Source organism: Ischnura elegans, assembly GCF_921293095.1.
Source record: "Ischnura elegans chromosome 13 unlocalized genomic scaffold, ioIscEleg1.1 SUPER_13_unloc_3, whole genome shotgun sequence".
Taxonomy (NCBI): Eukaryota; Metazoa; Arthropoda; class Insecta; order Odonata; family Coenagrionidae; genus Ischnura; species Ischnura elegans.
The window spans coordinates 2,083,668-2,155,756 of record NW_025791659.1 but is presented as its reverse complement, the minus strand read 5'-3'; the positions used below and the strand labels follow the sequence as shown (position 1 = coordinate 2,155,756).

Below are 72,089 nucleotides of genomic sequence, written 5' to 3'. Positions count from 1 at the left end.
CACATGTAAGGCCTTGGGAGTTTGCAAGGTGCTTAGCAAGAAAGGTGAAGATATAGAGATAAACTACTGTAAGAACGTGTGCTATGCTGTCGCCGGTGATAAGATAATGGAAATGAGCATAACTGGCAACACAGCTTCAAAATTCAAGGGCACCAATGAGCCGAAGAAGCAGTTGACTCCTGAAAACACAAAAAACAATATATGGTAAGTCATGATTTAAAATTTTTTAAACTTCAAACAAATTGGTCTTCTCTTACTGTAAAAATGTCATTTCTTGGCCACCCATAATCGGAAAAAATAATCGACAACCGAGTAGGCTCCAAACTCTCACCCCCCTCCCCCCACCACCTGACACGTATACCTAAATATACCAATTTTAAATCCCACCTCCTCAGATTCCCTTGAGAAAGCGACCAGCATCGGTCGGGAAACGTTGGGGCCACCCAAAATCTGACGCGGCGACATAGCCCAAAAGTTTTATTTCAACATAATTGTTAAGAAGTTGAGCCTAGCATTTTGTTTTCCACGTTGACGCATGCACATAACTATGAATGCGTTAGGGTGGGAGTGATTAAATATGAAAGCATGATGCCATGCATAAATGGAGTAAATAGGTGGATTTTCTGCATGATGGGTGCATAGGAAATGGTATAAAATGGTTGTTTTTATTAATATTCCACATTTATTTGCAGGGATAATGGAGAGAGCCTGGAGTCAGGATGACAACCTGAAAACGGAGAAACCTACATGACTTAAGCATGTTATCACCAAGGCATTTGCCACCAAAAGTTGTGACATGGCTAAATACCGAAGGAAGAAGCTACTGAAAAGTAGCGTATAATGTAAAGCGTGGCAAGCCTGTCGACTAATTTATATTATATAATGTAAAAATGTTTAATTTAGTATTAAATTCATATCAATAGAACAATTGTTTTTATTCATTCTGTTTTATTAGGGAATTACAGTCCCTATAGGGAATTACAGTCCCTATAAGGAATAGCTGTCCCTATAGGGAATTACAGTCCCTATAAGGAATAGCTGTCCCTATAGGGAATAGCTGTTCCTATAGGGAATACCTGTCCCTATAGGGAATTGGTGTCCCGATAGGAAATGGCAGTCCCCATTGCTAATTCCCTGTAAGAAATTTTAATGGGTGTTTTCAATGGGGAATTTTTAACATGGATAGGCATTAAATAAACTTGTTTCAAGGTAACCCATGAATACATTGGCATATAGTGGGCCATTCTTGTGCCCCTCGGCATTGCATATAAGTACTGTTTTCGCACTGAAAGGCATTCTTGGTTAAGTCGAGCTCGGTCAGTGGGATTATCAATCTGGTGGATGGGGAATGTGGGGTAGGTTTGCGCGAAAGGAACTTTTCAAGAGAGTCGTGGCCTTCCTCGTGTGGGATAGCAAGGCCGATAACGAGTGAATCACATGCTATCTTTGGTCGCCGTTTTTGCAGTACTTATAGATAAAAAGCAGATAAAACGGAGTTATCGAATTGGGTGGGAGATAAAGCTGCGCGTTCGTGTCACTGACGACTGTTTTCAGACGCTGTACGAAGATAACTTCTTCATAACACTGCCATTGAGTTTTTGAGGTCCAATTTATGTGTGAGTGTATTTTCTTGGCCTAAATGTAAAGCTAAGTGAATGCATTAATATGTTCATTTTCCCGTATTTGAGTTACTTTCCATGTCTCTGAGTAAGAGACCAGAATGGTGATTTCTAAATAATGTATTAAATCGAAAAAAGATGAATCTCCACTCTTCACAAAGGTTTTGGCATGCACACAGATTCGACAAGTTTTCCAGGGAGGAATCAGGCTGTACGGACACATGGCCTGGCTATTATTTGACCAAATATCTTTCGCTATAGACAAGCTGTTGTAAAAAATCCCTTAATATCGCATCTGGAATCTATTCTTGTTCGATTGCATTGGCCTTCTTGGCAGAGAAAGTCATGTCCTCGAATATAGTGTCTCAATGGCCCCCTTCTTAGCCCCTTGGATTCGCTTCGAGCTGCAAATTGATCTTTTTCAAGATTTACCACCAAGACTTTTCTTCTGAACTATCCCTTCTCACTCACAGCAGTTCATTTTTAGAGTTCAAATCGTAAGAAGCCTCACAGTCATCTCAAACTTACATTTCATCAAATATTTTTTCATAACTACACTCATTATTTTTTAATCTTATAAAACCTCGAGAAATAAGACGCCAGTTATCCTTGTTCGCTGAGAGCCAAGACATCTTCCTTCTGTTCGGCAATCTTAGACCCACCGCCACAAAAGAGCCAATAACGAATTTCTCGTCTGGTGCCATACTGATATCGTGTAATTGTCATGCCATCTATCTGCGATCGCCCTTACTTGTAGTACATATACACGGAGAAAAAAACTTTGTATGTGTTACCTTCCCTATGCTGTTGCAGCAAAATTCGTTTGTCAGCATAGTGACAGCAAAACTCACGGCAGCCTGAGCAAATGGCGTTTGTTGCCTCTGCTCCGCCAAGCAAGCAAAAGTCATTTGCTGACCGCTCGACTGCATTTTCTCCGTGCACAAATGCGATTTGCTCCGCCAGACGTCAGACTAGCTGAGGTAGCCGAGGCATCTGCTATTTCGGCGTTCAGTTGTTAGTCCAACCTAGCGGTTTGCTGGGCCGGCGGAAGTAATTGTAGCGTTGGCATGCCTTATTTTAGCAAATTATCGGTGCTGATGACAAAATGTAGACTGAACACGTAATGGGGTTTAAGATCAAAATAACAACAAGGTCGTTTGGTCTGAGAATCAAACATTTAATGGCATCAAACATAAGGAAATACATATCAAGATGTGCGAAATAGTAACTAGTTACATCCGTAACTGAGAAAAGCATAATTGACAAGCAAAACAAGTACATTACAATAGTAGATACAATCCTTAAGAGTGGTATCTCCATGCTAGTCACAAATGCATCATATTTACAGTTAACACGTTCCGTGCTGATGACGTAGCGTCTACGTCATGGCAGCCACTACCCAGTGACTGATGACGTAGACGCTACGTCATGATTCCCTTTTGCGTTATATTCCGCCCTGAGCGCCAGCCACCGCTGTTAGGGCATGGGAGAGGGTCAGTCACCACTCTTTGCCTGTTTGCCGTGCGGAAAGCTCCGAATTTTTTTTTTTCGATTTTTTCTGTGTTTTTCTATTTTACCTGGTTTTTCTCTGCAAGGACGTCTTTGGGAGTGGCTTTTTACAATGTATTTTTTATTACTTTCATTTTATAATGCAGAAAACAGTTATATATTCTCACAATTTTTATTAAACCTTAAAAAAAAACTTTTACAAATATTCAAAGCGAAATAATAAAAAGATACTTTTGCATTTGACGAGGATAGGTAATTACTTTATTACAAGGTATTTTATCATTATTTATGACTTTTAACGCAATGATTAGATTGTGCTTATTTAATTGGTTTTTACAAGAAGGAATACAAATATTTTTCCCTTGTTGTTATTTTTATTTTTAACTTCAATTAACGCTATCGTGGTAAATTGCTTAGCTGGAGGCCTAATTTCGGACATACTCCAGGTATGTGTATTTTTATCCTTACGATATTAATAAATGCTTCCGTTTTTATACTTTTAAAGTTTCCGAGTGAATTTTATTTGCTATGATTTCATCATGGCAAAATTTGTTGTTATCCCTATGTTTATTTGCTGCTATGCATGAAATAATAAGTGTATTTGCATAAATTTTACAATAACTTCAATAAAGTCCTGGTTCCACATTGCAATTTATTTTTACTATTTACATTTCATGCACAATAGCCAGACTTCCCCATCCTTATGTTCACTAGCATTTGAATTAGAGACTCATTACTTGATTTTTTCCATAATATCTGAAATACTTACAAGCATTCTATTTGGCATCCTCCCCAGCAAAAAAAAAGCCTAAGAGAACAATTTCCACTAACCCAGTCACATGTCGCCGAACTCGGAGAAACTGATCCGGCCCGAGGATATAAAATGGGCTATACGTGTCCTGAAGGAAATTTACTAGATGGAAATATTTAACCATAGAAGAATTTCCCCACTTTTTGGCCTTATTTTTCATACAAGAATTATCAAAATTTCCCGTATCTTCAATAATTAAAAAGCTCAATCTTTATATGACTTGCATTGCTTCAGGAGAGAGAAGTCGCTTGATCAATTCATGTCGATTCTCCAAGCCCTTCAAATCAACAAGAACCTATCTACGTTCTCTGACTCTAACACTCCTCTGGCCCACTGATTATTCAAAATTAGCCCCATATAGACGCTTTCAAGGAATCAATGGAAAAAGTAGTGACCCGCTCACGTGACCTAAGTTTGGAAGAGTCTATGGTTCCATGGAGAGCTAGGCTGGGATATAGTGAATATGTGAGGGGAAAGCGCTACAGGTACGCAATAAAGTTGTATATGTTGACGGAAGCAAAGGGTTTGGCGCTGCAGGTCCTCCAACTCAGAAGTGTCTGGAAAAGGGCATTCGGAGAAGATGGTAAAGAAATGATGGAGGATCATTTAGACTGAGGCTAATCCTTTTATATTGATAACTTTTATAACTGTGTAGCCAGTTCTAGACTCCATCCAAATGGGAAACCTAACTTGACGGGGACACTGAGGAGAGGCAAGAAAGTTATTCCTCTTTTGGTGCTCTGCTATGAATTAAAGAAAGGTGAGGTGGTGGAGGCCTTTCATGAGTATAAAATCGGTATCCTAAGGTGGACGGATAAGAGGGAAGTGCGGATGATCATCGCTGAATTCAGTGCAAAAAATGAACGAATCTACGAAAAAACGAGGGTGCACGCCGAGAAAGCCACATGCGGTGGTTGAATACAGCAATTACAATTGTGGCCTCGATCATTGGGATCAAATGATGTCTGACTTTCCCATTGAAAGGAAATCCATCAAATGGTACTAAAAATTGGGAATCCACCAACTGAAATCACTGTTGCTGAAGCGTTATTTTTATTCAAAGAAAATTTTTGAAAAATTCCTCTCATCGACTTTCTAATTCCAGTTAAAGAATCTCTTATGACAATATCTGTACCTTCGATCCCTTTGAGGAGATAGTCATCCTAGCCTGCCTCAACCAAAACCAAGGGCTTATTAGGACATTTACCCGATTATATGAAAAACGCGATAGACAGAAAAGACGAAAACAGAAGAGATGTAGGCAGTGCTTCAAGAAGAATGTCCACCAGGACACATCATATTATAGCCCCACCTGCCTACCTGATCCTCGATTGTGTCTTGACTGTTTCCAGAAGTATCACAAGAATTTGTGATGCAGAAAATTATTTACCCAGCAGAAAAAAATTATTTTTTAATGTTTACCTTTTATATTTTCTATTTCAATATTTATTTTAAAAGATATTATTTTATGCGAAGTATTTAGTAACTGAAAAATTATTCTAAAAATGCTGGTCAATTTTTGATTTGTAAAACAATATGTTTCGTTGCAACAATTCTTCGTTTATACAAATTTTCCCTTTCATTTATAAACCAATGTTTATCATTATAAAATCTTATCCAAAGGATATCCTATTGTTCATAATAATTTTTTCATAATAGGGAGCAACACATTTGCTGGAAATATTGGTAATACTCACAATATTTTCTTTTGAGCAATAAAACATTTAAAATCGTATTTGAATGTATCATTTCCAGATTATAAAAATAACGTTTGCTGCATTACTATTTCCATTAGTTTTTTCGAGAAAGTGATAAAGTCTGAACGGGTTTTCGCTACAGTACTGACAAAGAGCAAAGAAATGTGGGAATCATGTAGGTGTGTTGCGGGAAGGTATCAAAGGTTTGACAGGATACTTTGAAAATTTAAATTTCAAATTTTCAAGAAATGAAGGGTTATTTTTTTAAAAAAAGTGCGAAAACATGTAGCGGGCATCACAAATCATAAGATCACGTCGTTAAAATAATAATAAAAAAATACAAATTTTTTCCAAAAAGTCTGCCACAGGGCAATTTCTTCAAAAAACGGTCAGCACGGAATGTGTTAAATTGCATTGAAAAGGATACATATACATATATTTACATTTATATGGCATATCTCAGCACTACATATTTTTCCCCATTTGCCATAGTGAATGCATAGAGTGTTAGAGGGTCCAATAGCTGATTCATGCCAATGCAAACCCACTCACTAGAGTGAATCACCTCATACCCTAGAACATGCTCATTCAAGCCTAAGTTCTTTAGCTCTACACAAATGAAAATTGGCATGTCATCTATTAAGATGAACCTAATCTCTGCAAATGTTGGACACAAATCTTTAGCACCAGTGACAAGAACCATACCTGGTTTAAATTTAGTACCCTTATACTCAATCCAACTTGGACTTAGCACCTTTCTGTCTCTTAGACTTGCTGGGAGTGTATGATACCATTCAACAAGACCGTTTACTTCTAGCATATCGCCGGGACCATGAAGCGGTTTTGGTAATATGCCTTCATTGGCTGCAAGTCTATAGCACATACTCAACTGGTGCTTGACAGCCAAGGTATGGCTAATATTCCTCCGGGACATATTAACAGAAGCAGCTCTAGTTGAGTCCCGGTGCTTAGCTTCAAAACGAATGCATGATAAATTGCCAACAGGTCCACTTTCTTCGAAAATGAGAGGGTAAAGCGTAAGAAGGTGGTGCTTCGGTTTGAGTGTGTCTCCTATCAACCTTAAATACAGAGCATGATGTTCCTCAATTAAAACCCTTAGCAAACCAACAATATCTTTTGGAACTCTCTTAGCAACCAAAATTTCAATGATTTGCCTGAGGACTACATATAACTCCCAATAAGGGTTATTTTCCGACACTAAATCCCCAATAATAACCCCAAGCAATCTCACAAAACAAAGCATTTCTGAGAATGTCAATGCTAACTTGTTTCCCTTTTTCAAAGAGTGACGAGAAATGAGGGGTGGTTTATTTGAGCTGTCTATCGGTCCATAATCAAATAGTTTCAGCCGTATATTGAGAGTTTCTAAATCAAGATCTTTACTTGGTCCATCAACTATTCCACGCAATATATGAATCATATCATAAGAGCAAATTCCCTCACGCATATCATGCATTTCATCAACAAAGAAATTTGATGTGATGTGAAATGATTGCACATAATGCCAAACACAATCCTCTTTCACTCCAGTCTTACTACAATCATTCAGCTTAACATCATCATCATACTCTTTTTGGCTTCTGAGCATATGCGGAAGGTCAGTAGTCTGCTTTTCACTTTGAGACTTACTCAACTTACAAAAACGACAAAAATAATTAGCATTGAACGATTCAACCATCCCAAGAACTGAATTTAGCCCTAAATTATCACCCAATACTAATCCCAGAACAAAGTACACATGCTTAAACTCATCAACATTACATATTTCAATTCCATTAGTCTCTAAATAAAGTAACTCATCAAGTAGAGGTTGAAATGCCTGCTTGTTACCATAATGAGACCTACTCCAACTGTCAAAGAGTAGAACCAAAAAGTGATTTCTTAATAGGGACTGGCATTCTTGTGGCAAACATGGAATAGTAGCATATACAGCACCCAACTTGCCTGAATGAGGTCCTAATGGGTTGTTAACCTCAAAATCATCAAAGTATATAAACAAGGGAATAACAATATCATTTTCAGCATACTGCACTATATTTTTAGCCCAAAGTTTGCCCTGAATAAAATTCTGCAGTGATGAGGAATCTGATTTTAAGGATTTCATATACTTTAGGGTATCATTGAGTGCATTTGGCAATTCAAAAAACATTTTTAGAGTCTTTCTCAGGGGAACAAACTGACCAGTAACCTCCACATTTTCACCTCTACCTCCAGTCTTTGAGGCTTTACTGCAGAAAGTGTGGCCTATTAAATATGATTCTGGTGGAATATAATTACCAGTGTTTTTAAAGTGCTTCAGGCGGTGATGTTCTGTACTCAAATGTTTAAATGGAGATTCCAAAGCTTGAAACATTTTCAGCACTTCTTCTGTTTCTCCCTCATCGCAGTTAGATAGCCTTAATGAATTAGTCACTTTAGTTCTTAAAAGCTCCAAGAAACCCCCACCAAGAAAGGTTTCCACATCCTCGATTATAGTTTGGATGTGATTCCTTGGTAAGCAAGGATTACTGTACAGTTTGGATACAAATGAATCAGCACAAAAAAAGAGAGAATTTATGAAATCCTGAGAAAAGGTTTTAGTTTGAGGAGCAGTATCATGAGAGGCATTATTGCTGAGATTTGGCATGTCTTCATAATCACCATCATCCTGGTCTACAACAAGTCCATTATGAATTTGGTCACCTATTTCTGTTGGCTCAAGAAGAAATTTATGTACCTTTTGTAGATGTTTCCGAAAGGAGTTTTGGGAGTGGAATACTCTAAAACAGCCATTCTCTGCACATCTATAATGGTCAGCAATGGGATGAGCAAACGTATAGTGAGCAAACAGACCACGAATAGTGGATATTTCTGCCCCACACTTATCACATACAGGCATTATGACTTAGAGAAAAAGACCTAGTCACTAGCAGAAAATAAAATCTTAATGAAAAATATGTACACAAATAAATATAATTAGGGAATTTAATCCCTTGCTGCACTAAAATCTTGCAGCAGAGTCTCTACAAAGCTGAAGTGAGGCTCAAATTTCCGATCACGAGGTATATCGTACACTGCCCTTTGAATGAACTGCCAAATTTGGCTGGCTTCAGGAGGGTACTGAGCATTCAAGGCATGAAATGCCTTGAATGTGATATCCACTGCCTTCAGTGGAGTTTCCACCTCGAAGTATTTGGGGCCAATGATGGAGAATGCCTGGTGTATCTCTCTCCACGATGGTCCCACCACAGCTGCTAGAGGTTGAAGCTGGCAGCCAAAATTCAGTAGGCGATCCTTTCTCAGCTCAAGCTGTGTTTCCAAGTCCCCAATAACCTGAGGGTTGAGAAAATTTGTAAGATTTCTGTTAAAAGTTACTATCTGAACTGTATTATCATAATAAATGTCATCAACCAATTAGATAAAAAATTGAAATATAAGATTTATTCGGTGAATATAGTGTGAATATTGATTCCTTACTTTTACGTGTAAAACAAAAGCTTCCTGAGCCTCGAGCTTTGATGGCCTCCACTCTCGCACTGATTTAGTTTGCTTCCGGGCATTTAAAGTGGGAAAAATCTTGCTCATATGCAAGAGAGCTAGAGCTGTTCTTTCATCTGAAAATGAAGAAGATTCTTCTACATGAAAATAGAATAAAACATAATCTGTCCTAGTGTTATGCAAGTCAGGTGCTAATTTACAATTAATACTTTTCTGCTACTCACCAGGTGAAATTGCTTCATCAAGTGCCTTCCTCAACTCTCCTTTAAGGCAGACCCTTTCCAGGACAAACTTACTAAGCCTTGGCCATAGAGCATATAAGCTCATGGAGCTATTTGGGAATTTGGAGGTGAAGTCAATCTCCAACTGCAATAGTTTTGATAGCAAATCAATAACTCACCAACTACACTATTCATAAAATAAAAGTTTAGCTCAAAAATTTGATGAAATATATGGATTACTTACCAGCATATAGCCTCTATCTAAGCGTAACGCAGGATACCCTTTCATATACTCATGGACTGATTTCCCATCTCTTTGGAGGCAGCGACGTCCAATTTGATGGGTTTTTTCCCAATATTCCTGAACTTTAACCCAGGGCTCAGCATTATTTTTCAGCCATTGGAGGGAGTCATCATCTTGGCTATCATCCACCTCAGATTCTGTAAAGGAATGAAACTATTAGTACATGGAAAATATATTTCTGTACACTGTACGATGACTGCCTCAAAATATTATTTAAAAATTAAAGTAACGATAATGGAGCCTTGGTGGTTGACAATTGTTAAAAATTGGAGTACTTGAATTAAAAGCAATCAATCACTGCATAACTCTCCAACTGGCACAATTTATTAATATACCTCTCCACACCCTCATTCATCCGTCAGTTTAAATGATGTGCTCCTTGCCCTGAACTGAGATTTGTAAATGCTAATAATATATATATATATATATATATATATATATATATATATATTATTAGCAGCTCCATATATATATATATATGTATGTATAATGGCTATTTTATCTAAGTTACTAAGTAAAGGAAATTTAAAATAACTCTAACAGCTATTACTAACATTTAGATTTTTTAAATTACCCTTCAAAATGACAAGTTATTCCTAACACTAAGATATAAAACATTACCTTCATTACCTTGACTGAAAATTTCATGTGCTCTTTTTTCACCCCTTTTCCGCCCTGGTATAAAGGCCTGTTTACACGGTACATTAACTCGTACGGGTTAATGTACCGTGTAAACAGGCCTTAAGGCCAAGCTTAGAATGGCAGCGGCGGGTATTATACCATTTAGAGTATAATTTCCCTTTACCAGTCTCGCACACTCCTCTTGAGTCGATCGATATCCAGCAACCCTGAAAATGTTTTTCATTCCTTAAGTAATTTTACAGTAGCATTAAAAAATTCTTCGAATTACTATCTCACTGAAATGACAACACCATGCTGAGAGGAATAGCTTCAAGGAAATTACCCCTTACAAAGAGAATGGAGATGTTAAAGAGCACTAATAGAAGGAAAATGGGAAATATTAAAGAAAATCTTTGCATAAGCAAGGGCTGAAGATGGCAAAGTTATAATAATAATTATATTAATATAAAATAATTACATTCTTGAGAGTGAAAATATTTGGTAGGAAATGGAGGAGAGTCATGAGACAAATATTGAATACCAAGAGGGGAGATAAACAATCTGAAGAATTCAATGGGGTAACAACATAGACTTATATATTTTCACTTTATAATGGCTTATCAGTTATAGGGGTTGACAGAAATTGATTGTATAACCACCATAATTTTCTATATATGTCCATATATGTTTACAAAAAACTAATGAATATGTACATATATATTGTTTAGTTTCATAAAGCTACAAGGAAATGAAACATTTAAAATAATTAATCTGTGGAATGGTTTGAGTGCAAAATCACAAGATAGACATTAACTCTCTTTTGAAAGCAAAGCACAACATTTAAGGAATGTAACCAAGTAGACTTGTAACTCTGAAATCCTTGCCATCCATATTGAAAAGAGGCTTGACTGCAATAACTTCAAATTAATTAATTAGGTTACATGTCTTGTCCAGGTAGCTCTGCAGATCACCAGGTTGTACTCACCTTGCTTTCAGTGGGGAACAGTTCCACTATCCTATTTGCCAAATAGGTCAGTCTATCAGCCGAGAGTCTGTAAAGTAACCAAAGGTACACTAATAACACACAAGCGCAAATCCCCAACTTACTAACAGTCAAGAATTGGCATGATTTTAAGGCAATGCTATTCATAGAAGTTAATCAGCTTCAAACCGTACACACCATTAACATTGAAGACTTTAAAAACCTGTGAAGGGTTTAGGGTGCATAAAAATAAAACCTAAATTGGGGAGTACCTTCTATCAAGATCATCTCTGAGCTCATGAGCAATGATACGCCCAGCCAACAGATCTCTTGCCCTTTTGTCTAGGTGTCCCAGACTCTTGTATGTCCCTAGGACAATTTTGCCCTCACTGGTAGAAAGCAGAACTTTTTCAAGGTCCTATGGAAAGTGATACAAACTTGTATAACCAAATAAAACTATTACCTTGCCAATTATAGTAAATACGATTTGCATTAAATAATGTAATAACTATCAAAAATCTAGCCACTGCACAATGGTTTGTGAAACTCACCAATTCTTCCTCAAAATATAATTTGTTGTGCACAGACACCTCAACAGGTTTAGAAAAATCTCTGCCAATCACAATAATCTCTGCCCTAGGTTCTGTAGAGAAAAATTCGAAGTCATTTCTAGCAATTCATGACAAAACGGTTTTGAAACATACCATGAACTTCAAAATGTAATTGTAAACATTCAAATGGGTGACACAAATGGATTAAATCATATATACGGGACATCTGAAATACAATGGGATCTATTTTGCAAATGTTTATAAGATGGAATTTGATATCTATACTTAGCAGATGAGCATTCATGTACAGAAGTTGCCATTTACTGAATAATAATATTACAATGATGTTTATGGATATATAATTTTAGCGTATTGGTTGCAATCACTGGCAAAATGAGTTAAAATAATTTAACTGAAAGTCATAGTCATTAAAGGAATATTGAAATTCACTACAAGCTAAAAAAAATTATTCATTTGATAACTTTACCACTACATGAAATTTGGCCGTTGTCAGGAATTTGGTTTGACACATCGTTTGAGGTGCCTTCTACAATGTTTGTACTTATAGGGTCTGATATCTGTGGGGTACTCTCAGGAAAAGGGTCGATTATCTCTGATATTAGCGCAGTACTCTCCTGAAAGCAAGCATATAAGCGTTGAAATTGGCAATTTTAGGCTGATTTACTATAAAACAGAATCAAATTCCAAGTTTGAAGAGTACCAAAATACAAACCGTTTCTTTCTTTCCCTCGCTCCTCATTTTCATTCGGAACCTGAGCCTATCCCCAACTAAAGGCATCAAGAGCTCCAAAGTCCGTTCGTCTATGAACTCGAGTAAGTCCTCGGTAATGCACTGCTCTAAATAAACCCATGACAAAGTTCCATTAGCTATTACACGATATAAATGGCGGCCCGCACTCATCTTCACACACTGGTATTTTTTCATGAGTTTTTAAGTGAACTAAAACAAGGCTGAAGATAACTTCTGATTAAGAGAATGACGTTTACTGCCAATATTACAATTCCAAACAAGCCTCGAAAAGTACAATTGAATACTAATATTAAAGCACGCACTGAGGAAACCTAATAATACAACAAATTTAATTACTTTGTTACCTTGAAAAGTCTTTACGGCTTCCTCGCTAAGCCCCCATCTCCTTAGCTTCTCCTCAAGACTCATAATTAAAACTCCGGATGCTTGAAATAAACACAATTTCAATGATGCTATTAATTGTATATCGTCACACTAAACACTTTTGTACGAACACGTTGGCTTTAGCGATCCAAAAATTGTTATTAAATAAAGTATTCTTATTGTTCTATCCTACGGTGTACTGCAGATGAAAATAAAATGCAAAAAAATGTTCTAATCTTAAATACACCACGATATTTCGAAGTAATGAAAAGTATAGCCAAAAGCATTTATGGTGGAAGTTGAAATCTATGGTGAATCTACGAAAACTGATTTAGGTGCTTCCTTCTTTTTTTACTGGATCACCAAACGGAAGATAATATTTAAGGAAATATAAAAATATAGAACAAATACTTACCGTAGGCAATGATTTTTGAAGATTCTTGCAGCTCTACTCGGCGAACACGTGAGGCGAAGGCTTCTGCAATGGGAAAGACCAGTTCCTCTCCAGAGCACTTCCGTTAATCACCGGAATCGCGGGCGCAAGGCATCATGGTTTGCTAATAGATGACTACGATGATTTTGCAGACGGACCACTTACACATAAAAATACGCATCTCACTGAGAGATAAATTCGCAGTTATAAAAAAAGGCTACATTTATGGAAAAGGGTAGAAATGCACTTCCCCTTGTCGATTACCGCAAATCTATTTGCTTGCCTTACAAACGCATTTCTAAGAGTTACAAATTCAAGGTTACAAATAGCATTTGCAACCGTTGCAGACGAGTTTTTTCTGTGGAACTAAAGTTTCTTCTATATTTAATGATGGATTTGTATCCACAACAATTATTGAGGCAGCAATCACGCATTTGTACGAAGAACAAATAAATTTCTTTCCGTGTAGATTAATAGCAGATGATACAAAGTATCTGAGCAGAGTGTGATATAGTCCTGCGCTTACTTTCAGAGTGTAGAAGACGCCGTTAAGACACTCCTTGAATAGATGAAGCTGAGAGACAACTTTTGAACAAGCCTGCCTTTCCATTTGCGAGGTCCCATGTCACTATGAGTATAATTCCGATACTAAGCCAATTGAGTGACATTTTAATGTTCCTGCATTTGTGCTTCTCTATGTGCCATTAATTAAGAGAATAGCAAAGTTCCCTCGGTAACAATGAAAGATGGCAATCCTCTGCGTTTTACAAAGTTGTTGGCATGTACGAAGACTGAAATGTTTTTACGAGGAGAATTTGGGCATTAGTAAATCGTGATCTGTCTTGGTCTGAGTGCAATATTATAGCTATATCGATTAAAATTGAATATAAAAATGAGGAAAAACGATGACTTCTCCCGCAAAAACGTTTACGTGAATGTCAGCATGATCCTTAAGTATTTACTAACCAGCGCTAGCTATACATTCAATCCATTCGCAGATGTATAATTTTCTTTTGGCGTTTATGCTGGCGATATACACATCCCGATTTTCGCGCCCAACCTGTTAGACGTAGATGTACTGTGGGGAAAAAGTATCCCGACAAAGTTTGTGCCGCCACTATCGCTACGCGGGTTAGTGGTTTTCCTTTCCAGTGAGTTGCTATTCTTTGGTCAGTGAGGGAAATTCAAACAAGGCTAACCATTTCCTGTCTTCGTCGTCCAATTACGCGACCGACTACTGAGTCTCTCGCAACCCAAAGCATGACTGGCGATGAACTCCGTAGAAAAGAGACGCATTCGACGGCATCATGTGCGCACATTGGGAAGGCTCCTCTGAATTTTCCTTTGCCTATCTAAACGAAACGACATAAATCCCCACGGGTCATAGCAAGCTTTCTCTTAACGTAAACAAGACAGTCAACGAGAATATTTGATGGGCCACGTATTTGAATGCAGTTGGTTTTGAAGAAGTTTTAGCTTTTCCGGAAGAATTGCCGTGCACATTGCCAGAATGCGTTTTCCTTTCGATCGAGAAGGAAATTTTCCTATCTTGATTGAAGATACCTTTGTCGACAGGCGAAAGAGGGAAAAGTAGTCAGCTTGTTGGAGGCAGGCTTAACAGTAGCGGAAACATAGCGAAGGATGAATAAAAATGAAGTACCGTACATTACTCGGAGAAACGCAGCAGGAAGGGTAATGAGGCATTGAAAAATCGGATAAGACCTCCACCTGAGAAGTGACCGATTAGGACCTAGATGTACAACCGGAGATGTTGATGCTGACATATTATAATACATTGAAGTGCAGCTGAGATTTCGAATTTAATAAAGGGAGAGATATTGTCCCAAGTGAAGTGTGAATTCATTGGACTATATTTTTTGTCCTTCATTTTTTGCTATATTAATTAAGATATTTTATTTTACCTTTAAATATTTTCAAAAATAATTTGGCAGCAGAGTGTCACGCATTGTTTTAATTAAAAAAAATTGTTTTAAAATAAATTGAAAAAAGTGAGGTATCAAACTGCAGAAAATAATTTTTTTGCCACTGGATACGAAAAGATAAAATGTTAGTTTTGTTTTACGATTTATGTAATTTACCTTAAAAATTGTGTTGTCAATTAAATTTGTAGCAATCATGTGCAATGTACAGGTCACAAAGGTGCCTTCACAGCATTGCGTTGCGTCGACGCAACGAAAGATCTAACCTCATCGGCAAATATTGGCTTTGCCAGCTCTGCATTGCGAAAACAAATGAAATGTGAGAGTCGTCGGCTCCTGAAAATTGGCCCGGGAACAGGTCGATTTATGATTTCAATAATCGGGCAATACGCATGTTGTTTTTAAACTTTCGCGCTTTATCATTCCTCAAAATTATCTTCTCAGCTGTTAATTGCGTTGAAATTTAAATGTGGCGATAAAAGTCGTTGATGTGTCATCAGTGATTGCACTTGCCTATGCAGTATAACAGCCATAATTATTTATTTCCTAAATCCACTGCATGAAAAATAGGTTACCAATTCGATCGACGGATTTTTCTTCCTCATAGGAAAATCCACTAGGATCGGTTGAACACTAATGCTTACGCTAGGTTTCGCTGCTAGTAGGGCCCCCTTCGCTTCTGTAGCGTTGGGGTGTTTTTCCCTCGTCCCCTCCCTTCCGCTCCTATCCTTTCCCAGAGGTGTCGGCGGGCTCCGATCGCGGCGGCGCCTCTTTCCTTTTTCCTTCCTCTCCAGCCCCTCCCCGGGTGATCGGGCGTATAAGCCACGGGCTTGGTTCCCGGTCCCGGTGCGTTGTATCCTTTGAATGGTTCACCTAGAACCCTCATAGTCTCTGCATGAAAAATAGCGAATCGCATACAGACGGTGAAAATGAGTAACGTGAAACGATATCAGAAAAATTTATTTGGGATCGTCATTGCTAAAACAGCTATATGCAGCCAAGTTACCCAAATAGCTACAACTTAAGCAATCATGAGGGTACATTTATATTATATAAATTGGTAATTAGGAGACCGTAGTCACTGGCAAGGAGCTCTTACACTGTATTCATCTGGTAATACCGATGACGGATGTGTGCTATGGTAATCCATGGCCCTTTTGTGATCGTAATCTAATTAAGAGTTTGACATTTTTCTTGTTTTGAGAAAATACTCGAGTTAATTATGATTAAAACTTCAAAATAATATTGAATAATGAAACTAATGGCAATCATCGCTCCTAATTCAGCTACTCTTGCATGCTTGCTTCCATCATACCTAAGCTTCCCATAAACGACAACCAATGCGCTATCGCCTGCGCACTGCTGCTTAAACACGGAGAAAATCCAACGCGAATACATTTTTCTGCGACGGCGCAGCCTGCTGGCGAAATTACGTCTTCAATTTTCAACGACATATCAATTTTTCAGTTGCCAAATAGCAAATTACATACAGACGGTGAAAATGAGTAACGTTAAATGGCACCAGAAATTTTTTTTGTGATCATCTTCGCAAAAACAGCTTGGTGCAGTCAAGTTACCCAAATAGCGTCAACTTGAGCAATCATAAGGGTACAGTTATATAGTATAAATTGGTATTTAAGAGCCCGTAGTCACTAACATGGAGCTCTCACACTGTGTTCAGCTGGTAATACCGATGACGGCACCTTCTATGGAGTAATTGGGAAGCTTCGATTGCCCTTGTGTGGTCCGCTCAAAATCCATTGCCTTATTCTTCATCTCGTTATCTCATATATCAAAAATCTCGCAAAAGATCACAACCAATCCGAAGAAAAAACGTTAAAAGTGATATTTATCCTTCTTATCCACTGAGATCAGTCAACAGAATCGCAATTATTTTGCCCGAGCGTGGATTGCCAGTATTTTCAAATTGGTAATCCCATCACCTCTATTTTTTATAAGGCACAAAAGATAAGATAAGGCTGCTTGCTCTCTGTGGGTGTTAAGGCCTTTTCCTAAGCCACAGGACGAGCAGATCTCTTTTGAGTTGCATCTGGGGAACTGATCTGCCATCTTGTGGTCAAATCCTGTTATCTTATAAGTATTTGTCCATCGTTTTGGATTAAGTTTTCTGTAAGTTTAAAAAACGCATTGAAAGAAGAGGTTTGATTCGTGAGAGTGAAATAATTTTCCCATGTCATTAAGAGAAGTAATGTATTATACGTTTCAGGATTGCCTTCTCTGCATTGGGAATAGGAGAGCAGTGGAAGGAGCGAATACAAATTTCAACCAGATTGCCTTAACTATTGGGTAAGTATATGCAAACGCATTTCATCTAAGTTTTCTTTGAATTATGCATAACAGCGTGATTGCTATACTTAAAATAAGCATGCCTTTCAAGTGCAATATTAAATCTAAAACATTCGACCAACAGGGTTAGAACGTAATGTATGGTAAGTATGCAGGGAAAATATTTCTTGTGTTATATCCATAGAAAGTTTTTCGACACCGTGTATTACATAATTGTTCGAAAGTTTACAGACTTCATACGATATTCCGAAACTCTATTCAAACAAAATTTTCAGTTTTCTATTCATGGGAAATAGTCTTATCGTAAAGAATGCGCGTAAAAATAGCTTTTGAGATATCTAGACCATATTAATCAGTGGCCATCATTAGTCAGTTTTTATGAGCTGATTATTTTTGGTTTTTAAATTCGGATACATTTTTGACCCATAAAGGCGTTTGAAATTTTGGCATGCGATCTGAGAGACAGATGCGTTTTTTATATTCTGAATACTTTTACAATGACTGCTTAAAGTGTCAATAATCATCGCCATCTTCATATTTTTGAGTAATAAGGACACGAAAGTCTTAAAAATTAACTATTATTATTATTCACTAGAGGACCCAGTTAGATTCGCATCACCTACTTTTATGAAGCTATGCATACAAATATCAATTGTACTTCGTTCGTATCGCTAAAATCCGAAAACAGCTAAACCGGCTTCCTTCTCTCAACCACGTTACGGATTATCTTATCATTATGTTAGAAATAAATATATCAACAAACAGGTACCTGCAAACAATGTTTTATGTCAGTACAATTTATGTGTAATCATTATTAAATGCGGTTATTTAATAAAACTTGCTTACGTTTGGATTCAAATCGTTGTTCTAATGAAAAAGGTTTTGCAGTTCTCTGGCAATAGTTCGCTTCAGTGATGAATTGTGAGCACAACGCCTATCAGCTTTCGTATCTGCATTTTCCGTGGGATAGAGGCCAACCAGTGCGTTCAGCTAAAAATCCATTACCTTCATCTTCATCTCGTGATCCAATATCTCAATAATTTCGCAAAACTCTCAAGCAATCCGAAGAAAAACCGTTATGAGTGATATCAATCCTTCTTATCCATCATTTTCAGTTAAGAGAATCGCAACTATTTTTGCCCGAGCGTTGACTGGTATTATCGTGAATTGGCAATCCCTACACTTCAATTCTTTATGCGTCGCAAAAGATTAGATAAGACCGTTCTCTGTGGGTATACAGGCCTCACCCTATGAAACAGTACGAGCAGATCTCTTTCAAGTTTTGTCTGACGAATTGCTCCGCCATTTTTTTCTTCAACTACTGTTATCTGAGAAGTACTTTCCATCAATTTGTATTGAGGGTTTGCTTCATACGAGTATAATAATTTTCCCAACTCGGTAACAGAAGTAATTTTATTCGTTTCAGGATTGCCTTCTCTGCATTGGAAATAGAACAGCTAAGAGAGGAGCGAAAAGCGATTACAACCAGACTGACTAACCTATTGGGTAAGTAATTGCAAACTCATTTATTCTACGCCTTTCTTGAAATTGTCCAATACTATCGGCGATATCCAATATAAGTTATTGAGGAATTGGTCGTGCCTGCCAAACCTTCTTCATAGGATGTCGCCGCAAATTATTCCCAATGAATTTCGCCTCTGTCCTGAAGCTTATAGTCGTGTAAAAACCCTTTCTTCCTGGCCACGTCTTCATTTTTACTTGAAGGTGGAAGTCACGCTGCACTAGATCGGAATAAAACAGCGGTTGATCGAGAATGTCCCGTTGAAGTAGCTCGAAGAGCAGTTGCGCTGCATCAGCTATATGGTGATAATCACTGTCATGGATCAGAACACTTCCTCAAGTTTTACAGTACTTTATTTTGTTTTGGATGGGAATGGAATAGATGTACTGGTTCACACTGTTTCATACTCAAGCTCTAAGGCATTAAAAATACTTTGTTTGATTTATCTCCTCAGCACGCACTTGGCAAGAGAATTAATTGAGGCTATGCAACTTTTGAGATGGCTACTACCTTTAAACTAAGAACTTATGGTCAGTAATGAATAGCACATGAGGTGCTGAGGACACGCTCTTTCCATGTCTGTGCTGTACCTGCCTGTCACTTGTAAGGGGTTTTTGCTGAGCGATGAGAGGTTGAAAATAAACTGCCCTCGAACAATGGTTCTTTTATAAATATAGTGAAGCAGCCCAGTGAAATTCGCATTGAAATCTAAATTTACATTTTCACATGACCCTTTCGAAAAAATTTTAGGTTCTCTTCTATCATCTGACACCTTCATTTGATTTAATTTTTATATGGTCATTTGACACTATGTGTTAAATGAAATAGGTAATGAAAAGTAGAATTTTTATACCAAAAAGGACTCAGGTTCACGTAATCGGAGTTTTATTTTAATAGACCTTTCACATACGCTTTACAATTGACGCAAGTGTTGTGGGGGCCCTTAGCGATTGCCGACCTGGCCGAACTCCCTTTGGAGATAAGAGAAAAATGTAAGGGGTATAAGCAGAGCAGCTTGTATGCATTACACATTTTATATTCGCTTCATGATAAACGCGAGTTTTGTAGGGGCCCTCGGAAATTGTCCACCTGGCCACAATACCCCCGAAGATAAGAGAAAAATATGTGGGAGATAAGCAGAGCAGCGTGTATACATGGCCGAGGGAATATTTTAAACGGAGCTATTCTCCATTGTCAACATATTTCAAGGTTTCGCAGTCGAGTCTGTAGTCTGATGGTTAAGTGCAGTAATGTTATATAGTTGATGGTACAGATGGGAGGACGACCAACAGCAAAGGTAACTTGAATTTCTAAGAGGAGAGAAGGAAGTGAGGAAGATCAGTGGAGCAGCGAGGGGGGTTTTGGGGGATAAAACCCCCCCAGAGCTCACAGAAATTTTAAGTTAAATCTATTTTACTTAAATGCATTAATATTGCTTCCAGAATAGTTTGAGGATTAATAAAATATCCCTTAGAAGGCCGTAAAAATCACCATTTTGAACCAATAATATCTTTTTTTTTCCGACGGAAGGCCTCCGCACCTCCCGCTTACCCTGGCTGGTATGCAGTATCTCAAGCACCCCAGTATTAGTTGCGCCGGAAACCCCCCCTAGCCTTAATTCCTAGCTGCGACCCTGAGGTAGATAACCTGGCGTAAGCATACTTTCAATGAATTGTACCAACATGGACGCAGCTATGAATTAAGGCTGGGGGAGGGGGGGTTTCAAATTAAGTTGATACTCAGGAACATGAATTATTGTTTTAATATCTGTTTTTTCCTTTTCCACATTATTTTCCCATCTTATAATATCAGATCATAGATTTTCATGAATATCTTCCCTATTTTCATATAAATCTGATTACCCATGTAATTCTAGGTTCCGTAGTATACGATCGGTACACCCGCTTGGTTTCACGTAGAAAATTGTCTCAAATACCTTTAAGCGTCGCTATATCTATTTTTGTCTCCAGCGGAATTGTTTATTCCATGAAGAAACGATGGTTTTGGTGATTGCATTTAAAGAATGCCATTCTGGAGCATTTTCCTTTTTACTCTTGGTTGTATAGTAAGCGAGATATTTTTTCTCAAGTCACGCTTATGCTTTAGTTGTTATGTTCCCACTCTGCTATTGACAACTTTTGAGGCAATAATTTCACATTCATTCCGTTTCTTTGCAGTCAATAGGTACTTCATCTTTTCGTACCAACGCTGATATCGTGTGTTACTCCTTGCTGACCATTGCCATCACGCCTGGTTCCCATTGGCAACTCCCTGTGTTCTGAATCCAACATTTTGTTAATTAATTATTTCAGTCTTTCGAAATAATGGCAAGCAACATTTCTACTAGCGGCGCAGAGCAATTTGTTGTGGAGAGGCTCATTTCTGGATTGTTGACTGGCTCATTCCTCCAGCATAAAGAGCTATTGGACATGTTGGAAGATGTGGATGTACGGCACGCGCGGCAAAGAACACTCTTGCACATTGGGGTGGGACTTGGTAAGGCCGATTGGGTGGAGGAATTACTGGCAAGGGGGGCTGATGCAGACATTACAGATGACAGTCAACAGAATGCACTTTCTTCAGCTGAGAAGATGGTTCAACAGTTCCCTGAAGACATCGATCGCAAAAAAGTTCTGAATTTGGTGACGTTGGTTCACAGGAGAGACCAAGTTATTTTGCGACGTCTGGAAGCATCTTCGAGTAGGAGCACTGATCATGTGACACCCGCGGCTAGCCGAGAATGTGATATTGCATCTCTCAAGTCCTCTGTGGACTCATTGAGGCGAGAGATGAAATCTCTTGTGCGACAGCTGAGCTCATCATTGGAGGAACTCAAATCACAGGTGTGTGGACGCGATGCACTGTTGCGTTGCCTGGAAGAGGCCGTGACGTCAACAGTGGAGGATGTGACGTCTATCAAGTGTGGTCTTATTGGGGAGGCATCTTTAAGTCAACCTACATCCGATCCAGCCAGAGCAAGGCAGGAGTGCGTGTACGCCATGATGCGAAAGACACGGATAGTGTATGGAACTGGAGTTGATGAAATGCGTAAGATATATGACAGACTGTATGATGAAGATGAATGTACTGCTTGTATTATTAAGTTTTTAAGTGGGGATGATCGGGTGAAGGTGATGGTGGACTTTGAGTCTATAAACATTGGAAGGATGAAGGAGAAGTTTGTGGACTTAGATGGGACTCAGTGGAATGGGAGTAGTAGGTCATCATTTTGTGAATTTGAGAGTGAGACTGTATATTTGGGTGCAAATGATAGTTGTGGTAAGAGGGAGAAATTAGTACGTTCTAGTTTAGCTTGGGCCCTCTCACAATTATCTCTGAGATTAGTTTTTGATAATAAGGGGAGGCCTTATAGCAAGGGAGATGTGGAACGAGAGCGTGAGTGGATGGGGGCTCTAGAGGAGTTGGAGGAGAGGAGGAAGAGGGGAGAGGAATTAGATTGGCGTATCCATTACGCATTGAATAGAAAGACACTGGAGGCAAAGGTATGTTGGCTTGTGGCAGCTGTCCCTAGTATTATCGCATATCATGGATCCACAGAAGGAAGAACTATACTGCAGAATAATTACCATCTCCTCCTCTCTCTCTATTCTAACAATGTGATTGGAACACTTCTAGCCAGTGCAAAGGTGGGTCTTATATCTATTTCTCATGCTTTTTCATTACATCATGGTGTTAATTAAAACATTCAAATCATTTGTTGAAGCTTTAAAAGCAAATTAATCGTTAATTAATGAATGTAAATGTAAACAATGTTTTGAATAATTGAAAGATTAGTTCGTAATTTAATTTTCCAAGATTTCCCAAAAGTGGGCCACTCATTGGAGATAAGTTTGGCATTAAGAGGTGAAATGAAACTTCAGGTGCATTACCTTTGTCCCTCTCAAGTGTTCTATGAGTATCTTGATGTAATTGTGGAGAGGTTTTGTAATTTTAAATAATGTATTTAATAGCAATTAATTTTAGTTGAAAATTCTACCTGTCCATATTTGGAGTTGCTGATTTTATTAGAAAAGATACCGTATATTTTGGCTGTAATATGCTTATAGATGTCATAAGTTTTAGATAGTGACTATTCAAAACCATCAATCTCTAATCTGTTGAAGTTTAAGGTAAAAATAATGCAAGGAAGTTGAAGATTGTCTATATTCATATCCATGATATATCATGGATATATGAATATAGACAACCGGTCTGGACCCCCTGGACATACGCCCTTTGCTTTGCCACTGTTGTTTATTTTATATGAATTTCTGTGTTGAATATATTTATTTTTCAATGCTCATTCTATGAAAAAGAAAAGTTAACAAGCATCAAATCACATGTGTCAGTCAGTGAAAAATTCCCGTCAGTCGGTGACACTCCATGTTTATGATCAAAGAGAGGAAACCATTACTTACGCAAAGTCACGATTTCGCATACCTTTTGGCAACACCTAGAACTATTTTATGTATTTCGTGGATTTTCTTTACCTTGCATAATTTCAGAGCAATGCGAAGAAATGTGAAAATGTCACAAAGCAGTTTCATTTTTGTCAGTCAGTAACAACGACTTTGAAGTTTAAAATCTTCGGTTCTACATGGGTCACAGGGTGGTGCCAAAGCCAGTTTATGCCTTCACTAACTTACTTTGGGAGGAATCCTCCAGAAAGTTCCTACATTGATTTATATTAGGTCAAAGGGGAAATATACGAACAAAAACTTGGTGTAACGGTCAAGCAGTGACGCATAGAAACGCTCATCTTCCGATAATTTTCACTTATAAAATAAAATATGGTTATAATTATTGCCATTGAATTTTTTTTAATGGAGTATAACTTTATCTCACTATGAACACTTACCTAATGATGACATTGAATTTTGGTTGTGATTGCATAATTTTTTCATGGAGGCCCCCATTAATTTATATTCTCTTGTTTCAGAGATAAACTTGCAAGGCCATGGCCTCACATACTTCGGAGATTGTGATGGAGCCGGTCGTAGAGAGGAAAATTCTGTTTTAATTCATCTATTTTCATTAAGCTTCATATGTTATTGTTTGGTTGACTAAAACATTATTGTTTCGTGCAATCATTACAGTGTTTACACTAAGTCAATTTCGTTGATTTCATTTTAGCTACTTTACACTTTTGAATTAGGTTGGCAATCGCATTTTGAGGTGCATGTTGTTGTAATTTTAACCCTCATATGGATTTACAAAATTAGTTACGTCGTTGGATTCTCGGCGCCGCAGCGGCGCCGCGTCATTTTTTGCTATTATCTTTCAAAGTTAGCCAGAATTTACAAGTTTTCCGATTGATAATGGTAAATACATCTTTTATCTTTATTTCTTACCGTGTTTTGCTAGATTTAAACCCTTATCGTAGAAGATATAACAAAAAATCTTCAACGCTGCATTCTTTTCCATTTCTTGTCGTAATGCTCTTTATTTCAGTTCCCTTTGTTTGTTATTTTTGAATGAAAGTTTTAATTTCATGTGTTATTGTTGTTTGAAATATTTTTCTGATATGCAGAGCTCCACAAACTCCGCTTTTTAATGTTTATATTGTTTATAATTTTATGTATCTAAATACTAAAAATGATGACCGAATAAAATTCGTTTATGCCCATATTACATAATTTTGCTTCACTACGTCCACCCATTTGTTATATCTTTGCAGTGTATATAGAAAGATAAGTTATTATACGTTAATAATGGAACAGATGTAGGTTAAGTGAGAAGAGGCTAGTGTTACTTTCGTGATTTTTACTAGATTCTGGCGATCAAGACAAATCTTACGAATATTCTGGGAGCTTATGTCCTGCATTAAAAAAATCAAGTCTTATGGGTTTTGAAATATAAATAATATGGGATGACAAGCGACGTGTCAAAGAACCCTACGCTTCTTTGGAGTTGAAGCTAGAAGAGTCGGTACTCTTTTCCTACCACGGAGCCCTATTCCCCCACTGGGGACGTGTAGCCCAAGGAAAAGGTTTCCTTAGATATGGACGGGTAAATGTTTTGCGTGGGAGTGCATCAGATTAGGTTTTACTCCTGGATTGGTGGGAAATCCAAAAAAAATAAATTCTTAGAAGTATGTGTTATTGGTGGTAGGGGAGAAGGAGCAGCTGCCTTTTTTTCGTCCAGCTCTGCGTGAGAAACCGATGAAAGAATGCTTTGGGGTGACAAAAATACCCTCACTTTGGAAGGACTTACCTTACATTTTCTTTCCGTTTTCTTTCTTAGCGTTTCACTGACCCAAACATTGAGACTGTCCATACCTTCCCACTAAGCTCCCTTATTCCTCATTCACCACCTTCTTCCCCCCACCCACAGAACTTGATTGAACTTCTCTCCACCCTAATGACCCACCGAGCTAGACCTTCTCGGAATGAAGGGAGGGCCACCGCGGGGCGTTTCGACAAGGCTTTTGTTCCCTGTCCCTCATGCAGCGATGGAAGGAAGAAGAAAAAGCATGCTTTTGTATCTAATTGCCTCCTTGCACTCCCAACCTTTTCCGCAATAAGTATTTTCTACTCCTACCTGTCCTTACGATCTGGGTATTCCCCGATCCTTGGCAGTCGACACACTACCACCACTTCACCTCAAAACAACCTCTTGGCATTCCTTCTCCTTTCTCCTCCTCACTCACCCCTTTACGTTAGTAACACCCCCAATGCATAAAACATCTGTGCATTTCAGTACACAAAGAAACGAGAAATATGTTCACAAATTTTCACCTCACGGTAAATTGTCTTTTCACCTATTCATAATGAAACGATTTTTACCATGTGAAGTCTAAACTCATCGTCAGGAAAGAGAAATTATTTTCTATCACACAATTAGTTGGGTAGTTATCTGGATTTCACCCCAATGGTAAACTGTCACGTCATCAGTAACTGTATTAACGCTTGCAATTTTGTATAGACTATCTTAGACGCAAAGGGATTTTTTTTCGAATGAAAGGTACAAGACATATAACAATAACTGTGCGAAGTGTTCTTCACGGTAGTCGGTGAAATTTCTGAATCTCCTGGCAAGTTACAGTTACTCATTCAGCGAGAAATATTCACACAACGGTGAGGAAGCATTATTCTACGAATTCGGATAATGCATTGTGTTAAATTTTTCTTAGAATTGCGGCTTGGAGTAATTCTAAACAGAGTCACCCTAGGATGTACCCAAAGGCGACTATCACCACGGCAGGTACGTGGGCGCGGAGCGGAGAAGGTGCCCAAGCAAAACTAAGTCGGAAGCCACGGAAAAAACAAGGAAAACTTGGCTAGCCATGAGTTTCTATGAATAATTCTTGCGAAAAGATGAAGTTTTGTCAATGAACATTACAACGAAGCAAACATAATGATTCTTAGCTAAAAGAGGAAGCACAATTGGTATTGTAATATTTTCCTTTTGTTAAACAATTTCACTTGGTTTATAAGTTAAAAAAATAAATAATAGGATTATAAATGTATTATTGCATTTCATATGAAACATAATTGCTTTGACATTAGCGTTGAGAGTGCAGACCCTGACGTAGCGACGAGGAAATTCTCGGCCCAAGCAAAACTAAGTCGGAGGCCCATGAAAAAACAACTTTGACTAGCCATGAGTTTTTATGAATAATTCTCGTAAAAAGATGAAGTTTTGTCAATGAACATCATAACGAGGCAAATAGATTGATTCTTAGCTAAAATAGAAAGCAAAATTGGTATGGTAATATTTTCCTTTTGTTTAACAAATTTATTTTGTTTATAATGTTTAGAAATATAAATAATATGATTATAAATATATTATAGCATTTCATACGAAACATAATTGCTTTGACATTAACATTGAGAGTGCAGTCAACGACGTAGCGACGAGGAAATACTGAGCGCCGCAGCGGCGCCGAAAATTCAACGACGTAACTTTTTCCATTAGAGGCCAATAAAATGTAAACTATAGACACTAAGCTAAAAAGATTTTATATTTAGACGCACAAAGCAGAAAAAATAGACTACTGAAAATTTCAAAATGATTCATTGGAATGGAAAATTTTTACACCACTTTTAAAACCACGAGCGCCGCTAAGGCGCAGCGAATACATATGAGGGTTAAGGACACATAATTTATTGGTCTTTTCTTAGTTTTGCTCTAGGAATATTTGAATTTTTAATAATATTTTACTTTACATCTCAGGTACACTAGAAATCTTTGGAAGGAACGTACCATTTTGACTTAGCAATGTAATCTCACATTTTATTTAGCTGAAAGCCATTGTGCATATAAATGTATTTACTACATGTGCTGCTCTCTTATTGTTGTAAGAATTATATTTTGCCAAATGCATTCATGTTTTTAACCCTTCAGTGAACATTGGTTTGTTTTGGTTCATTGCTCTTGCCTTGTTTGACCCATGCACTTGAGAGACATTTCCCTGTAGTTTGCAATTATAATGATGTGGGCGTAAAATGGTGTAGTGCACTATATTTGTCAGCTATTATTATCTCAAAGATATGGTATATCATTTAAATCTTTGGAAATTTAAATATAATTTTACATTCTTTAGACATCCTTCAACAAAGGTTAAGATGAGATTTTTTTGTTTTAATTTTTTACTTGTCAGAAGATATTTCTTCTGGCAAGTAAAAAATGAAGAAGAAATGTCTTCTGACAAGGAAAAAGTACTGTTTAGTCCATTTTAATTCTATTTGGTCGTTATCAAATTTTCAATGGTGATAGAGAAGATCATTGCCATCATTCATGCTCACATACATTTTGAACATTCACATATCCTTTGTATAGTATTCAGTTGACTGTAAATATTAGGAATTTGCTTATTTATTACCAACAGTAAATATCCCCTATTCCTCCCAATTGCTGACTTGGTTTTCAAGGAGTAAGGCGAATAAAATTTTTAAACATTTTACCTGTTCTCTGCATATGAAATGTTGCTATTTATATTCCATGCCTTTGTGATGCTATCATTCTTTGTGATTCATTGTAATTGTAGGGCCTATTGTTTAAAATGACTGTTAATTCATCAAATCTCTCAATCAAATAAATGTATTTATTATTTTTTTAAATTCGCTATTTTTCTAATTGTTTCTTCAACTTGGCAATACTATTTCTTACTCATTCGTTTCTGTAGTTTTGTATGTTAAACAACATCAGTTTTCACTCAGCAGCCTGGGGGTAACAGACATGTGGTTCCAATGATGTATACTTTTTTCCTAAAGAAAATATATTTTTGTTGGTAGTATGGTGCTTAAAAATATTTACTTCATGCTCTTAATAATTGATTTTTGTAAGATATTTCTGGATTTATAATAATTATACCTTTGGTACACCATGTCAGTTCGTGCAGCCAGATAAACCATTCAGATTTTGTAACTTTTTTCCATTATTTATAAGTAGAATATATTTTTTCATTATCTCATCTGAAATAGTGTTATTATACCTCGATTGTTTTTGTAATAATGTCAGGAGGTACATATTTTTACATGTTAATTACTTTATGATTATTGTTTGTGATTGATAATCTACGATAAAGAATGCATATCTATGAGAAAAACTATTCATCTCTATATTATTCCCTTTCGTATTTGATTGCTTTTATCTGTAGATGAATGGCATGATATCCTCACTCAAGGTATTTCATGTTTTCCATTCTTTTGCATTATTTTTCTTAGCATTCCTCTCTCTTAATGTCGGCGAATGATACTATAAGGAAGCAATATGTTTTTTTTGAATAATCAATTCAATTATCTTGCTTTTGTAAACGAATGCCTAATTTTTGTATAATTTATTTCTTTTCTTTGGTGGTATCATGCTATATTCTTTTACAAAGCAATTCAAGGCACATGTGATGGAATAGCATTTCCTTGAATGTGATTTGATTAAACTAGGATTTTTTCATTTGTGCAGCAAACTGTTGTAAAGCTTTATCCAATATTGCATGTCATGCTCCATTTGGACCAAATAAAATTCGTCTGGCTTAAAGTGACAGTTTTTTCTTTCCGTTTGGAATCAGTATCCCGTATAGTACATAAGATTCAGTTATGATATTTTTTCTAACAAATTGCAGGTCTTCCTGATGTTCCCTTCCAATTTGCCATTATGCTTTTTAGTGTTGTGCTCCATAGCCCACTCCATCCTTAAAATTTGTAATCTAATCACTTATCAAAGCCAGTAACCACTCTATTTTTCAATATTGTATTCATAAGATATAAAGCCATTTTAAGAGGAAAATGAAATTTATTAAGCTCAACACTTATTTATTGTAATTTAATGGTATTTTATTTTAATGCTAGGATGATTAAACTCGAACTCAATGGCTGCTTGTAAATCACATGATACTCGGTCTTGATGGTATACATTACCTTGTTGTGAAAGTGCATGTAAGTCTGATATGCTGAGACGACTGGCCTTATGTATTTATTTTAAAATGTTGTTATATACTCAGGAAAAATAGTTAACAAAAGTGAAGGTCCATCATTTTCTCAGTTTTTGCAGATGATTAAGTGGATATACAACTCCCACTCACAACCTACCCCTTTCATCATGGGCGTTCCCAGCGAGGGGAAGAAGGGGGGGGGGCAGCTGACCCCTTTGAAGCAAAAATCATTTAAGCACATCAGTACAGAGTTAAAAACGATAGCATTCAATAAATTTTCTTTAAACCCATGAAAAATGATATGAATTAGTGTAAAATATGTAACTAGAGTAAAACTATTTTTTCACGGAATCAATCTCATAAGCGAGTAAAGCACTTATAATTTTCTTAAATGCCACAACTTGGCTTGCTCCCACTAGACCTTGGCTTCCACCCCCTTAGTTTTATCCTGGGTACCCCCTTGTCAACTATCCCTTTCGAGACGGCGGAGTTTTCGTCTTAGCATGACTGGTATACTAAGCCCCAAGAGACCCTTCTTTCTCGTGGTACGGAGCATTTTTGGAGGGCATTCGTCAAGAAGGGTCTCGCTGAACCTTTTTCGACCCCTCCACGCAGGAACTTCGCATTATCTCGGACTACGAGAGTAGTTGTGCTCCCTCCTTTCCGGGTTTACGACCATACCTGCGGCATTGGCTCGTGGTCAACTTATGTATTGATTATATGTATTTAGAAAATGGGTAATTGGTACTTGCACGTAAATTACAGACTTTGAATGGAATTCCTCATTTTTATCTGAGCATTGTCAAAATTTAAACGACGTTCTAAGGCCATTATTGACGCATTCATCGCAGCAACAATTTCCATGTTGATGTTTATATATAACTCGAGATATAAGTTAATATTTGTCGTAGAATTTCGTTTAAAAATTGTAAACTCTGCTCAAAAGACAAATAATTCAATCCTTAGTGTATATTTCTTGAGAAATGAACAAATATTTATTTCGAAAATTGACTGTATAAACAATTGAATGACCGTTGTCCCGTACCGCTGAGAGGGGTTATAAAAGAAGGGTCCGGGTACCTGCTCCCGGATTCCGAGGGTTGATCCTAAACCCCGAAGCGTTGGGTCCCGAGACAAAGACGTCGTAAACCCACGACCGTCCTAAAAGGGGGGGGCTAGAAAACGTATATATACGGCTTTCGATATCCTGGCCGGGAAAATCTCACACGTATATATACGCCCGTCGTCTCCCGGGTCAGGAAACGTCCACACGTATACAAACGTGTACAGTAGGGAAACGGCTATAGTAGTTTTCTATTGAAATATGCACAAATGCTCAAGTTTATGCCATTACCCTCCTCTCCCCTACCTTGGAGAGTTTATCACAGAAATAAAATTACATGTTGGCTTTTATTTATGGTGTTCATCTAAAAGGACACGCTATGGCACACACCCTCTAAATGAGTTTATTGTGAGGAAATTTTATACCTTACAATTTTATCTACAATATTACCACCTAACGAGGGCATTAAGGCAAGTGGGCAGACGTGGAAGTGTAGTGAGTGCCAAAGTGTTTACCGGCAAAGTCTGCGTGATTCGGGGTCCAGTGATCGCTGTGAGGGCAGCACATCTCTAGAATATGTATACGCCTTAAATAAAGAGATGAAAAATGAGTTGAAAGTCACAGAAAATAATCTGGGATATTCCATAAATAAGTTATGTGAGAGGTTAGATGATAGTGTGAAAATTATTGAAGAGCAGGGGAAAAGGTTAGATCGGTGCTACGAGCAAATTTATGCTCTTCAGATTGAAAATGTGCAGCTAAAGAAACGTGTGAATGACGCTCTAAGCCTTTGTGATGATTTAGAACAACGTGCTCTAGGAAATAGCGTGGAAATACATGGTGTCCCATTTAGTGCACATGAAAACCTTACCCAAGTCGTGTGTAAAATTGGAGCTGAGCTAGGAGTGGAGATAAAAGAGGAAACCATTGATTTTTGCTATAGGTATAAGTCTATGTCTAATGACAAACCAGGAGGAATCCACGTGAAGTTTGTTTCTCAACGCACTAAAGAGACATACTTCTAAAGCGGAGAGTCAAGAGGAACTTCTCCACCAGACATTTAACTCTGGAAGGAAGTCCACCGACAGACTCACCGATATACATCAATGAGTGACTTTGCCCCGGCCGGAGAAGACTCTTCAGTGCAGCGAGGGAGGCAAAGAAAACAAAAAATTACGACTTCTTGTGGATACATGGAGGTAAAATATACCTGAGAAAGGCAGAAAAACATCCTGCAAAACTGGTTTTATGCACAGACGACATCAGTAAGCTATAATTTTCCTTCTATCTTAATGAATATAAAGGATATCATGGTGTACCTATACTTATTTTCATGGCGCTGAACGAGGAATCTTTTTCAATGTTCAATGATTTCTGTGGTGAAGGTCATGACTTGGTCATAATGAATCAGAATATTCGAAGCTTGAGAGAAAACTTCAGCGCCTTTAAAGTTTTTTTAGGTTCCCTAAACAAATTACCTCAAGTAATAGTACTAACAGAAATCTGGGTGAAAGATTGTGAAACTTGTTTTTATAATATTAAAGGGTATAACCAATTTGTTAAGCGCAATGAGGACTACAGAGCAGGCGGTGTAGCGATTTACGTATCCCATATTTACAATGCTAGTAAGAGTACAGCAGATATGCAAACTGCTGATGCTATTAAGGTAACCATTGATCTTGGCAGTATGTCTCTTTCTGTTGTTGCAGTCTACCACCTGCACTCAAACAGTGTACATAACTTTTTAGAAGAACTGAATCTTGTCCTTTCTGCTTTCAGAAAAAAATTTGATTGTCACTGGTTACATGAATTTATGTATTTTAAAGCAAACACCTAACGTAGACAAGTATAATACGATTATGTCAAGTTACGGATTGGAACAATTAATAAGCAGTCCAACTAGAACTTTTGGAAATAGTCAAACATGTATTGACCACATATATCTAAGATGTAAAAGTAATGTTAAATTTAAATCGAATGTTATTTCCTCAGGTCGAAGTGACCATGATCTAACCACATGCGCACTTACTATTTTTCACTCTGAGGAAGCGCAAAAGAAAGATCCCCGAAAAAATCAAGAAATTAAGAGAATAGATCACCCCAAATTGAAATTGTCATTAAGTTGTGTCGACTGGTCTACTGTACATGACCAACAAGATATTACTATAGCTTTCAACATCTTTTTAAAGAAATTAACACAAAATATAGAAAATTGTACTTCTGTGACAACTCGTAGGGTTAAATATAGACCAATCCAACCTTGAATGACCACTGATCTATGTAAACGACTGTCACAGAGAAATATTTTATATAAGAAACTTAAAAAAAAGCCAGATGACAAAAAACTGCATAGATATTTCAGCGCTGTATCTACTAAAATTAGACATGAGATTATTGTCAGACAAGAAAGCTACTACTTGAACCTATTTAATAAAATAAAAATGATTTTAAAAAGCAATGGCAAGTGATCAACAGTGTCCTTGGTGTGAGTGGTACTAAGGCTGAAACTGAAAAAATATGTGTACCTGATAGGCCAGGTAAATTTTTGACAAACCCCCTAGATATTTCAAACGAATTCAATAGCTTCTTTGTTGGCGTCGTAAAGAAATTGAGAAATACAAGGGAGATTATAGATAGTAACTCACAATATAGTCGTTCATTTCCAATTAACCCTTCGAGGACCAAGGGAGGGCTAAAAAATGTCCACCTTTTTATTTTTTCAATATTTTAAGTACTCATTCAGCCAATACAGATTTATAACTTCGTGATATTGTCAAATATAGGTTTAAAAAGATAAATACATCTTGATGTATATGGAAAATTTTGTTCATACAACGTTATGAGAGCGTAAATACGCGGTGGACACAAAGTAACCCTCCCTTGGTCCAACCTGTGACATATTTTTCGACCGAATGGAATCGTGTAATGGGACAAATAGCTTTGTTTGGCATTATAATTTATAACTTAATTAGTTTAAATTAAGTATTAACGTTTGTTTTAATTCAAAAATAGGCTCCATATTGCATTTATGTATTTAATCTATAGGATGTAATTACTTTGATTTTATTTCTCAAATTTCTACTTTACATAGTTTCAATTATTATTCTATTCTAAGAAATCAGATTTCGTAAAAATAGTTTTCAATGTATTTATCTTACATATTGATTAATTTTCTTTAAAAATTTTACACTGCATGTTTAAATAATTACTCTCTGTTTCTATTCACTTTGCTTACTCTTATAGGCTCTGCTTGGCAGAATTATAAACTGATACATTATATCGAAAAAAAAGCTTCTGAATACCCTTCTGAAATTTTGAATATTGAAGTCATTTCCTATATAATACTTTCACAAAAACCTTTTCACTGTATTTATTTTATTCATTCATGAACAGGAAAGGGCGCAAAGAGCTCTATCCAGCCATTCATGAAGCATCTTTTACAAAATGAATTTTTCAAACTTTATGCTTCACGACCCCTTATTATATATATATATATATTTTTTTTAGATCACGAGATGTGGGTCAATTGTAAATATTATTTATTTTTTCTAAACTTTGAAACGTTGGCAAAGTTTGGAAAAAATAAATAATATTTACAATTGACCCACATCTCGTGATCTAAAAAAAAAATATATAAAATGAATTTTTGCATACCCCGGAAACACTTTGGTTACCTATCTAATTAGACTCGCAAGAATTCGAAGTATTTCACCTTCATGTCAAACTGGAATGCCATTGATGCGAAATATGAGTGCAACAAGAACTAGCCCACTTTCTTACCGTGATATAAGTGTTTTTAAATTTATGACACACCGGCTATTTTACTCAATACCTTCACCCTCACGCTCAGCTGCTGCGTGATTTGAACTCTCGCCATTCAAGATGCAATCTGTATACAATATAATGCAGTTTATACAATCAGGATACAATCCCAAAATTACCTATCATACGGTGAGCATTTACGATGCATGGCATGCTGCTTGCAAAGCTCATGTGAAGTTTTGGTCCTCATGTTGACATCTAGAGCTACTATGCAGTGGCTTTTGAGTGAAAGGGTTTATATATTTGAAAAGTTTTCCTATCTGCTTATCTACTTGACTGAGAGTGACGTGTATGTAGAGAGAGTAATGAGAATTGGAAATTACAAGTGACACAGAATAAATCAGTAATGAAGAATTGAGTGAAACTGTAGTCCATGTTAGTGAAATCAGTTCAAATAATGAAGTAAGGCAGGTGAAAGAAGTGACTTTTGTAGAAAAAAGGTAGCTAGGAAGGTATCAAGTACGTTTCAAAAATGGCAAGGAAAAACCTGAGTGATCCTCCTCGCGTGACTAGGCGAACAATTCAAATTAAGTTGCGGAAAAAGCAATGTTTACTACCTGGTGGTAAGGAAAAGAATATGCGCAAGTCATTTGAAAAAATTTCAACCCTGAAATTCTTGACATGATTTTACGGCATACAAATGAAGAAGCAAAACGAGCTGGAAGTCTAAAAATGATACGGTAGAACTAGAATCCTTCGTATGAGTTTTGATATTGTTCGGTGCAAACAGTTAGAATTGCATGATTGGTGGTCACATAGATTTGGAAGGTCCTCCTATATTGCTGCGGAGAGTTGAAACTGATATCAGGAACTATTGCCTCATTTGATGAAAAGTCTACTCGGGGAAAGACAAAGATGAAAAGACAAAGTTGCGCTTATTTTTCGGTATTCCAAATGGTCAATGCGATATGACCCAATTATTACATTTGTGAACCCGATATGTTAGTTGATGAAATGTTATCATTGTTCAGGAGAAGGTGTAGATTTATAGTATTCATGAAACAATAACAGAGTAGTATGGGATACTTATAAGAATGTTCACCAACTGTTACGAGAGTTATGTGCTCAACATGGAAATTGTTGCCTCAGAAAATAATGAACCATGAGCAAGCAGAGGTTCAAACGAAATAGTGAACGCCTGGTGGTCCAAATCAAGAATTCCGGGGGAAATGTGTCAATGGGTAGATACTATAATTCTGTGGAGCCAGCAGAAGAACTTTATGGATTGACTATGGTTGGAACTATGCAGAGTAACAGAAAACTTATTCCTGAACAATCGAAGGGAACAGCTAGTCAGAAGATTTTTTCAAGTTTGTCTGAATTTACAGACCCGAGATCTGGGAGTCCACCGGTGACTCTTATCATTCATCACCAAAGAGAAGCCTAAGAAAAATGTCGTTTCTCTATCCATACAGCATATAGAAATCTATTCATATCCGATATAAATGCCAGTAATTGTTTCAAAAATAAATGTGACGTAAATTTGCTCTACTACAACGCCAAAGGAGGAGTTGATGTTATTGATCAGAAGCTATGCAAGTATTCCACCAAAAGATCTACAAGAAGTTGGCCATTCTGTTTTCTTTGCACTAATCGACATTGCTACCCTAAATGGATTCTCTCTTTTTATACTCATTTTCCTCAGTAAAATATTTAAAAAATTAAAACAAGACATCATTTAGGCATATTTGTTGGGCCTTGAACTTGTGCGGCCACAATACAGTTTTGGTTGGAAAAGACAATAGGTTTACAGAACCACATTTTATTGATGATGGAAGGTCGCGGATAGAAAAATACAGCCGTCATATGTTGCTGTCAAAGTAATTGGCACAGGAAGTTTCCATGCGTGAAGCAACGCACTCACATCAAAAAGAGAATAACCAAACAAATTATAAAAAACTATGATTATATGTACTATAAGTATGTAACAGTTATATTCGCTCTAAACATGGCATAAAAACTAACGTATACAATACAGGCAATAATGCTGCCTTATCAGAAGACTCGAGTTGATTATTCATTAGTGATTCCTAATGTTAATGATTTTATAACTTTATCGGAATGATATGGTTATTGATAAATAAATACTACGAACAATATAGAACATATTTTTTTTTAATTAGGAGACGTATTATGATTTATCATGTACTTTTAAAAAGGTAGATGAAAACGGAGTGGAAAATTTTAGGTTTATTTTAAATAATTATAAAATTGTTGTCCTAGAGTAAGGTTGCTGAAAATTGACTTAAATTTGAAATACTATGCCTTATTGTTACTTTAGATGCACAGTAATGGGTGATTTAGAAACTTAATTTCCAAATAAGAGCATGAAACCCGGAACCTCTGTGAAGAAGTTTTATCATAATTTCGTTCATGATCAGTTTAAAAAGATTGGAAAATTTCAATATTTTTATTGCGATTTTATGACTTTCAGCTGGATAAACAACTTTTAAAATGTTTTAACAATGTAAAAACACAACTGTTGATGATATATTCTGTTTCATGATTAGTTAAAACGAAAAAATATAAGTGGACATTTTTTGACCCTCCCTTGGTCCACGGTGTAACCGGAAAAAGGTTGGTCCTTTAAGGGTTAAGCACGTTCAAGACTCCTTTTTCATGTACCCAACCACTGCCTTTGAGGTAAATAATGTCATCAAAAAACTTAAAACAAATAAAACGCCCGGATTTGATGGAGTTTCAGCCTTCACTCTAAATTATGTTAGTGATATATTAGCTCCTGTAATATCCTTTATAATAATTCTGAGTTTCAGTTCGGGTGAGTTCCCCGAGGGTATGACAATTGCTGTTGTAATACCAATTCCCAAAAAGGGCAGTCCAACTGATATAAATAATTACAGACCTATTTCCTTGCTGTCGGTTTTTTCAAAAATCATAGAATAGGTTGTCAAAAAACGTTTCTTTTCCTGAAATAGCTATTTATCAAAAAACCAATTTGGTTTTGTGGAAGGAAAATCTACTGAAGACTCTCTGCTTAAATTTTGCTCTGAATTATTTAATGGTCTAAATAAAGGAGCATGCGTTTCAGGCATATTTGTTGACATCAAGAAGGCCTGCGATTCACTGGATCATGATATTTTGCTATGTAGACTAAGGGAAGCAGGAGTAAGAGGCGTAGCTCTAAATTGGTTTTGTAGCTACTTGAGTGGAAGGACACAGTTGGTAAAATTTAAAGATTGCTACAGTTTACCTGAAACAATTTTTTATGGTGTGCCACAAGGTTCAGTACTCGGACCTATCCTATTCCTAGTATACGTCAACAATTTATGTACTGGACTATTCAATGGGGAACTTACCTGTTTTGCTGATGAAACAGCCTTGTCTTACTCTGCAAAAGATCTGCCAACTGTTAAAGAACATATGCAAAGCGACTTAGACAAGCTTAAGTATTAGTTTTATGTTAATAAACTTACGCTGAGTGAAAAAACTAAATTTATTCGATTCAGCTTAGGAGATAAAAAACATTCTATTGGTTGTTTGTTTTTTTTATTATTTAGGCCACGCGACGATGGACGATAGCGGAGTGAAGAGCGGTCGTAAATACGGTTCTGTTTAGTGAGTAGCCACTGCATTTGCACCAAATAATTACTTTACATTTTCAAAGTACACGAAGGCCTTAACGCCGTCGCAGGTTTCACAGAATACGAACTCACATGGAAGTGGGGAAAAAGTCAATTTGGTGGTCAAGAAAGTCCACATTGAGAACTTAACTTCAATCTTACTTGGTTGGCGTGGATAATTCATTGTTAATTTCCGAGAGAAATTCCTCCCTTATTGAATATTTTTTCTTGAAAACAGTCGTGTTAAATATTCGAAAACCCTATGCAAAATGCGAAAAAAGGCCTTTCGGGGTACCTGAACTTGTCTCAATACCGCGACATTGAAACAGATTTTCGAAGGAGTGATTCATTTTTTACGAAAAAAAGTCCTGTATTACGGAAAAAAGATGAGCATAAACCATTGCCCGGTGATCGGGAAGACAGTACGTCGATCGGTTTTATTCATGTATATAAATCGATGCAAAATACTACTTTTTCGAAAATATTAAAGAACTAAAGCATTGACAAAAATTTGCAAAATATACCGTAAAATTCAACATTAATGTGCGAAATATACTTTGAAGGCAAAAGCTTTGATGTTTTTACAATTATAATCTTCTTGCAAACGCCAAAAAATCACTATTATTAACAACGTTTACCATTAAGTTACTTATAAATACCATAATGTACGCAATCAAGATTCTCGGTACGTTGTGTAAATAACCTTGTCGCATTTCAAAACGGCCCCAAAAATACGATTTAAGCTACAAGGAAAATAGAATATTTATTCTCCTCATTCCAGTGAATATTTGGGAGTTCCGTTTCCATTAACTCACCAACGATTATTTCTTAAACCGCTTATGCATTTCTATTGCAGATATAAAGGAATTTTCGTTTTCTCGACCAAGTGAATCAGACTGAACCTGGCATGGTATGTTGGCGCGTAGAAGACAGTTCCAAAACAAATGATGACGTCTATAAATCATATGCAGTTGTTCAACTAGAATTGAAAACGTATGGAAAGTAGTAACATATAAATCTTCTCAGTACACAGCAGTTACAATACGTATGATGGCGTCTGGAAATCCTTTCAAATCGTTCAGAAAGACTTCCAAATGTGTAGATAGCAGTTTCACATGTACAGACTCTGTAAAAAGGAGTTTTAAAGGGGATTACAAATGAAATACAAACGCCTTCCTATTTCCAATTTTTGGTACAAATGAGTGGAAATGAGTTCCACAGCAGTTCCATGACAGATTTTGTTTCAAAAGGGTCCCAAAGCAGTTGGAAAGCAAAAATATTTCCCTGAGTTACCATGGCTGGCATTGTTTTCAAGAAGACGAATTTTATTGTCACTTGTACAAATAATTGCATGGTGATTGTGGTGCATGCATTCAAACTACAACCCAATACTGAATCTTTGGTCCTTTCTTTAAACAACGAATGAAAGTTTGTGAAACAGTATTTGCTGCTTCAAATGTAAGAGAAAATGATACGCAAACATACGTTATTTATATGAGACATTTCAAACCCCTTACCGAGATTTGATGACTTCAAACCTCAAACAATATTAAGTTCCTACGAAATACAACGTTTTTAATTTTATAATCAATTTCGTAAAAAAAAATATTTTGCGATTGATTCAGTACTTTTAAGGGTGTTCTCGAACAATCAAACTATCCGAACGGTTTATAATGTAAATCCACTTGCCTGTGAAAATGAGTTTTAAAACGTGAGACTTTATTACTGACAACTAGGGAATAACATCGGAAATTTTATGAAAGCCAGAAATTATTATTAAAAAAACCACGCGACCGATTTCTTGCGAACCGTTCCCCTCTGTCTTTCACATTTATTCTCAACGAAATATGGATCTTCCCTTTGCGTAGCTATACACACACATGTACTCCATCTCCTCAAAACTCTTTCTTTTTTCTGGAAACTAACCCTTCCTTATTCTAACCTCGTAATAGAAACAGCTCAGAGCGATCCGGATTGCGATAAAGTATGAACACAATCAGATTTTTGTCCGATTGTTTTTTAAAAATGCACCACATATGTTTTTGGCGTACTTATTCTATTTCTGCAATTATTTTTACGATTAAACCATTATTTTATTAAATATTGAGGAATTCCAATTCAAAAACTGTCTAATATTAACGCTGACAGCATATACAACCTTTAGTTATTATTAAACATGATAATGAAATGGAATTCTTTAAAAAGTACGATTTAATGACAATTAAAATTACAAAATACCCAAAAACGGCTAAAATTAATGTTGTTGGGAGTAGACTGACTTACGTTGAAGAGATGTGATCTTCAGACTTCTTGAGATACTGCTATTTGGACCAAAACGTATTATTTAAATAAGATTTTGAGCAGTGATGGGGTGAAATTTATCTCCTACATTTTCCTTTGAGCACTTTTAATGCCTTATATTCTTTAAAATTAATAAATTTCAATATCAGATCCTCCTGAATCCCTCCCCTCCCTCTCCTCTTCGCATTCGCTCTCTGAGTTCAGGTGATCTTCCGGAGATTATTCAATACGTGGACTGAAAATATGAGGACCCCAAGTGAGGATCAGCCTTCGGAGAATATCACCATTCGGGTAAAGTCGAAATATTTTTCTTGCGGGATTCTCGGGCTATTTCCTTCCACTAATTCACGATTCCCAGGCCGCCTCCGGCAGTTACTCAATTGGGAGAAGAGCCGACTCGATCACATCTGTACCATATATTGTGACCTCTCTACACGGTTGTGATTAAGATGTGATTGGGGGTGGGAGTGATAGAGGGTGGACAAGGAAAGGGGAAGGGATTTTTCTTTTTTCGGGAGAGAGAGGATACGGGGTGCGCTAGAATGGGAAGGAACGTATGACTGATCTCTTGGTTATAGGTGCGCTTGAAAGAACGAGAGCTTTCTATAAATCCTTCGTTTAACACAAATTTAATGAAAGCAGCAGATAATCGTGAATACATAATCATACATTAGATTTCCGCCTCGTTGCGGGCATATGCGAGAATCGACTGAATATAACATCATAAGAAAACTGAGCAAACACAAGTGAAACAACTAATTCTCGCCCGATTGATTTCATCACTTCATCTTGCACCATCTGATCACAAAGTTAAATGACAATATAATCAAAAGAAAAATATACCCTGTCCTTACAAAGTAATACACTCATACACACTCGCACACCGGAGGGGATAAGGGGAATCGGACAACAAAGAATAAAGATCGGAGGGGGGGAAACGGCTATTCTGCACTGAATGGGGGGAAAAATTTTGGGATACAGTTTGGGGTTCGTAGAAGACACTGGTCCGGAATCTTCTTCACTTGGGGGGATGGGCGCAATGTCTTAGTTCGTGCTTTGGGGCAAGGGCAGTAGTACTTATCAATCCTGGTCGCGTCAACGCTGAGGGCTGAGTTTCTGCTTTTTGCGGCTCCTGGTGAGAGATTTTGCTTTCCGCCGTCTCCTTGATGGGGTAACGCGGGACGGCTTTCCTTTGGTGACGAAAAATTACCGGTCAGTCTCCTGTCTTCCATCACGCTTCAATTTCGCCTGTCCACCCACGACACGTCCCGATTAACATACTCCGGCCACGTGCCTCGCCAGCAACACTTAAAAAAACCAGGCCGACTTCTTCCTTTAGTTTGGCAGTCTTATGCCCAGCGTGACCGCGTGACCCGACTCGTTCTCCTCCCGGCGGCCAAAATCGCAGGGTTTTTTATCCCCAAAAGCCGGGGTGGCGTACCTGGGGTGGGGGCAGTGGGAGGGTCCGTAAATGGATGCTCTCTCGAGTCATATAACCATGGGGGAGATGGGGGGATGTCTTCGTTCACTTCACAACATGGGGACTCGGGAAAGCGGGAGTTGAAGGTGGGCGCGGGGGAGGGAAAAATGAATCACGCTCGCATCGTTCGGTCACACTCAGGAACAATCCACACACACACACACATACAAAAAAATAAACCTGCGCTTGACCATGAGGTAATGCTCACCCTCTCTCAAAGCGTCCATTCAACCCGTAATATCACCGGCCAAACGGCGACGGTTACGGTACCTATACTATGAATTGTGGGAGTCATGGTAGCGTCTTTAACCAGATACGCTTCTGTGTCATGCCTTGCCTGTCTTAGCCTCACTTTTATGGCAAAAGGCACCTCTGCAGGGGAATGTCCTTTAAGCTAGTTTCTTTCCCTTAGCAATTTAGATTTAGCGGGTAGTGTCATCGGTGAATTGTTTGCATAGACATTCCTTAGTGTCATCGAAGTCAGCAGTTTAAAAAAGTTATCACAAACGCCCAGGGAACACTATTACCGTCAGAGTACAAGCATAATACAAATCTTAGGTGTTTGGAAGGTTGCGAAAGAGAACATTACGGATATCAATAATTTAATTCAACCAATTTTCATTCTTCTCTAATAAAAGAGGTTTATCGCGAACAAGTTCGCCATCTTCTGTCATCGGAATAAAAAAATTCATAGTCACCAAGTAGCGAGTTTAATTTTTTCCTCCTCCTCTGCGATTAACTGAAACCAAATCTCTTGAAATTCGTTCGATTTAATTTTCCGTGGGTCCATGTTTTTCCCTTTTACACATATAGGATTTACCCTTTTAAATATACACTGTCCCAAGGGTCGTGTGTCATTTTTCACTTGTAATTTTAGTAACTTTGCATTGAGAAATATTCATGAAAATTGACACTCTTATGGGGAGAGGTCTTAAGTTTTGTTGAATGCAAGCAAAATTTGTGTCCAGATTACTCTTCCGAATGAAACACTCGCGGCAAATGCTACATCCGCAAATGCGGTTTATCCCCCGAATGCGTACGAATATGTCTAAGTTGCTATTACTCGAGAAAGACTTTTCACACTCATTGCACGAAAAGGGCTTCTTCTTCTCTCCCGTATGTGTTCGCGTGTGACTTTTGAGATTACTCTTCCGAGTGAAAGATTTCTTGCAGATTCTGCACGAGTGGGGTTTCTCTGCCGTGTGCGTATAAACATGTCTAACTAAGTCACTCTTATTCCAGAAAGACTTTTCACACTAGTTGCAATTAAACAGTTTCTCTCCCGTGTGCGTGCGTACATGTCCCACTAACTTGCTCTTAATCGAGAAAGACTTTTCACACTAGTTGCCAGAAAACAGTTTCTCTCCCGTGTGCGTGCGTACATGTCTCACTAAGTTGCTCTTAATCGAGAAAGACTTTTCACACTGGTTGCAAGAAAAAGGCCTTTCTCCCGTGTGAGTACGTACGTGAGCGTAGAGATTGTCTTTCCTAGAGAAGGACTTACTGCACACCTTACATATAAAAGGCTTCTCTCCCGAGTGTTTTTGAATGTGTGAGGTGAGGTGACTTTTCCTAGCAAATGACTTGCTGCATACATTACAGATATACGGCTTCTCTCCCGTGTGCGTTCGCAAGTGACTGTCGAGAATACTCTTCTGAGTGAAACACATGCGGCAAATGCTACAAGAATACGGTTTATCCCCCGTGTGAATACGTACATGTCTAACTAAGTTGCTCTTAATCGGGAAAGACTTTTCACACTCATTGCATGAAAAAGACCTCTCTCCCGTGTGTGTTCGCGTGTGACTTTTGAGATTACTCTTCCGAGTGAAAGATTTCTTGCAGATTCTGCACGAGTGGGGTTTATCCCCCGTGTGAATACGTACATGTCTCACTAAGTTACTCTTAATCGAGAAAGACTTTTCACACAAATTGCATGAAAAAGGCCTTTCTCCCGTGTGAGTACGTACGTGAGCGTAGAGATTGTTTTTCCTAGAGAAGGACTTGCTGCACAACTTACATATAAAAGGCGTTTCTACTGAGTGTGTCAGTACGTGACTCTTGAAATGACCTCTATGAGTGAAAGACTTGCTGCAAGTGCCACAAGAATACGTTTTTCCTCCTGCGTGTGTAAGTTTGTGTACGGTGAGGTAACTTTTCTGAGTGAAGGACTCAGTGCACTCGCTGCATGAATATGGTCGCCCTTCTTTTCTCGGACCCACGTGATTTCGTACATTTCTAATGCAAGTTGACTCTGAAGATAAACGCTGTGAAGTTGATTTCTCTCCTACTGTGAAACTTCTCGTCAATCGTCTTATGTTTTTCTCATCCCCTTTTCCTCCACTGGTTTCCTTGATGAGCATATTTTCTTTTGGCATAGGCTCTAGTATTTTCCTATCCAGCCCACTTAAAGCCTTTGAGATGGTAGGCTCGCAAGAACTGCTGTGTCCGCTTGATGGAAGTGCTTCCAGAGACACATCTACGATTGATGATTCTGCTGCAGCATCAAAATTACGAGCAACAAAATGAATTTCCATGTGTTTCATTAGCTCCTTCTTGCTGTTGAACACATCTCTGCAGTTAAAACAATTATATGAATCTTCGTTTGAACTGTAACTATTCCATGGATTTTCCATCAAGCAATTAAGTACCTCGTTGTTGCCTCCCATGATGGTCTCACAGCCACTTCTGTCATTTCTACTTATTCTGATAAACCTAAGGTTATGCGAGGTATTTGGTGCATCACAACCACTTCTCTCCCCAACAACAGCCATTGCGGGTCCACCTCTGCAGCTTTTAAGTGATTCAATGTCTTTGGTATTACATTGTCTGTCATCAGGAATTGAGCAACTTGATATCTTATCAGAGTCAGAAACACCACATTTTTCCAAGTCTTCATCTATCAGATTTTTCTCTATCTCTTCATGGGATGATCCAGCCTTGGAAATAACTTGTGTCGCCAAAGGTGTGCTACTAATGCATTCATCAATTGAATGATTCCTAAGATTTCCTTCTGCAAGCAGATATGAAGTTGATGTTGTTTGCTCGGGCATTTCTTCGGCAGCCGGGACCCCTAGAAGAAAATTTCAAATAGCAATTAACACCGTCAAACATAAAATTTAAGACTACAACATCTTCTACTTAAAATTCATTTTAAGGGTAGAAAAATTGCACAAGTCAGGTGGAACAGTTGCTGCCCAACTTGGACTTGAACCTAGAGACTCGATATAAATGAATGGAGGGGAAAAGAACACAGCATAAAAATGACGAGGGCAACAAGGGTGTAGTAGAACAAAAAAGACGAAATCAGGGGTTAAAATGATACGTATATAAATAATTAAGCACACATATGCATCACACATGACTTTCAATTGCAGAAAAATAACAAAATTAGACCCATTTCAGAATTGGTCCTATAAAAAGGGAAAAATATTTTTCTCTTAAATCGAATATTAAAGGTCCGGTGAATATTTTCTAAATTAAAAAGGCTCCTAACAATGGCATTCACAATAAATTTTGTGGTACTACAGATGAGTATCTAGAAAAATTATTTCGTCTTTTTCCTGGATTAGTTTTCATAGAGATAATTAAAAATTTAAAGATAAAAACAATGAACAAACAGCCAAAAAAACTCCCTTGAGTGAAATATACCCAACTGTCATGAGATAAGCAATGGTTTGGAGGGGCACCGGGGGCAGATATTCCAAGTATGGCACGCAAGCCTAAGCTCTTATTTGTGTTGAGATAGTAGCATTTCCACTCTTTTTCAGTACATGCAGTTTAATCATTTCCCAAGCTTTCTTCTGCAGAAAACCACTCCTAATAACTTGAGAAGATATTTAATGAACCTTTAAAATGCCAAGGGCAATGAAAGCAGAAATTTTCAATAATTAGTAAAAAAATGACCGAAGGCTGCCATCTTGTATTACGTCCTCCAGTGTAGTTTTTGCACAGAATTGGACGTCCACTAGATCAACGTCAACTTTAGTTGTTGTAGGATGTAAGCATATCAGATTTATTTTGGCTATACCTTTCAGCATCAATGGCAGAATCATAAAGGCCGCTTTACACGGTGAATGATCATTCGAAAGATCTTTCGAAAAATCATTCGAATGATCATTCACTGAGTATAACGGAAATTTCCTGCATTCGAATGATCGTTCGAATGAAATTTCAGGTCTGTTCTAATTTGCTTGAATGATTTCCATGAATGATATGAGCGCACGGCGTCCATCTTGCCATTGGCATCCACCTCGGAATTTTAATATTTTATATAAAAACTTTGGAAGCAAAGTAACCCACGAAATAGCTCAAATAACTAATATGCACTTCGAGAGAACATAAATTCACAAACATCAACTGTCTAAAGTCAGTAATTCGGAAATAACATTTCGGATGTTTAATGAATAAAAACGTCATTTTTCTCCTCGATTGCGTCTATATTTTGTTCAATTTACAATTATTAAACTATATTTCATGATTTGAGCGCTAAATTTTCTGGTGAGAGTCCCAATAATCACACAATATCTGTTTATTCGGTGAACACATTCCAGCCAACACGAGCCGCTACGTTATCTTGGCTCACCTATGGGATCACAATATTGCCTATCTCTAATCATTCAAGGAACTCATCCGAAAGAAATTTCGAGCATGTCCTAATTTTCTTGAATGATTCCGTGAATGATATGAGCGCATGGCGTCCATCGTGCCATAGGCACCACCTCGGAATTTTAAGATTATATATATAAACTTTGGAAGCATATAAACTCATGCGATAGCTGAAATCATTAATATTTGCTTTGAAAGAAAGTAAATTCACAAACATCATTCCTCAATATAGAGTAATTTGGAAATAACATTCCGGATTTTTTAATTTCAAAATCGTCGTTTTTCTCCTCGATTGCGTCTATATTTTGTTTGATTTACAATTATAAAACTGTATTTGATGATTTTAACGCTAAAGTTTGGGGTGAGACTCCCAATTAATTACAGAATATTTGTTTATTCGGTGAACACGTTCCAGCCAAAACGAGCCGTGATATCACATTGTCCCACCTTGGAAGTCACAATCTCACAGGGTTGCCTATAATTCAAGGGGCAAACCCTATAAGTTAGCCCATGAATATCACAGTCCACTTTCTTTCTCCGCTTCGATAGCAAGCAATGAGATGACACTGAGCCAACTTCATTGTAGAAAGTATGAGGATGCTGAAGCGCACTCTTTCGAAAATAGACCAGGTCGCTTCCTTTTTTCTATTCCCGTTACCTTTCTTCTCTTGCTCGTTACATTGGACTTCCATCGTGACCGCCCACCCGAGTTCCCCTCTGCTCCTCCTTCACCTTGCTTTTATCCCCAGTCAGCAGTTTGTCGTAATTCGGAACACGGCGTTGCATTCGCATTCCTCCGGGAAAGGGTGGGGAGGGGGCGTCTGTGCGAGGGAGGGGGAGCCGTTGCTGCAATTCGGCAATCGGACTTCGTTGCACATTCCTCTTGTGTGAGGAAAGGAAAAATTAAGATGGGGCAAGAAGGGAGGGAGGTGACGAGGCATGAATGCTGACATGGGGACTTACATTAGAATCGAAATACACTATCGATAGTCGCACGAGTGCGCATCATTTCTGCGCAGAAATTTCACCGAAATCATTAACCGAGTATAGCGGTACCAGCCGTATCCTACGTTATATACAACATGAATAACGTAGGCTACGTACCAGCGTATGAGTTTCTTGCGAATGATCATTCGAATGATCTTTCGAAAGATCTTTCAAATGATCATTCACCGTGTAAAGCGGCCTTAAAGCATTTTAGAAAGAATAAGGACTAATTTATTATTTTGGGTCAGTATGACATTATCGTCAATTCTTCTGGGAACTAAAGAGAGATCAATTCCCTGCTTTGCTTTTGCAAGGGAAAATTTCTCTCCGAATTCACCTCTTATTTCTTTTTTTGCACCAACGTATGTAAGCCTTTTTCTTTCAGCAATTATTTTGGCTAAGGGAACAATAGATTTTTCTTCCCTGCTGTTCATTATATACATTGATGAACTCTGCTCCCGCATTAGCAGTAAAATACGTTTATTTGCTTACGAACATGTCACCTATCGCGAAATTAGTGATCACTCAGACTATGAAATTCTATCATTGGACTGAAACAACGTTCATTTCTGGAGCCAAGAGAGGGGACTCGAACTTTATCTGAACAAATGCATGACGGTACATTTCTTGCTGAATTCGTACAACTATAACCATGTTTATGCAGTGGATGGTATTAACATAGAGACAACATACAAAGTGAGGTACGAGGGAATAACGATAACCTTGAACCTATTGTGGGGAACACACATATGAAATATTTGTGGCATAGCTCTGAAGAAATAAGGATTTGTGAAGCGTATTGTGGGAAGATTTTCAGATGAGAAAGTAAAAGAAAGTGCTATTTTGCACTCGTCCGACCGCACCTCGATAATGCAACGAGCGTATGGGATCAAGCAAAGAAAGACTTAATCAGCGAACTGAAAAAAATTACCAAGGAAGGCTGCGTGGTTCGTCAAAAACCGCTACCATTGTACAGAAAGCAATACCCAGATGTTATGTGAATTGGACTGGGAGCCACTGGGTACTCGAAGGCTGCATGCTAAGCTTAAATTTCTTGAACAGTTGAGAATGGATTTCTTTAAAAGCGACACGGAGGACAAAATACTAGAGCCCCACTATATTTCCAGGTCCGATTGAAGCGATAAATTAAAAGAGTTGTTTTGTGAAACGGGTACCCAGCCAGCACAGAACAGGACGTTGCCCCTTAAATTACGGCAACTTTCCATCAACGATAAAGAAACGGCTGAATACGTTGCTATAAACATGACGGCAACGAGGCAGCAACGAAGGGGCAAAAATGCCGTTAAATGTCGCCAACGATAAAGCAACAGTTTCTTTTCGGTGACGTCACAGACACAAGGGACACCTACCGGCACTTTCGAGAACTAACTGCGCAGCATCGCGACTGTGGCGCCATCTAGCGGGATTTTTTGATACCACGTTGATACTGCTACCATGGCGGGGTATTCCAATAAATTCAAATAATAATTGATAGGTCTGGGTTTAATAGAGAAATCAATCATTGACAGAATTTTGAAAATAAACTTTTATTTTCGCTGCAAACATTAAAATCCATTAGATATTCAAGCAAACGGTATTAAGAGGTCACAACAGCAATGATATCAAAAGCACCTAACACACCACAGAGCAACTGATTTTGTAATCAGAGCAGCCCCACCTGGGGAAATGACAGTTGGAAAAAACAATGAGCTACAGGGTAGTTCATAACCGAAAATGGAAAGAAATAGGTCTCCATCAATACAAAACAAAATATAATGCTAACCAAAAGATAGCATGATCATTTTCAAGTGGAAATTATAGAATTACAGCAATATTTATGTTAAAGCCTCAAGCACAATAGATCCCCCACGAGGAACAGTACGAAAAATATCAATCTCACACATGACTCCAATATCAAAATAGGAGAATAAACAAATTATAGTTTTACATCATTAATTACATAGTAAGGGTTGAGGTCTTAACAGAAACTTGCATTCAATTTTTTGGAGTCTAGATTTAATTTACTTTCAAATTTTCTGTTGCAGCAGATCCTAACAGGCAGGGGATTGTTTTGTAAAGTTATATTTGACATAACATATTGAAGTCTTATTCCGAACACGGAGGCATGAAATGCAATAGCAACACCAGTGTGCACTATTTAATGTGGCCTCTCATTTTAGTGGTCAACTACTTAATTACCATGGAACACAGCCATTTCATACAAGGACATACACATTCAAGGTTGTGGTGACAGGGAACATTAGCATGTGGTAATTAGGAAATGTTATTTTTAAAGAAGTTTTCTTCATACAATGTACACATTCAGTTGTTCACTGCCATAGCAAGCACGATGCCCTATTATTAAATTGCTGTGTTCTATGACAATAAGGAAGCTGATCACCACAAGCTAACACACCCTAGCGTTCCTGCAGCATTTTATGCCTCCATATATGGAATAAGACGTAAGCTTCACCACTCCATGGAGCTGTTTAAGGGTAGGGCATTCTATAGCATTTGAGCTAGGTTCACAGGAAAGAAATGAAGTAAAAATAATTTATTTCAGCTATACGAAAGGCTATTCAACCAAACTTGGACCTATTCCTAGCAGCATTTGGCATTTTGAAAAATCATAAAAAATAGGGCATTTAAGAAGGTGAAGAAACATTCCTTCTCCCTTGTCAGGCAAAAATCAAGGAGCATTAATGACATAGCTGTGTCTGTCGTAACAGTGATCAGTCGCTGACCTCACCTTATCCCACAATCATGTTATGAGACTACAAACAAAACTGCCTTTCCACACTGACAGGTTCTGAGATAGGCAAATTGAAAGAATCATGTTTCTTCGAGATCCCCTTTGAGTTGCCTTTCAGAACACTTTCTCGTTTCTTATTCCCTTTCCCTGCTCTGTATTTTGAGGCCTGGGATCATTCCCTGATGCTTCTTTTCACACTGATAGTATCAAATCAGGCTTATTTTGGCTTTTACACTCCCTGCAAGGTAATCATAATTGGATTAGATATTATGCTGAATATGAAATATGAACATATGCTGAAAAGCTCTTTTCATTCAACTGTATTCCAAGATAAGGGAAGAGTAAATCGAAAGCACCAATGATTAAAAAATACTTACCAAATGAGACATTTATAATGGAGCTAAAATGCACTTCTTGTTTTCTGAGTGTCCCTTCAAACAGAAAGACACAGCTAACTCATTCTATGTTAGGGTAGAACACTTGTTTTTGACTTTTGTTAAGCCCAGTCCTCATTTGATTGTTCTGACTGCTCTTAAACATGATGTTCGAAGATCTTTCCTTCATGAAATAAAATCTGAAAAATGAGATGACCAGATAATTATCTATGGTAATTGCTGAGAACCATTGAACATAGTGGCACAGCATTTTTAATTTCTAAGTACATCCCAGAGTTATCATAAAATTAAATATCAACAAGGAGGTGATGATGGTACCATAACTTAAGTTTAAGACTCAAAGTGATAATCTATACAAAGTACCATGAGCATATTAACACTTAGGAGGCTATGAAGTCAAACAGTTGACAATGTAAATGAAATACCAACCAAATACTCCTCTTTCAGGTTCTTTCCCAGCAAACAATAGCAGTGAAGATTTCTCACGATTTGCACTGGATAAGGTCCTCCAGATCTCATTCAAACGTTTCGACAAGCAACTTACCCATCGTCTTCAGGGATTCAAGAACCAAACGATTTAGGAATCCAACCTTGGATTCCAGAATCCCTGGAGACGATTGGTGAGTTGCTTGCGGAAACATTGGAAGGAGAAATGGAGGACCTTACCTGGTGCAAATCCTGAGAAATCTTCCCCGATACCTCTGACCTCATTGGGTGCACCAAGTGCTAACAATTGGACTTCACTGATTCTTCAGAAATAACACTCCAATTCTATAGAAAAGTTTAAGGCTCCTTCACTCCAACATTGTTTGAGGAATCTTTAAGTGCAACCTTTCCTTCTTAGGAGGCACTCATGCAACTGAAAACAGAATAGATAAGCTTTACACTTACATTTGCACATGATAAAGCACTCAAAAAAGCAAATTCTTATATGCAAACATTTACCAGGTGATGGTGGTTTCAGTATTCTGTCATCATCAGTCTCCATAGATGAAGAATTACTTACATCAGGATACTTTCAATTCTTTTTTGTCCTTTTCCTTTCCCAGTATTTTTTTATTTCAGTGACTAAAATGCCTCCATGTCTGTTCTCCGTCTTCACAAGTAGCCATCTCTGTTCAATAGCGACAGCTGCCACTACAGTCTCTGGAAGATGATTATTATAAAATGCCACCATTAGCCACACGTTTCAAAGCATGAAGTCAATGTCAAAATTAACTAAAATAAAAATATTTAATACTTGGCTTAGAGAACTAGTTTAACATGTACAACCAAGTCAGTGCTCTCACACACACACACACACCATGAAACAACCCCTTTGAATACATTTAAAAGGCACCCTGCCCTTGCAAGTCAAAGATGTTAACCCTCCCTTTAATCAAAACAAATGCTCACAAATATTGTTGCAAACTCACCAAATGGAGGCATGCAGAACTTCACGCCCAAGATACCCCATTCCTCACTGAGTCGAGAGCCATTTTATGACCTGTGACACTGAAGACCAGTTAAAGCCTAGGGTAATATTCAATAATCTTATCTCCATCCAATTTTACCCATGACTATGCAAAAGCCTGCACTGTGAGGCCAGTAAATTTATTTATGTGGAAGAAATATTAACACTTGCCAAGGCATCCTGAAAAAAAGAGGAAAAAAAAATCATGACTATGAGGCGTTCAATCTTCAGTTACTTACAAACATGAGATCATAAAATTCCATTGAAAGTAAAGTTAATTATTGTATATGAAGACTAGTTAATAGTGATGCATTAAATGATTGCACACTCCAGTCATTGAGGAAATATCTCTGCGATTATGCTAAATTTTACTGCTCAACTCAATATTTCAAGAGTGTTTGGTAGGGGGTGAGTTCTCACCAACGTGCAGTACTGAACGTTGCACTCCATTGAATGAAAAACTTAAGCGTTCCATCGTGCACCCACAAACTCGCAGTATGAGCACCCACCAGACATACATCGATCCATACTTTAGAAACACAACAGAACTAACTCAATGGTAATGAAAACTTAAGTGTACTGTTAATGAATTTCATAATGAACGACGGTAAACAGAGTCTAGACTTACCTTTCACGAATCCTGGCGGAATACGGTGGTTGAACCCTCGAAGAGGCTTCTAACTTGCACTGCCCTAGTCAAAGCCAAAAAAACTTGTAACCACTGAACACTTTTTCTCACTAAGAACACGATTTAACAAGAGTTAAAATCACTCGCGAAAACTTAAGTTAGAGAAAATTACAAACGAAAATTCACGTCAGTGAAAATTAGGAATACAATAAGGTCAGAGTACGACGGGTGGACATGATAATCGGATATGAAGGTGAAATGAAATGAAAAGAGATAATGGAGAAGCTGAAACCACGTTAAGTTTGACGGATGAAGTAAATGAACAATTTATGTAAAATTAAAATTCTTGAAAAAATCTATTTACTAAAGGTTTGGTGAACGAAAACCGTCCCTCGACCATTCAAAAAGGAGAAAAGCATCACGACGAACACAAAGCATGAATTCACATATCAACAAAGTTATATACCAAAGTTACTATGGCTACCGGCAACGGCGGATAACGGGTTCTTGTTCTTCCCAAAGTGCATTTCGCATTGCGCGCACGATGGTTTCGCATGGCCTCGCTGTCGTGAGCAGACGATATGATCGAGCGTAAAAATTCATGCGGAGGAGGAAATCGTAATGGTACAGCCTCTAATTATCAATGGTATTTTATTTATTTCACTTCGCCGATAATAAATATCCAGAGAATCGTCAACCTTGAGAGACGCTTATTATATTATCTCAATCTTTTTCCATCGCCACCGAGTGACTTGGAGACATATTAATTTATAAATCCACAAAATCGTCGAATAAATACCACTTATCCCATAAAACACATTATGCAAAGTTAATTGCGTAAGTCGTGAAACCTTTTATTTCTAGCAGATCGTTAATTAGAGCGAATGCATTCACATAAAATGAGACATGAAGCAGCCGTCCAAACTGAGCAACTTCACGGCAACGCGTTGCCGTCATGTTGATATCATCCACGGCGCAACGTCAAAGGATAAACTGTTGCCGCTTCGTTGTCTTGGACGTTTACATAAACGTCGGAGAGTGTGCTGGCTGGGTAGATATGGGAATTCATTTTTCCCCCGAGCCATTAAGGATTTTAATAAACGCTAGTCCTAATTCTTATAGAGCATATCCTTTTTATTTAAGAACAGCGGAAGTCCTAACACACCCTACCACACGCCTTTCAGTTTATTATGCAGATTGAATGTAGAATTATTTGATTGATATCAAGAATTCGGCTGTTTCTTAGCCATACTGATTTCATTTCTGGGGCATACCTCTCAATTTACTATTATGTCAACCATATTTTCTCCTCCAAGGAAGCTCCATGCCTAGTAGTTAGTAAAACCTAACAAAGCACCATTGCTAATCCCAAGGAAAAAAGGGTGAATAGAAATGCACTCATTTAAAAGATTTTCGCTAATTTTACCACGAATTCAAATCGGTTCAAAAGCTAAGCCAATTTTCGCCCTCATTTGACCAAGTTCCATGTTTACATTTTCAATGAACCCTGAAATTTACTTTTCATACTCAATTCTCAAACAAAATGCTCCATTCTGGCTTTTTGGGTTTATAATTTTGAGGATTCGCACATCCCCCCTTTTCACCTGCATTTCTGGAAAAAAGTGCGTGGCTACTACGAGTAAATTTTTTTCTTTCAATAAACTAGTCTCAAAGCTTGGTTGAAGCAAGGCAGCATTCTTTTTATTCATTTAATATGACTCTTTAACTGTCAAAAATGCCAAATAGAGAAAATAAAGAAAAAATTCTTAGCCATTTCTCATTTACATACCCAACAATTTCAGTGAAACAAAAATATTTTGTTAGGGAAGACCATTAAAAATGATTCAAATGACTACAAAAAAGAAAGTTAACATAAAACTTCTTTCCTATCCAATTACCACTTAAAATAAAGACAACAGGAAATATGGATGAATGACTAATTCAGGTTCTTCATCCTTTTGAATCAGTCAAAATAAGGCCGATTTCAGAAGAGAGGACATTTCACATTCCTTCATTCTCCGCATGGCACAAGGAAATCCAGAGTTTTCTCATCTGAAAGCGGTCTGAGTTTCATGACCAGTTGACGCTGTTGATGCTGCAGTGCCTGGTCGGATAGAAATGGGCGCAGTGGAGAACACCGCATGATTTGACCGGTATGAAGGCATCGGTAGGGACATTAGATTATATTACAGCACAGCATCGTGCCATCTGAAATTGACCTAAGCCTTACTTGTATGCAACTTTTTGAGGCACTTAAAAGTACTCATCCATGACTTCCATTGTGAACTTATGGGACACTGTCAAATTTTCAATAATTGCTCTAGTCACAGTAAATGTTGGCTAAATAAAAGCATTTACTTGTATATCCTCCACATTAACATCAATCCCTCCAAGGATAGAGTTATTTGCAACCCGTAAGAGTACTCACCAAATGCAGACTCATGGGCAGTAGTTGAACTCTCAAATGGGTCCCCATCCTCACTTAAAGTAGGCTGGAAGTAATCATAAAGATATTAATCATGCACGAAAAGAGATTCAGGACTTTTTTTGAAAGGATTGATTTAAACTTTTTATATAAACCACATTACAACAAAATATGGAATTCCTCAGATATTTTTTCTTTACAAAATAAAAATATTTGCAACATTTCAGGGAATTAAATATTATTCCATTTTTTTCAACATGTAAACGGTCATTGATTTATGTTCCGCCTGCACTGTAATATTATCTTCATTAGATAACTCTGCAATGGATGTAATTTAGTTCATGTGATACCATGAAATAATTAAGGTTTCTTTGGCAATGAGTAAACCGAAATAACCTAATGGAAACTAGGCATCTGTGTGAAAAAATGGGATAAAATCTGACACTGCTATATTGCAGAAAAAGATTTCCACACAGAAAACTAAATTCTTCAGTGAAAATCATGGAAATAATGATGAAAAGCAGGCTTTTGTACAACTTTGTAAAGTGAAAAGTAGAAACAAATTATTAAAAAAGTGCTGCATGCTAATGTGGAACCTAGGACCTCCAGATAGTAGCCAAACACCATAACCACCACACTACCACTGCTACTTGAAAGGAGACCATTTCTAGGGGAACATATTAGGTATATAAATGCTGAAATGCATTCCACTTTTAAAACCATTGGTTATAAAACCCAATATGGGAGGATATTTGTGGACAGCTCCCAATGAACTACAACACTACAGAGTTTGATTGAAATGTGAGACTTGATTTTCTTAATGAGCTATGCATTATCAGTCCTGGGATTTCATGTTGTAAAAAAACATCTTCATGAGGCATGATTTATTGGTCGCAGGATATTTTATAGTAAAATAAATATCATATTGATATTTGATTTATCGCTACCAAGATTTAACATAGAAAAATACAAGGCAAGAAATCTACAACAATTAAATACAAAATAAAGAGGAAAAAATCACTTATTTTGAGGTAAGAATACGTACTCTTTTGAGTTATAAGTAACTTTGAATCGAATAGGTAAGACTGCCTGTAAATACTCGTGCGTTAGCCTTACTAACAAGGGGAGACCACGAACCTTGCTACTCCTTTTTCAAAGCCGTATTTTTTATGGCCTTCGGAATGGTAAACACATCTCTGAACCAGTAGTGGGTTCCATTGTATGGGCCTTAGTTTGGCTGCAATTAATTAATTTTCATGCGCTTCTTTTCACAAGCCGCCTATAGATCCATAATATCTCACCTCTTAGTCAGACGGGAGCAGGTAGTGGTAGCATTTAAGGCTACCACACAGGGGACCAGGGCTTCATCATGGCTATGTATTTTGTTGTCTCCATTGTGATCATACGTCGCCACCTTTTTCAATAATTTTAATAGGGGTGTTAACCTCAAACGAAATTATCCATTTAAGTAGATGCTAACGGTGAGTTTTGGCTAACAATTCATGTTGGAGAATACATTTCTGCAATGGGTGCATTAAATTTTCTTTTGTGTACAGCTACTTTGCTGACTGCCCACTTTCAGTGAACCCCATTATCCAAGCTGTGCTTGCATTTGTGGATGCCATAGTGAGAAATGCCTTCGGATTGTGGTTTAGTGAGGGCTAATTCTAATACTGTGCCCAATATGAGCTAAGTGCCCTATGCTCATTTTTCATTTTCAATGTTTTTCAATAAATAGAGGTCAAGGCAAGAAAAAATCTAAATAGGCAGAAAATAAATCTAATAATGACATTTTTAGCGCTCTGGAAATTCAACAAGTCAAGCGTGCAAAGTAAGAGTTAATGCTTATTATCTAGGATAACACTAAAATATGTTAATTGTACTTATGAGTTTATTTTGTATCAAATGCTTAATTTCGTTACCACTTACTTGGCCTTGGCTGGCTTCCATTTTTAATTGAATTATACCCTAGTAAACGCTGAAATGGTTCACGAGGGATACATTTCATATTATATTAACAATCCCTGTCACACAATGCTCGTTTATTTTAAGTTTTAAAGGCTTTTGATAATTTCTAGCCTATAAAAAACTAAGGTGACTACAAGGAACTCATATCGTAAAATAAGCAGTTATGTTCCTCTCACAAGGGGAGTGTCACAAAAGTGGGTCTCAGATTTCAATCAAACTTTGTGGTGTTGTAGTCCATCGGGAGCAGTCCACGAATCACCCCCCTTATGGGGTTATATAGCTAATAGTTTAAACAAAAAACGAGTTAAACATTTGCAGGTGAAATGTATTCCTTTGAGATCGTGTAGTCACTCAACTGCATGCAAGCCATCTGTGGCTAGGGGCTCCTGAATATTATACCGTTGGTTAATTTTGCTTTTACTATCACGGCAAGAGAATGATCGATTCTTATGGATATCACATACGCCTAGCTTCCCGGCTAAATTATTTCTTTCCTACCCCGCTGTGCTGAAATGTCAGCTAATAAAAGCAATCGGATTCCTGAAATAAACTTGACAATTTTAAAATATGAGTCCTTAATAAGATATTTCAACATAAAAGGAAACCAAGTGAATGTGTATCGTAAAAAAATGCTGTGTGTTGCAACACGGAAATAACATGATTTTAGGTATAAAGCATGTGGATAAAAAAAATTCCTTGCATGAAAATAAAATTTACAGGGAAAATCGATAAAATAATGAAATTCACTAATTCTTGGTTAACTTTGTGGTATTCCATTATTTCCTGGATATAGACAGTTACTTATACAACTTATTTTTTGAAAACGCAACCCGGGTTTCAATGAGTAATCATCATCATCAGGCGCTAATTATAATTTGTTTATCTTGTTGTTACCTAGTTACTTGATGAATTTTAAAAACGGACGCCAGAATAGGTGAAAAGGATGGGTATAGGTATTCATTTATAAGGGTACTATCTTGATTTTCAATAATTTTTAAAATTTCTAACTGTTCCCTAGAATCCAGTTCTCGGTGGTCATTGCAAAAATTTAAAATATTCATTTTAAAATCGCTTCTGTGGCAGTTACATATTAAGTGCTCAGCAAAATTACTCTTTTCATCTTTATTATGTTTGTAAGCACTTAAATGTTCTTTTTTCCTGATTTCAAAACTTCTTCCTGTCTGTCCCATGTATACACCATTGCAATCGCGGCATTTCAAAGAATATACTCCACATCTATCCAATCGGTCTATATGGTACTTGCATTTAACGATCAGTCTCCTTAAGGTGGAATAAGGTTTAAAAGCCAAGCGGAATTTGTCCTTGGGTAAAACAAACAAAAACAACAAGATAAACGAATTATAATTAGCGCCTGATGATGATGATTACTCATTGAAACCCGGGTCGCGTTTTTTTTTTTAATAAGTGGTATAAGTAACTGTCTATATCCAGGAGATAAAATAATGTTCAATTGCAGACTTTTGTTGAAGAAAAATAAAAAATAACAACTGAAAAAAATTAGCTGATACGGATACTCGATCCTAGGACCTCCGGCGTGGTAATCCCGTACCGTAGCTACTACACTTCGCCAGGCAATAATGGATGCACGATCTCAAAGGAATACATTTCACCTGCAAATGTTTAACTCGTTTTTTGTTTAAACTATTGGCTATATAACCCCATAAGGAGGGTGATTCGTGGACTGCTCCCGATGGACTACAACACCACAAAGTTTGATTGAAATCTGAGACCCACTTTTGTGACACTCCCCTTGTCAGATTCGTCCGCATCGTAACATAGAATTGCGAATTGTTGTCAATATTTATTCTTATGAAGATTACTGAAAGGCCTCTTGCACACGCACCGATTTTGGATAGCCAGTAATATACCGGCCGATATTTTACTGGTAGAGCGCTGCTTGCACACACCCCGGATATTTACAGGTCAAAAGATAAGTTGCTTGGTTGTTGAGCCGGCGCCGGAGACCCGTAGTGGCAATGGTCAGTAGCTAACCAACTTTTTACCGGTGCCAGTGTGCGGTTGGTCAGTGTGCAAGCTTCCATGCCCTTCCATTGTTCACTATTGGAATGTGGACGGCCGTCCAAAATCGGCGTGCTATGGGTCTAGGGGTTGAAAACTATTTCAGAACTGCTAGAGAAGAATATGGCGATTCAGCAGTTTGTTATATCCAACTTAAAAGAGAATGATATATAAACGATATGAAAAGAAGAGTTTGTCCTCAGCACAAAACAAGAAAAAACTACAGGAAAAAAATTTTGTCATTAATTCTTCCACCATTCCCAGAAGGAAACAAAATTTACAAATTCATTTTTATCAAAAGGTACTAAATATTTGATGGTATAACATTTTTTATACTAAATCCATGTCAAAGCTTGTTTTATTGGATCAGAGGTATTTAGTATTTTAATTTCAAAACATTCAATTATATTCTGTACTTAGCTGTAATTGGCTTGAAAAGAAAAAGGTAGATCAAATTTATTATGCTTCGGAAAAATTATTAAATTTTTAAAGTAATTTGAAATAAGAGTAGGTTGTGTGGATAGTAGACCAAAGGTTTGTCTTACTGATTTGGAATTGGTCTTTTAATCTATCCAAGCTGTAATTTGATTTTAATTTTGATGATAGTGATGAAAATGTCTCTGATGGCAAACATAAATATTCCAAAGAGGAAATCAATGATGTATATTGGATCATTAGGTATTCCTAAGTACCTCTAGCAGTATCTTCATTGTAAAGTCAATTATATTATTGTTTCCACCAACTCCAAAACTGCCAGCTGCATATGTGCTCGAGAAACAAACATTATGTTTAGCGACTGTATGGCAATCTCTGGTGTACTAAATCTAAGACTAAGTTGGGATCAATTAACTTCGGCAATCATTGAATAATAGTATAAGCATTATTCTTAATCTTTTATAAATTATTTTCCTTCATATAACTTCAATAAAAACAGTTTTCGATCGAAATCTGTTTGACTTATTTAGGAAGACCACAAGTAAAACTGTTTATCATGTTAACTGACATTATATATCTTATATGTAACTATGGAATTTGGTATACATTTAACACTAACATTAAAATGATATCCGCAGCAATAATATTATGTTTTCCACTGATTTTTGGTCATCTTGCCTTGCTGCAGTAAACCAGTTCCTTCGAATATGAGAATTTAGGGCCACAGCATCAAAAAGTTTTCCAGGATTTTTCATTGTGGTTGATTTACAAAGCTATAGAAAGCAATATATATGCCCCTTCTTCCAAATTTCCTCCATTTTCACCCTCGTTATTTCTTCGCTGATGCAGGATCACCGGTTTGTACAAAGGGTTAACGGGTTCCGCGAGAAGTTCGCTGTGTGTGACTTCAGCATGCCTTCAGCAACTATCGTGCACTTTTGGAGCATTTGAGCTGATCCTCGTATTCTACACTTTCTGCTTAGCCTTTCAAGGGTTACATTTTTATCATATAAAAGCGCTGAAACTGCTGCCAGTAACCCCTAGAAGTGTACTTTCATTTAAGACAGTAGAAAAAATTGGTGAACAACTCCTTTGCAACAACCATAGACATGAGACTATTTTTTATCATCATAATGGCGTTAAGGCATTTAAGCAGTGTCATTTCAAACATGGAGATACGAGGACTACACTAGCAAGGGTTGGTGTGTGCCAAAATGTTAATTTTTTCATTGATTATACTGATCAATGTCCACATAAAAAATGAAAACCACTCTTGGGAGAGCACATGCAATTACAAGCTCGCAGCGATCAACAACATGTGTTCAGACATAATTAATAAGAACACAAAACGATTATAAAATGCCATATTTTTCGAACACTTGTAATTCACTTTACTCCAATGGGAGTTTACTTACACAGTACCTATGTGCTAAAAAAGAACATTACAAGATATAACTTCAATTTATAAATAGAGTGAAATGAAAGTTGATGACCCTGGACCGGGCGTGCTGCCATAAAATACGTCAACCCTCATTAACCAAGGATTTCAACATAGAGCGTACATTCTGGGATAGGATGGTCCCGTGTATTCCTAAAATGTACTTTGACCATCTATATTTCGAGTTTTCAAAGTTCGAAGTATTGCAGCTAATTTTTTAAGAACAGCAAGAGGAACCCATAACATGTGGCATATAAATTACACCGCGTGACCGGCCGTGTACCACCTGTGTACCTTTATATCTGTATCACCCATAATGTAAAAGATTTAACTAATTTCTAAAAATAAAGATAAATTTTAACAAAAATCGAGTGTTATCATATATCCTCATAAAATAGGCGAAGTATGCCATTCACCCGGTTGTGTAGAAATAACAGTCGTGCCCGCTAGAGGGTTAAAGGCAACAGTTACACCAAATGTGTCTTGTGCTCACCGCTTCCCAAAATCTTCCGTAGCCCTTCCATTGTAATAACAAAAGGCCCACCAACAAATGTCATTTCTTAAAAAAAAGCCACTGTTATAGCCCCTACTAATCTTTTGGTACGTTTTTGAAGAGAGTAGCAAGCCGAGCCTTCATTTCTCCACGTTGGAAATGACACTGCTTAAATACCTTAACGCCATTATGATGATAAAAAAAGTCTCATGTCTATGTTCGTTGCAATTAAAAATTAATGAAAAAGTTGATGCCGTATGAGAACAATGAAGAGAACAAAATATATAGCCATGACGAAGCCCCTAACCCTGGTCCCCTGAGTGGAAGGCTTTAATACTAACCACTACCCCAACTGACCTGTATACTGAATAGTGCGATATTATGGAAGTATACGTGGGTTGTGAGAAGTACTCCTTGAAAATTAATTAAGTACAGCCAATCTAATGCCCATTCAACAGAACCACTACTAGTTCAGGGATGTGTTCACCATTCCAAAGGCCATAAAAAATACGGCATTGAAAAGGCAGAGCAGGTTTCATTATCTCCCCTTGTAAGATGAATGGAATTTGTAGAGAGGGTCACTATACTTCCAATAGAGAGTACCACTGGCATTGCAGGAATATGGCTCTCTGTTATTCACCACAGGGAAAAAAATGGAGCTTGGTCACTTGTCAAGATACAGCTTTAGGTCATTTGCATCTCACCCCCCTCCCATGCGATTACGGCAAACAAGTAGGCCACTTGCTGAGGTACCAATAAAAGTAGCATAAACGTGCCAAACACTGTTTGCTCGTGGCCACTACATTCCCACTTTCTTTTGTGTGCTATTGAATGCTAACCAGTTACTAACAAGCATCTATGAAAGGAATTTGACAGCAAAATAGTGGGTAGCTTCTGAAAAATCACAGGTATTTTATGTCATCATGTGAATAACAGCTAACACATGAAACACTATGGGCCATCAAGGAGCCCCACGTCCCCACTGGAGGGCTAATAAGGTTAAGTTTATTGGTCCCAGGATTTTATATAGTAATGTATAAGGCAAGAAATCTACTACACAAATGAACAACATAAAAAGGAAAAAACAGATTTTTTATGATGAGAAAACTTATTTCAGTAATTAGTAACTTTGAATCACATAGATTACCTTTAAACCTGCATAAAAATCACAATATTCTCGCAGTTTCCATGATAAAAAATTTTACCCACTACCTCCTTCAACAATTAATTAAATTCCATAACAATAATTCCATACATACCTGGGCATTCTCATCTGGAGATGGTTCCTCCTTTGCCCCGACCAGCGTCCAATCCAGGTCTGCCACCATGGCTCCCCTGCCCTGAGCTTCCACCTTTTCGCCTTGGGAAGCAGTTAAGGTATTGGGCTACAACATAAACCCCAATCATCATCATTGATGATTGAGATACAGAAATATTAAAATAAAACTTTTAAGAATTTCTCATACGAATAAAATTAAAGTTAGTTTCAAATGGATGTATTCTTTATATTACCTGCAAGCTGCCTTAAGGTAATTAATGTCAGGAATTTATAATATTTATAATTATTTTGTTAAAACTACCACTTTACTACATTCCTATTACTTCTTATTTTCATCGCAAAATCCCTGCAAAAGCCACAGGGCAATCGTTTCTGGAGACGCAGAAATCCAGATAAAATCTTATTCGTAACAGTAACTTATTTTATGAAAAAACTTTGCATGAGAATCCATAGCTCATAGGTAATAACATACATTTATGGAAAATAAATAGGGTCTATAATGGAGGATAAATTTAGTGTATATTTTGGTTTATAATTCAGTTTAGAGACATCAAACATTTTGACAAATAAATTAAACTTACTCAGAGATGATATAATAGAAGCCCATTCTGAGTGAACAAAAAAGAGAAATCTGTAGATAAACTCCTTATAGCACAAAGCTTGCATAGCTTCAATGGGAAAATATGAAGGTTCATTTACTTTGCATGGACAACTGATGAGTGGGGATGGGAAAATTTAGCCATCATGAATTTTGCGGATTTAGACACAAAGTGTCCTGGTTGAGGTAAGACATTACAATATACCCCAGAGTGACTGGGGATATGACTTTTGAACTCACGAAATGTTGCAAATTGTGTCCCAAAATACGAATTTTTATTTTTTTTGGAGAAAATTTTGAAACTGTAATTTCAAGCACAGGAAAAAGCATAACATTAAACGGAATGGTTTCAATTCGATTAAAATTAACACAAGTGGGAGTATTCCTTAGGTATGTGGACAAGTTCAGTTCCTCATAGCATAACTAATGTTGCGATACCATCGCGGGAGGATGGCATCGCATGTTTTCGATTTGCTGCAATATATGGCAATCTCCCATCCTTACTCTGAGGGAATAACTATCTATTTTCTCTCTGAGTTGAACAACAGAAGAGCAATGTATGCAATTTTTTCTTAACAACATCACAAATGGAATATTATATTAGTTGAGGAATCTGAAGCATGCCCCCAGAACTGTTGTAACTCCATGAGCATTAAAATCAGATTTCAGTGGTAAATTCCAAGTAGAACTGTCCGCTAGCCCGGCACTAGCCTGATGAATGCACCCATGGACTGCACGTGCCTGAATATCTGCTGTTTTGATCTCTACCTTTTAGCTATGTCTGTCAAATAACTGATTTTTCAGCAGCAATTGTAAAATAATGCTGCTGGTATCTCAGACATTCTAGTTATTTTGACGAGTTATTGTTATGCAGAATGAAAAATTAAGCAAAAGAGACAGGGCATTTCAGTAACCAAAGGATGAATTTTATTGTATCGATAAAAGTATGGCAATGTTCCAATTCTGCAATTGTCAGGTAGCTTGGGAAAGGAAAGAATCGATTGAAAAACGTTGGAAATCTTCGAAGAATCTAACTGCTGCAAAATTTGGTAAGTATGGATATTCTTTAAAGTTAAAAACATCAATCTCTATCTGCATCAACTGCTGTCATGAAAAACCAAATTGATTATCATTTTGGAAAGTGGATAGTACGAAACTTTCTCAAAGCTGACATTCTTCTCTACAAATTGTATAATGAGCACATGAAGTCATTTTTGAATCACAGGAATAGAAGGATCAACAACTTTCCTATTTCCACATGGTAATTTATTGAGACCGACCACCGTTTCGTTGCAGCGTAAAATTATCAAGGTCGCTGTAACAAAACCATGGTCGGTCTCTATTAATTACCATGTGGAAATAGCAAAGTTGTTGATCCTATGATTCCTGCGATTATGGATTTCCACTAAGTTACACCCGCTACTGTTAATTATTTTTTAATGAATTCGTTGATGACAAGTATACCATTACAGCAGCTTTTTGTAAATTAAGTCAAGGTATTCTAATCCTTTCCATAGTAATAGGAAAACTAACGTTTTATTTACAGCTGTTAATAATTTTACCTTGCTACAGGTGCTGGAGAAATTCCCTGCATTCGTCAACTAAGGGACAAATATATTCCTGATCTAAAATACAATGAAAGGCCAACATGATGACTCAACTGAAGGACAAGTAGGTGATAGTTTTTTTGCTATAAAATAATGGACAAGAGAGAAGAAAATGCTTTTGTGATCTAGCTAAAAATTGTTGAACTTCTTGATACTGCATTGGACATTGTAGTTGGTGACGTGTGTACTTTGGAAACAGCTAATTCCAAAAAATGTTCAAGAGCAATTTTAGACACACTGAAGAAATATGAAATACAACCCGATAATGTAACAGCATTAGTGTCCGACTCTGCTCGCTACATGACAAAATGTTTTCATGCAATGGAGGATTTGTTGTCAGACAATGTTCTGATAATTCAGTCCCGGGCCCATGAACTTAATTTAGTACTGTATACTCTTGGGAAACATCTGCATATTTTGCATCAAGCAGTATCCAAAGTGAAGATGGCATTCCTAAACACATGAAAAAGGAAGCACCTTTATAGAAAATATATTTGGATACAACCTACTCCTAATCAGTAAGTGCCACTATTTCCTCAGCCATTTTTAACCAGGTGGTGCTTCTGGCATGAATTAGTGGCACATCTCGCAACACAAGCAAAGGAAATTGTAGGGTTTATGCGCATCGAGGACATGACGAGTGACAATGCTGGGTTGATTTTCTCCATAGTATTTCAGAAGAAGACTAGGAAGCAATCCAAATACAGGCTATGTTCATCACAGAATATGGCAAACACATTGTTGAAATGATCACATTTCTGGAACGACACTCACAGCCACCTGCACATATTCTTGACGGGCAGCTAAGGGAAATTCAGCAAGCGCTTGAACTCGTATGAGGGAGTTACGGGAGCAATGTTATTAAACTGATAGAGGATTGTGGAAGGACAGTCAGTAGGGGAAAAGTGAGTGCAGTCCTGCCCAGTGCAGCTTCCCATGCTCTAACCAAGCTACTGGAGTTTCAGGCTATTGATCCCCCTAAACAGTTTTGTAAGTATATCAATGTATTTGACACGACTGATAAAATACAATTGATTATCACTGAAGAACTTGAGCAGAATATTAAGAGAATAAGTTTGTGTTCCAAACTGGATGATATTGATGTAATGCGATGCTACAAAGAACTGAAATCTTTTGTGAAGAATCCTGTAAGTGGAAAGCTAAAGGTAGATATTACAGCAGTATTGCTGGGGATGTCACAAACATTTCTAACATATAGTGAAGCTGTGATGAAATCGATTCGGATTTCTTGTATAAATGTCGACTGTGAACGGTTTTTTTCTGCATAAACAAGAGTGTTGAGTGATCAGCGTCATCATTTAGCTCAAGAGAAACTAGAACTTTTTATTAAAGTATACTTTGAAGGTTGAAACAAACAAAATCTAGTAGATCATGTAATGTTAGTATACAAAATGTTGAGTGGCATTGACTCTCAGTTATCTTGGTGGCTTGATTTGACTCTACAGTGTTACCTATTTTATTCTAGATCCAGAGGGATTTGTAAAAGAAATAATTTAGATTGAAATTTACATATTAGAAAGACTTAATGCTAACTAACCACACAAAACAGCATGCAATTTTTACACATGTCACATTCCCCATTTCACTACAGACAGGTATTACAGCTTACTTTGCAACTTAGATCAAATTTCCCGGTTCCGCCACTGAGGTGATTGTCTGCAGTCATAACACAGCTGCAAGGGAAGTGGCACATAACCGAGATATATTTGGTTAAACTATGGTACTGACCCTTTTCTAGGTTTTGAAATAAAAACTAATGTAAGTATGTATTTAAACTTGCAGTTTTTGAGAAAACACCGAAATGCCTATTTGAAATAACCGGATGTCCAATTTCAAAGTACTTCTTTTCTCCCTCTCAAACCTCCAAAAATTCCTATCCCTACTCATAAGTGGTTTCTTGTGGTATTTTTACATCTAGGGACTAAATAAAAATTTGCAATGCAATTTAAGTAGAACATCATTAGTTTTCATGGAAATAACTGAACCATTTACAACTTATTTGCTCAAAAGGTATAAGACTGCTTTCAAACACGTGAAGTTGTTTCAGGTGGAAAAGGAATATATCCGTGATAAAATATAAAAAATAATGATAACATCACCACTTCCAAGAATAAATACACTACTTACCATGGCTTCATTAATGTGCGATTTTCATGTTTCATAACCTTACAGATAGACTGATATGCTAAGCTACTCAAAGCAGAGTGACCAGTTCATTGATAAGCCACAGGAAGTCCAGCTACCAGTGATGTATGAAGCAAGAAAGAAATATCAATTGGAATAGTAAAGGCACAGGGAGCATTCTACAAAAAAGTATGTCCTACTCAAAGCTGAGAATACAAATACAGAGGTAAGGAAACAATGCATCAGATTCTAAGTATGGAACATATTTATAAATGGTGGCTTCAAAATTTACAGCTGCAGAACAGTCAAGAGATAATCGTGAGTTTAAACTTCCATGCAATATTGCTTTGATGGTCTCCATTTTCAAAGCAATTGACCTGTTTCAATTTCTCTTCTAGGTTAATGGTTTTTCTTGATAACTTCTTGATTTTTCTTCACGCATTCCTATTTTTGGCCATTGTTCTCTTGGTTTTCCTTCTGTATGGCTCTATCAAAATCACTTACTGCAGCACTGTATTCCTGTGACACAGAGGGCCTATGACTGCTGGGAGGGAATGATGCCATTGTGTTTGAGACTAAAGCAGGCCCTTTATGTGTGGATAATATTCATATGCAACTCGGCTACAACTCCATTTCTCCCGCATGAATACCGATGACCTCAAAGGCTTTAGCATAGACCCTCTACCTGGAAGTCGCCTGATAACCTATGATGGCAAAAATTACGTTTCATATCGTATTGCTTAAAAAAAACTCATTTACACTAGCTCCACGCATAATTAATGATTTAAATTAACTATTGTCATTCTGTTAAGGCGAGGAGATAAATAACTTTGGTAGGCCGACTATCTAGACCCAATGCCAAGTAATGCTTTTGGACATTACACAGCAATGGATTTCGATAAATATATAAACAAAGATGATTTGAGGCAAGCAATACCATTAAAATGTGCAAAATGATAGCACTTTTGTATGTACTGAGCACAAGTTCACGTGTTATCATTAGAGCGATAAAGTTTTTTGATTAACTACACTGAATTATGATGTTTCCTCGAGTAACAAATCTGCACTATATCGAAATTGAGCTATACAAGGCATGAGTGTATGACCATCTAAACCAAAAATTTCCTATGGCAGTGGCAAAATATCAATGGCAATACCAGTAGAACATTACAAATTCATTTTCCTTGTATTTTTTGGACACATCGCGCACAAAAAATTGAAAGAAAACGGTGGTGTTGGGAAAAAGCACACCCTGTGCAACCTGCATCACATGTCTATCCCACTATACAGTTGACAGGAAGGAAAAAAAAATGGAAGCCACACAGGGGGATGATTTTGAGTTTTACATGGCCAGCGTTGAAAGTGTTAACATCACTAATCTTTAGGCAATCGACTTGCATCACCGATGCCCAACTCTCAATTCAAAAATGATAAAGGTCTAACATATCCCTCGTCCCCACAGTAAATTCCTCTTCATTTTCATCACAAAATCCAAATCTTCAACAATCAGATTCCTGTGAACATCAATCTCTCATAAGGAATGCGAGTTATGTAGTGGAATCTAGCTAGCAGCTACATCATGATGTCACGATCAATCTGTTTCAGTGCACCTAATTATATAGTACTCAGTTTAACTCTCAACTCCTAACATCCCCCCTTCCGCTCCATAGTAAACTGAAATGAAACTGTGTTTGTATGATCACATATCAAATGACTGCTTTGTGCCGAGATGACAGAGAGCTTACTTGCTCAGTGAGCAAAGTTGAGCTGTCAGTTTGGCAAAATCCAAAATATCTGTTATTTACATATAATTTAAATGATTCAAACATGAAAGCTCTTCCGTAGTTGTTCATGACTGAACAGGCAAGGCAAAATGCAGTACGTTTCAGATGAGAAGCAATTATAAATTATGCAGAAAGGTATGACATTGTGCCGTAGAAAAATTAAATTACACTTGGCAAAAGTACACTCACCAGGTCATCAGTGGCCAATGGGTCTACGGCATCACTTGTTATTGCAGCTGGATCTGACATGAGCGGCACAGGAGAGTTCCCTTCACTCAGAGGGTCTTCACTCTCATCTTTCACATGAAACTAGAAGAGAATAATGGGCGTCACTAAATAAAGGAAGAACAACAATTTCCTTATTCAATAATTAAGTGAGACCACTCCAGCTGGCCAAAATAGTCATGAGTTTCTTACTACTCACAGATCAAACTCCAGCATATAAATGCTCAACTAGTGAGGGGAAAGCTACACCACCAACATCACATGGTTAGAATGAGAGTATTGGCCACTTACAGTAAGGGCACAACAGTGGGAATGATACATCGAGGTTCCACTGTACATTGAATTGTCATCATTTCTTCACCTCGGCTTACAAAAAGGATCCACAATAGTTTATGCTGGTTCCTCCGTTGAAATAATGGAGGATGATGGCTTGAACGAATAGATGGCAATCATGAGACACAGCCTTGTAATAGCCACCACTAATGGCTTGAACAAGGATCTGACAAGGCTATACAAAAGTATAGTCCACAGGATAAGAAAAATTTCTGTCAACAGATCATCAATGCTGTACAACTGCTATTGACTTGCATGAAAAAACATTTGTGTGGTTCCACTTCCTGCCTCATGTGTCACTACTAGAAAGAACAACATCTGAAGGTTGCATTATGCCAGTGACTTCCCACAAAAATTCTTAAATTTATAACAGACACACCCCCATTCCTCATACAACTGAGAAATTTGTAAAACTGAAGGTGATTAGACTCAGTTTTCACTGTGAATGAGAATATGACTTACCAACTTATCGTCCCCGGGCAATAAGCAGTCTGGCACAGGAATGTATACTTCAGTCATTTGGGCTGAGCATGCGAACTCTGAAGTGATTTCAATAACATCTTGAATGCAGTCCTTAGTCTCCACACAAGGCTCCAACTCCTCATCATCTGCCCCTCCAGCTTCAAAACTCTGCAGAAAAAGTAATGGATAAACCTTTATCTCTTTAAAAACACATATATGGAATACTCTAAGCATTGCAAAGTAGAATGTTACACATATTGCCTCTGCTATTATAAATAAAATAGCCTGGTCTCTGCATGCCTGTTAATCAAATACTGAAAAACTTCAGCGCAAACTGAAAAAAATTTGACACAAAGATCCCTGATATTCCAAGTTCACACAGTGTCTTTTCTAAATATCTTGGGGACCATGGAAGCTGCCCTTTAACAGCTAAATACATGACCGAGAATGGAAATTATTCAAATGTATCGGTTTTCCATTTTTTCAAATCATGAGAAATCAAATGAGAGACTGAAGATGAAATTTTTTGCAGTTAACAAAATGAATAAATCAAGTTCCTTATTTTTGCACTCCATTTGCTTCTGCAATTGTCACTTTTGTAGTAGTTGTTGTTAACAGGCCAAATTCACTATTTACTCTTTTCTCAAAATTAGATTCATGGAAAAAACATGTGGAGCATGTTTTCAATGCATTTGTTATGTTCTCTTACCTCTTGCTAATACTCAAATTAACTCCGGAAGAGAATACAGGGTGTAATAGTTATGCAGAAAGAAAACAGACCTCAAAATCATCCTCTGTTCCAAAACTATTTTATGAAATGGTTTTTTAAATTACCCTGTTGTTATTATCCTTAAAACATGCGAAACCAATCACACAGCAATTATGTATTATGCTCGAAAAAAAGTTCCTACTGCCTGTCCATAGATGGCTATAGCACTGATTGTTGGTCAATTTTGAACTACCAGAATAATCATGACTCAAGCTTAGACATTAGGTAAACAAACTGCTCAACAACCATGATGAATATCTAAGTATCTAATGCCATGAACCATCATGGCATTAGATACTTAGTGTTGAGAGAAGAGCACCATAAAGTTAACCGAGATGCTGCTATAACAGAAACACTGTTACACAACTGGTATCATTGCTTCAAAGACAATCATGTCAATGATGACAACTGTCTAGGTGTAGAAAGGCCAAAAACCTCCAGAGAAAATCAATTGGAGGCATTTCTCAATTAAGATCAATGCCATACTCAAGAGTCTGCTTTGTATTTGGAGTTGCCCACCAAGCCATTTCCAAGGGATTGCATGCATTGGGAATTTAGTGTCAAGCAAGGAAATTGTGTTTCCAATGATTCAACAGTAATTCCACAGCATGAAATGCTCAACCTCACATTACAAGCCTAGAATATTGAACATTAAAACCTAGCTGGAAACACTCAAATGCAAAGGCTGAATGCATCCACCAAATTCCCCAGACATTGAATCATCTGATTATTATTTGTTGCATTCAATAATACATGGTCTGGTAGATCAGTAGTTGCACTCATATGAATACATTGAAAAATGGCTTCATTCATGCATAACCTCAAAAGATGAACACTTAAACCATTCCCGTGTTCAAGCTCTGCCACAATGATGGGGAAAAACTGCAGCTAGCATTGGACAACATCCTTCCTTTTACACCACACCCATAAGATATTCTAATAGCTACATTTCTATCATAGGGTTGGCAGAGCCTTATTAATTAACCACAATTATAAATTAATAATCACATCAACCATTTAAATAAAAAATAAGTACGCATCACAAACTAAATCTTTAACTCTACAGTCAGGTGAAACACTTCACCGGACTGTAGAGTTAACACACCACAGTTACTTGCATAAACTCAAAGTTATCCTAAAAAAATAACAAAAACCATTAATTTTTCCTTATGCAGTGAGAAAATATTTCAGTCAACACACTCCAAACTCAATGAGCAAAATTGATCCACAAATTAAAACAGTCTCCCATTCCAAATATCACGCAATTAGTACACAAAAAAATATCAAAATAAATAAAAAAGGTTTCAAGAGAATAGATCTCAAAATCGATTGTAAAAATTAAGCTATTCTGAGCATGAATTTATAGCCCTTATTTACGGTGATAGCCAAGAAAAAATAAGAATGCAATAACCTTGCCAGGAATGCACACCATAAAAAGAATTATCACAGGTTTTCCCTGCACATAAAATCATTAAAGGTTACATAGGAATTCCACT

The 72,089-nt window shown here is 37.2% G+C and overlaps 3 protein-coding genes and 1 long non-coding RNA gene across 13 annotated transcripts; 1 reads left to right on the top strand and 3 right to left on the bottom strand.

Moving 5' to 3' along the window:
- Positions 1-9,748: 9,748 nt before the first annotated feature.
- Positions 9,749-13,570, bottom strand: LOC124172962. The gene is made up of 9 exons (XM_046552491.1): positions 13,364-13,570; positions 12,930-13,010; positions 12,547-12,671; positions 12,301-12,448; positions 11,814-11,905; positions 11,535-11,680; positions 11,266-11,332; positions 10,400-10,507; positions 9,749-9,796 (listed from the first exon to the last, which is right to left on the bottom strand). The coding sequence occupies exons 2-9, from the start codon at positions 12,991-12,993 to the stop codon at positions 9,749-9,751; spliced, it is 798 nt and encodes a 265-aa protein (XP_046408447.1). The 5' UTR covers positions 12,994-13,010; positions 13,364-13,570.
- Positions 13,571-17,361: 3,791 nt separating this feature from the next.
- Positions 17,362-24,408, top strand: LOC124172936. 3 transcript variants are annotated; one of them, XM_046552458.1, is made up of 4 exons: positions 17,362-17,451; positions 17,549-17,628; positions 19,055-19,134; positions 21,328-23,273. In XM_046552458.1, exon 4 carries the CDS (start codon positions 21,475-21,477, stop codon positions 22,849-22,851), a length of 1,377 nt encoding a protein of 458 aa, XP_046408414.1. In that variant the 5' UTR covers positions 17,362-17,451; positions 17,549-17,628; positions 19,055-19,134; positions 21,328-21,474; the 3' UTR covers positions 22,852-23,273. The 3 variants fall into 3 exon arrangements, with proteins under 3 accessions (XP_046408414.1, XP_046408417.1, XP_046408415.1); XM_046552461.1 differs by lacking the exons at positions 17,362-17,451; positions 17,549-17,628 and adding an exon at positions 24,090-24,408 and having other exon boundaries at positions 18,882-19,134; positions 21,328-22,797; XM_046552459.1 differs by lacking the exons at positions 17,362-17,451; positions 17,549-17,628 and adding an exon at positions 18,890-18,963.
- An 18,482-nt stretch (positions 24,409-42,890) lies between these two features.
- On the bottom strand, positions 42,891-70,059 carry LOC124172856 (zinc finger protein 260-like). Its single transcript, XM_046552355.1, has 5 exons — positions 69,825-70,059; positions 68,994-69,113; positions 62,651-62,776; positions 55,021-55,084; positions 42,891-44,842 (listed from the first exon to the last, which is right to left on the bottom strand). The coding sequence occupies exons 1-5, from the start codon at positions 70,056-70,058 to the stop codon at positions 43,110-43,112; spliced, it is 2,277 nt and encodes a 758-aa protein (XP_046408311.1). The 5' UTR covers position 70,059; the 3' UTR covers positions 42,891-43,109.
- Positions 48,893-53,081, bottom strand: LOC124172857. Of its 8 annotated transcripts, none has more exons than XR_006868292.1 (8): positions 53,059-53,073; positions 52,593-52,656; positions 52,385-52,493; positions 51,927-52,144; positions 51,457-51,657; positions 50,941-51,370; positions 50,494-50,690; positions 48,893-50,354 (listed from the first exon to the last, which is right to left on the bottom strand). It is a non-coding gene; the product is annotated as an uncharacterized LOC124172857 (long non-coding RNA). The 8 variants fall into 8 exon arrangements; XR_006868294.1 differs by having other exon boundaries at positions 52,593-52,651; XR_006868290.1 differs by lacking the exon at positions 53,059-53,073 and adding an exon at positions 52,957-53,050.
- Positions 70,060-72,089: the final 2,030 nt, after the last annotated feature.

Coding starts and splice junctions, on each gene's coding strand:
- LOC124172962 (XM_046552491.1), bottom strand. CDS start 12,993: ATGAGTCTTGAGGAGAAGCTAAGGAGATGGGGGCTTAGCGAGGAAGCC. Junction 12,672..12,929: donor AGCCGTAAAGACTTTTCAAG/GTAACAAAGTAA, acceptor GGGTTTATTTAG/AGCAGTGCATTACCGAGGAC. Junction 9,797..10,399: donor ATTCTAAGCTTGGCCTTAAG/GCCTGTTTACAC, acceptor ATTCCTTTACAG/AATCTGAGGTGGATGATAGC.
- LOC124172936 (XM_046552458.1), top strand. CDS start 21,475: ATGGCAAGCAACATTTCTACTAGCGGCGCAGAGCAATTTGTTGTGGAG.
- LOC124172856 (XM_046552355.1), bottom strand. CDS start 70,058: ATGCTTAGAGTATTCCATATATGTGTTTTTAAAGAGATAAAGGTTTAT. Junction 69,114..69,824: donor TGCCCGGGGACGATAAGTTG/GTAAGTCATATT, acceptor ATTCTCTTCTAG/TTTCATGTGAAAGATGAGAG. Junction 44,843..55,020: donor TGCCCATGAGTCTGCATTTG/GTGAGTACTCTT, acceptor ATTTTCTTCTAG/GGGTCCCGGCTGCCGAAGAA.